Source organism: Canis lupus, chromosome 11 (genome assembly GCF_048164855.1).
Source record: "Canis lupus baileyi chromosome 11, mCanLup2.hap1, whole genome shotgun sequence".
Classification (NCBI taxonomy): domain Eukaryota; kingdom Metazoa; phylum Chordata; class Mammalia; order Carnivora; family Canidae; genus Canis; species Canis lupus.
Window position 1 is genome coordinate 41,661,185 of NC_132848.1, and position 72,089 is coordinate 41,733,273.

The following is a 72,089-nucleotide window of genomic DNA, read 5'->3' on the forward strand; positions in this document are numbered from 1 at the left end:
ATGTGTGGAGTGGTGAAAAATTAAGCCATCCAAGGAGGAAGAAAGTGACACTCTGCCTTCTGGTTTCAGGCCTCATAATGTCAGCAAGTGTCCTTTCACAGTCTTATTTAGTGACACTTGTGTGTGTGTGTGTTCTTTTTGTTTGTCATATTGTTGTTTATTTTTTAAAAATTAAGATTGTTATTTATTTATTTATTTGATAGTGAGAGGGAGAGAGAGAGAGAGAGAGAGAGCAAGCACAAGTAGGCAGAGCAGCAGGTAGAGAGAGAGAGAAGCCCTCCACTGAGCAGAGACCTGATGCAGGGCTCGATCTCCCCTGGGATGATGACCTGAGGCAAAAGCAGATACTTAACCGACTGAGCCACCCAGGCATCCCTGTCATGTTGCTGTTTAAAATGGCTTCTGAGTATAGTGCTCAAGTGCTGGGTAATGTTTTTACACACATGAAAGCTGTGATATGCCTCACAGAGAAAACACATGGCTTAGATGGGTTGCATTCAGGCATGAGCTCTAGTATTTTTGGCTGTGAATTCAAGGATAATGAACCAACTGTATCAAGGTGTCTTTCAATAAAACATGCATAAAATAAGGTTATGTATTGACCAGTTGATGAAAATGTTGCAACCCGAGGCTCGAAGGAACCTAACCCTGTATTTCCTTATAGGAGCAATGATTCGGGATTTGCTTATTACATATTTGCAGCAACTTTGTAGAGCACAACTATTGTAAATAATGAGAGCTGACTGCAAACACACACACATACATATATGTGAATATATATGAGCTGTGTATTTTAATCATTTCATGACTTATTTAATGGCTCATTTTGTCCTGATACCATTCCTATGCAGTAGATCCTTCTATGTTCCCTGCTATCTAAATGAGAATTTGGAGACTGAGAGGTTATGAGTTACCTAATGTCACAGACCTGGAAGTAGCAGGGCTGGGATTTGAACACAGGCAGTGTGGCCCTAGGGTCTGTGTTGTTCATCACTTTGCCACGTGCCTGTTTGGGGATGGATCTAGAATAGGAAAGGGGCCTAACTGGGGCATTTCATGATCCCCTTGGTCATCTGGTGGTACACAGAGAAAAGACAAATGGATCAGTGCTATCAGGATAAATGTGAGGCCCTTCTAGGGTGAGATTTTCATGTTCAGTGCATTGTCCAGAGTCAGAGCAGAGAGGAAGAGTTTGAGTCAAGGGCTGAGAATTAGTCACTACTTAAAGGAACAAAACCCAAATCAAACTAGAACAAAAAATGTTTGAGCCCCTACTAAGTACCAGGCACAGTTCATGGCTCGGGGGTTATAATGACTGATGAAATGTGGTCCCGTCCTTTAGGAAGAACATAGAGTATCTTCCAGTGTCCTGAGTTACACACAGGTAACTGTCAAACAGTGGCAGGTGTGCCCTACTCCAGGCAGGAGGAGGCTTACCTGGGCCTGCCAGGTGAGAAGAAACTTGCTGTGGGAAAAGCCACCTGAGTTCAGCCAAGAAGGATAAGCAAGATGTGCGACTTTGACTTTGAGCCTGCTGAAACTTCACATACTTCAATATTGCAGTGGAGGTCAAAATAGTCAAACATGGATTGTTATGATTGGCAAATGCAGCAATTGGGTGCCTGAGATGGTTAAAGCCTCATTAGGTGACATTATAGTAATATTATTTATTTGGTAAAGAACAGAAAGATGTATATCTAAGAAGGGTGAGGAGCAAAAAGAAAGACACAACATGGTTCATGGCTGGCAGGCAGGCAGCAAGCAATGCTTTTGGTGAGGATGGGGTGACCTGGAATATAGGGCAGTGATGGGAGGCAAAAAGTCAGAGTGTCAGATTGTATAGACATCCCGGAAGGATAGATTTTTAAATGAAATACGGTTCTAAGGCAGAATTTCTGAGTAACTGATAAGTGCAGGTTGTTGATAGTGACTTGTTCACTATAACTGTGCAGGGGGTTTTGCAGATTTCCATGGCCCACTCCTCCGTGAAACATCATTTCTCAATCCCCTACTGCTGCATTTCACTATGTCATCAGATTTAGTTTCAGTCTGGATCCTCGGGGAAAACGAGGTGGTTGTATCATCTCTGGACACTCCATTTATTCATTTATCCATTCATGCATTTGTTCATCAGACATTCATTGAGTAACTGCCATGTGCAAGACTTCCTTCTCCATGCTGAGGAATACAGAATGAGTAGACATAAAGGCACTCAGAAGCTTGGCAGAGAGATAGGAAAATAAGAATAGCACAGCTTTGGAAAGCACTGCCATAGTCATAAGAACGAGCTATTAGGGGAACGTATTTGAGGAACTTGATGGAGGGTCATATGTAAGGAAGCCCATCAAGTGGGCACATGTTTGTGAGTTTAAGAGATTTGTGCTTGACCAATGCTACTGACCTGACACTTGAGTCTGGCGATCCTTTTCTGATATGATAATATCTTACATTTGGGGGCAATAAGGCTAGAGCATGGCCAGGGATTTTCTCAACATTCTTTAGGTCACTAGCTAGAAGCTGAAGAAGACTTATACCTTCTTCACAGAAAGGATAAGCATACATAATCACAAAAATCAGGATATAAGATCACTGACCTTCTAAAATGCATTCATGAATTTTGCTTTAAATGATAAAGTTATATGACACATTCTGTCTCTTGTGGGACCAGGACAGATTTCATCAAGCCAAGACTTGATGTTTCGGTGAGGAGTGACTTAGAGGGGAGTTCAGCCATCAATTATCTCCACCTGCCTCAGGTCACTATGACAACTAGTCTTGGAATTACTGGTGTTCTTATTGAAACATCTTTCTGAGTAACGGGAAGGAGAACTTGGATGACCAAAAGACTTCCAAGAAGGTATAAACAACCACTGTTGACAAAATAACATAGACTAGCTTGTTTTTGTTTGAAGGATTCAGCATATGATTGCTAAGGTAATGACTGCTACTGTGGCTGGGTTGGAAGTGGGACCATTTTTCTCAGGAGGGATGAAAGAGTATGATTTTGAGAAACATCAAAACTCAATTTTATGTTAATCTATTGACAAGATACAGTCAAAAATCTTCAAGGAAACCATATCTACAGGCAAAATATTCCATACTTTTTTGAAAATGACTTTAGGTTGCAGATGGTAGGAAAGAATAAATTAACTAAAATATCTTTAATGTTCTTTCTATCACTGTGACTAGTAAAATATATTTCAAGCCTTGAATAAAAGAGTTAGTGTGAATGTGGTGAATGTGGCCTATCGCATATAACCAATAAGTGTTTCAAACTCCCATGTCCAGGAATGTTTATGATTGTACAAGGCATTTCTTAAGATAGTGAGCATTCACTACCCCCACCTGCCTCAGTAAGTGCTGCTGTAAATCTTCTGCCGTCTTTCTAGAAGACTATAGCTGTTATCTAGAGTTTAGAACCAACACTGATTATATTTACTAAGCAGTGGTGAAAATCAATGCAAGATTAGGAAACCCGGAAGACTAGAGAAATTTAATACGATGCCAAGTTATCAATTGCACTGAGTTCAGTAAACGAAGGACATTTTGGGTGCAAATATATTGTCACAACAAAATTCTATGTAACTTTTATTTAAGTTTAACATTTTCCCCAACCTATTTACACTGGTGACTAGCATCTTCAGACTCCAGTATGCATTTGAATCTAAGACTGTGTCTTTACTTAGGAAAAGGAAAGTCATCTTCGGGAAGAAGCTTTGTCTTTGCAAGTAGAATAATTGACTGAACAGGCATAATGTGATTCACTTTTAAAGTATGTTCCTCGATATGACACTTGAGTAGTAATAGTAACGATCTTTCTTATTTTATGCTCCACTAGGGCATATGTGGCCAATTGTATCGCCAGTGTAAGTCTGGATTACTTTCTATTACTTTCTATTGATAATTTTTAATAACTGAAGACATTTGGAACTAGAAGGCAGTCAGTGGTGCTTGCAACAAAGCAGGGGCAATTAAGATGGGTGAGGGTTTTAAACTCTGCTTTGGTCTGTGCACATCAGGAGAGGCAGAGTCAGCCATTAAAAATATTAAACCATTTGGGTCTGGGGTTAAGGTCTGTGAACTGTTTAATGTCATAATTGCCTGCTGCCTCAATCATCAAACTGAATGAACTTCTAAGTTGAAATGTCATAAACGTTCAGCATAAAGATTTATATAACCCAGGTATCCGACCTACCGCCATGCCATGCCTGTGGCAGGAAGTGTTTGTTATGTCTTACTCAACCTTTGGGGAAAAAAAATAAATAAATCCGGAAATGTGCTTGTTCTGGCAATGATCAACACATTAAGAACCAATTCTGTTATCTGTATGGTGTGTTCAGAATCCATGAGAAACATACCCATTCCTTATAAAAAAATAATTTAGATCCAAATTCCTTTCATGGATAGGTGTGTGTTTATTAGAACAAATGAAAATGGTTAGTATCATGTTTTTCCACTGTGCATTTTGCTAAATTGTAGGAGGAACATTTCTAGTTAAAGTATATTTTCTCCAGAAGTACATTGTTTTGTGATTCTCACTTATCTTTTGCTCCTCCCTTTCATAAAAGCCCTTAAATTTTGCAATGCATATATTACATGTATGCTACATGTTAAGCAATATTTTGTAGTCTGATATTATTTGGAATTTCCCCTTTCTATACAATGTAGGATTATTTTAAAATCAGTGATTCATATAGCTCATAATAATGGCATACTTACCTATTATAAAAATTTAAAATCAATCAACATCATAGGCACTGTGACAAAAGTTCTCTTGTGAAGTTCTAACATATTTAATATAATAAATATAATACCAACCTATTAATTGCATTTATCAAATTATCAAAACTGTGTGCATTAAACTCTTACAAATCAATAATAAAAAAATAAACATAAGTTAAAATGGGCAAAAGACCTTAATGAACCCTTGACAAAAGAAACTATATGAGTGGTTTAATGAGTATGTGAAAATATTTTCAACATCATTAGTTTCCAGGGAACAAATTAAATGACAAAATGGAATATCATTTCAAATCTATTAGTATGGCTAAAATTTAGGGGGAAAACCCTAGAAATATTAAGAGTTGGTAAGAATGTGGAGCATCTGAAACTCTTATGCATTGATGATGGGAATGGATATTGAGTGTCTGATGTAAACCAAGGCCTATGTTAAGCACTGACAACAAGGAGGAAGTGTAACAGGGTGTCCTTGCCCATGAGATTGCTAGTTTGGTAAGGGGGCTGGTCTGGTGCACAAATAATCACTGTATTATGTAAAGTGTAGGAATTTGCAGCAGATGCTTCTGAAAACCATGGGGCGACCCCTCAGCCAAACAGGGTGAGGGATGGAAGAGATGAAGGTTTTCAGGTGGCGTATGGGCAGAGCCTGAGTAGTCCAGATGGGGTGAACCAGGGGAAAAAAGAAAGGAGGAAGAAGACTGTTATAGACAGAGCAGTAACACAGAAGTGTAGATATATGAGAGTATGGCAGATTTGGGGTACTGGTGGCTTCCAGAGGGAACAACAGTGGGGCAGAAGGAGGAGGCAGGTGACCACATAAAAAGGTAGGAACCACATATTTAAAGTACCAGCTAGAATACTTGGTCTTCATCCTGAAAGCTATAAAAATCCAATAAGGGTTTTATGTGTCGTGATCAAAGTTGGGTTTTGGAGTTACCACTCTTTCAGCAGCACTGGAAATTGCCTGGGGACAGGTAAGACTGAAGACAAGGTGGTTAGCTATTTTAAATAAAGTAAACATCTATAGTTCACCAATGAAAATCTATATAGAGTTACCTCCTTTGGTGATCTAGGTCTTGCTATCTGAAGGTCTCCACCAAACATGTGAGTGAATTTCCTTCAGATGCTTATTTTCCTTCCTGAAGGTTACACAGTCTAGGATAAAAGTACAGAATTCCCCTTCACAATGCTGCTGAGAAAAACTCAGGCAGATGATGACAACGTTATTTTGCGAAAAGATTATCACAGTTAAAATAATATTTCTTCACAGAGAAACCACCTTCCAGAAGAGACCATTATAAGCCAAGGCTCCAAGCAGCCTGCACACTGCCAGCTCCTTCTTAGTAACTGCAATCTAGCCTACCTCAGTGGGTCCTTAACAAAGAGATTCTCAAACCCAGTGAGGCTGGAGAATAAAGACAATCTGAAGCCTTTGTCTGAAAGGATTAAAGGTGTCTCTACAAAGCTCGCATAGCATACTCTCAAAGTGCAAATCAAGAAGAGATACCCTAAGTACATGACAAAAAACTGCATAGTTTATTTTTGGCTCTATTCGTCAGGATCTATCAGGAAAACAGCTCCTGCCTTGATGCTTTACTACAGGAGTCTAATACAAAAGCAGATTACACAGGTGTTGGGAGACCTGAGAACAGGGGTAAGTGAAGCAATCCAGAGATTAACAATTGCAGGAAGTGGCTGCCACCACAAAGATTTGGAGAGGGCAAGAGTGGAGGTATGTACTGCTCTGGACCATGCGTTAGATCCTAGGGGTGAGTCCTTGGAGGACAGGCATGTTTTGTGGGAACAGACTTCTGGGAGAGGCAAAGCCATTGCTGGAGAAGCTTGTGAAAACAGAGGCAGGGTAGAAATACTATGGCTTTCCTTTCCTTTTACCTGCTCCCTAATATCCAACTCCTGTTTCCTTTGGCTGAAACTAACAGGAAACCAGTGAACAAGGGATTCTGGGAACTGTAGTTTTCAGTAGCCCTCTGTGCAACAGACCAGAAGGAGGGGGCAAGTATGGGAGGGCAGAGAGACAATGAACCTAGGCAGTATTAGGTAGATCTGAACTTGACCTTTGTTCAGTTTGCCTGCTTCCAATGAGAAACCTGCAAAATCGTCTGCTAACAATGAGAAAACAATATATTTCATAGTGAGATCAGAAGTTTCCCACAGCTGTCCTATAACATGATTTAAATTTATTAATGCAGTTCAAACTAGTCATACTTAGTTTATTTAACAGGAAATATGGTTCTGCTCTCCTACTCATAGTAGGTGCAGAGTAAAGTTTGCTAGAAGAATAATTTAAGCATAATCAGGACACTAAGAGGTCCTCTTAGTCACTTTCTGAAATCTGAAAGCAGGTTTAGAGCTCAATTCTTAAAATTCCTTTATCTATGAACAGAAATGGCCTCATTATGGAGGGAGAAATTTAATGTTTGAGAAAGGGGCACTTAGCAAGGATTTTATGGAAGCAGGAATCTGGATACATCTACAAAGAGATAACAACCATCCTGAGATATGCTATGATAATTAATGCTCAATTGTAAGACTTTGAGAAAATAGATGATTCAAATAATGATAACGAAGAAAAGGAGCAAGGGAAATGGCCATTTTTGGACCCTCCTACCACCACCTTATCCAATGCAGTATTCTGCAGTCTGCTCTCTGTTGTGTATCATGATAACAGTGACTGCTTCACCCAGAGGCTCATAGATTACTGGGTTCAGGGGACTATGCTTAGCTCTCTTTCCCATGTGATTTTATTTCCCTTTGTGTTTATCCTCTCCCCAAATCTGAACTTCCCTACATAGTATCTTCTTGATCTAGCATTCAACTACATGTATGGAATTCTTATTTTGAGTTTGACATTGTGCTGAGACTATTGAAAGAAAAAACAAACAAATCATCATCGTCATCATCATTATCATTATCATCATCAACAACAAAATCCCAGTAAATTCAAGGCATGGTTCTTAATCTCAGAGAACTGATAGATCCTGATATCCTCTTGCACTTTTTCTTATAATTTCTTCATTTAATAAGCACACACAGATCAGCTGATAACAGCATTCCTTAAAGAGTTATTGCACATGAGGCACTGTGTTAAGCATTTGGTACACTGCTTTTCTTTTTTTTTAATTAATATTTTATTTATTTATTCACGAGAGACACAGAGAGAGAAATAGAGACAGAGACACAGGCAGAGAGAGAAGCAGGCTCCATGGTGGGAAACTGACGTGGGACTCGATCCCAGGTCTCCAGGATTAAGCCCTGGGCGGAAGGCGGTGCTAAACCGCTGAGCCACCAGGGATGCCTGGTACACTGCTTTTCTAATTGTTATTATCTCATTAATGCTCTTAGGTGTGCTATGTTATCATCATTTGACAGAAGATGCAATAGAAACAGAGAGGTTTGTTTGGCCTCTAGGTGGTGGAGCCAGGATCAAAACTCCAACAACAGGGGATGGGAAATAGGATGTGGCTTTCTCGTGGCTAGTCAGAATGGGCACCCTGATCTATACTGCCCTGGTTTATTAAGTGCCAGGCACTGTGCTAAGAACCAGAACACCAACTGAGCCGGAAACGGCTCTGGAATTTCAAGAGTTATAGTTTAATTCATGAAACTACATACAGAATATATCACTTGGTGCTACAGATGCTAATGGATGGGAGATGGTAAAAGTTGCTTAGGGAAAAATAAAGAAAAGTATGGTTAGATTAGTCCTACCTGGGCAGCAGGAGAGACTTGGGCCAAGTGTTACTATAGTTAAGTAATGGAGCTTAGCTCACTGGGCAGGTGGTAGAGGATGATAAGGGAGGGAAGAACATCAAAAGAGCATTAGTAAAGATGAGGTGGCAATCAGATGGCACTTTAAAAACATAGAATCTTCAACGCACCTAAATGTTGGCTGCCAAAGAAAAGGCAGAGAAATAAACACCAAAGAGATGGTGGGACTATGATCATGTCACTAAGAAGTGTGGACTTTGACCTGACAGTAATGAGGCAGCATCAAAGAATTTTAAGCAGCTCTTGTTTTTAGAAAGGCCACCAAGATCAGTAAGAAAAAAGATGGTAGGGGCACATAGCAACAGTAGATTAGTGATACAGTGAGGGCATGAAATGAGTCTGTGGCAGTGGGAATGGCTATGGAAGATGCTAGGGAAGCTGAAACCATAACATTGTAAATGTACTGAGGAGCTGAGAAGAAAAAGAGGAAATAAGGGGAAAAGAACAAAACACCCCCTTACCTGACTTAACTAATGAAAAGTAACTGTCACTACGCTTCTGGTCTCTCTGATAGTGAGCATTCTTAAAAATAAGAAAATAGGAAAAAAATGGTTTTGAGAAATGCCTCTTTTCTTGTCCTCCTGTCTTTTCTTCCTTTGCCATTTTCCTCTCTTTATTTGTTAAACTTGTATCTCATTTTCCATTTTCTTGTGTCCCTCAAGGTCAGACTGGTGAGAAGGTGATGGTTTATGCTATGTGATTTGAAACTAGCAAGGAAGAAGCTTTATCCAAAAATAGACCCAGATAACCAAATATTCCCTCATTACATTAAATAGTGCTTTGTTTTCAATATTAACAGAATGAATTGGAAACGTTTTAAAGAATGAAAAGCTAGATTCGAAGTCTGAGAGTGAGTATATTTGAGGTGATTCATGTAAAGGTGGCAGGTTTCTGGCTTGGATGTCTGGGTGATAGTAATTAGGCTCAACTATTCAGGAAAAACAGTGATTTGGGGGTAAAAATGAGGTATTTATGCTGAATTTGTCTGCATTTCTAGTTAGATACTGGGCTCCTCAGCATAGGAACAAGCTGTGGATGAGAGTTAGAATTATAGGTGATGTCAGCACACAGATGGTCATGGCAGTCAATGTAACACCCAAAAGATTATAAGGAATGAAGATGGAAGAAGACAAATGGCAAAAGCATAAAGATTATAATGTTCAGTGTCAGGCAGAAAAAGAAGAAGAAACAGAAAATATTGGGAAGGATGTTCAGAGAAATAGGAGAACCAAAAGAGAGTAGTTTGTGTAAGCCAAGAGAGAAGGAAGAGGTCCATTGTCCAAAAGCCAATGATGTTGAAAGAAGACATTATGTTTGGCTACAAGGGGATCACTACTGACTTTTGACACAGGGAAATCAGTGGGTTGTTGGGGATGGGAAGTCAACCATTGACCTCAGTGAGTAATAAGGAAGTTCATGAAGCCTGAGTATGGAGAAAAGTGTTGCCTCTGAGAAAGCTTCCTTAAAAATCAAGCAGAGTAAGATGCAGGGGAGTTGTACTCTTAATGAATACAGAGACTGATATGATTGTTGGGGGCAGTGGTAAAGAAGAAGTGTCCTGAGCGCTGGGCTGTCGTGGAATTTATGCAATGAAGCTGGGGGCTGAGGATGGGGCGAACCACATCAAAGCTTAGATAGCAAAACTGATTGTAAATAATTCCATACACCACCCCACCAAGATCCCCAAATATTTCAGTCTGTCCTAACTGTTCCAAGACCCAAACCACAAAACTGCCTAGGGACGTGGTGGCAATCCGAGGCCACGTACAAATGAGATTAGCCTATGTGCCACTCTATTCCTGCTCCTATTTACTGACCCCACGTCTCTCCAGTAACACCAAATCCCTCTAATATCAGTGAAGTAGATTCCATCTGGGAATGTTTAGATGTTTTAGTGATAGCCTTAGGCTGAGATAGATGGTAATATCTACCGAAATGAGATTCACTGTCACAGGAAATTCCAACGGCCATGCTTTCATGGGCCCCACATTTTCAAGCCGGAACAAGTATGTGATAACTATGTGAACAAATTAGGCACCTCACCCCGATAATATATAGAGAGTCAAGATCACTTTGGTTGTTGACCAACCTGAACCTCTACCTTTAGGCATGCTGCGTGGTAGGACCCTCTGGTGAATCACGGTTCATGGTCTACTGATCTGCTATTAATACAATTTCTGCTGCCCTTTGAGCTTTTAGCTGCACATGTGTAATTCCTCCAAGAAATTCAGTACGTTATCTGAAAGGTCTCTCAATGCCACTGCATCAATGCAAACCAGACTACTCTAAGATGAACAAAGGGAATTTAACTTTCATAAGTTGGTTTTAAAAATGCATTTACTTTGACTGCACTGAAAGAATCTAAAAAAAGATGAAAAGCATCTTTAGCATGCCAAAAACATCTGGTTTCATATTTTCAGACCAAAAGGAAATTGCACGAAGACTAAAATCTTATGTTTTGATTTATATTATTATTGGAGGGCTGAGAAGCTGCCAGTCACCAAGTAAAATTTTATGATGATAAATAAATAAGGAAAACAATCTGACAAAACATGTTGTGGAACAAAGCTGCATTTCAAGTTTAATTAACTGATAACAATGTTTATGATGGAAGAACCGTGCCACCAATTATACAGTTAGTAAATGTATGCTCCCAATGAGAAGACAAGCCCGTAAAACCATAGAAAGGGCTCTTCCTCGACATAACATTTCAGCTTATCCAAGCAAAGTTTTGCATCCTGTAGTAAATCATGCATCAATTAAGACCCTCACCGAAAGCATGCATAATTTGGTCTCTTAGAGGTGGCACCTCCAAATGGCACATTTTAAATAGAACAATAGTAGGAGCAATGCTTTCCTAACAAGCTGAGCCATGGTGTCTACTGCAAGTGACAGGCATCGGTACAGTAGAAATACAGCAGTCAGGAAAGAACGGGGGTAAAAAAAAAAAAAAAGCGAAAAGAGAAAAGAGAGTGTTTTCATCTTTTTAGTGCTATGCTTTTCCCTCACCCCCCCCCCCAAAACCTCAGAGAAAATTCTGACAACGTGTTCCCACAAGAAGCCTTTCAGAGAGCCTGCCATCAGCAGCCGGCTGTAGGTAGAAGTGTTCCTTAATGGTGCATCGGAGAACGCAGTCTCTTTGCTGTTCTGACTCTTGCATTTAAAAGCATTGCCTTCTCGGTTGTTGCGATTCAAAGAATTAGGATCAGAGCCATTGTTTGTTCTCAGAGTAAACTGTTTGCTTTCAGTTTGCCATTGAGACTAGCTCATGCCATGTTTTAACATTCATTATCTTTTAAAGGGGGACTTTGCTTAGCAGATCTTATAAGTTGATTTACTCAAACTCCTGAAAGAGAGAAACCTAGGCTGATACGTATAAGATTTGATGTCCGATCTCCCTCGGCCTTTGGAATGCTGGACTGTTACCACATTTAGGGGATATTTAAGTCCCTTGACTCCTGGCCCATTAACCATTCCACTCACGCCCCTCCTAGCATCCTTTCAACAGCAATAACTGTCACTACGCTTCTGGTCTCTCTGACAGTGAGCACCACACGCAAATAAGATCAGTTAGCACATTAAGCAGTGCATTCCAAATATTAGGTAGTTTCCCAATGGAGGCTTAATGGAATTTAAAATACATATATATCTGATATTAAGGGGGATGGCATTCGATCAAATGCTTTTGTTGGTAAAACTCAATATTCTGTAGTCAGACCAAAGGCCCTCAGAATGCAGAACAGTTGTGGAAAATTTCTGGAACTTTGAGCTTAGATACAGTTGCCATCAAAAACATTCTGAAGTGCATTTGTTGATTCAGGAGGAAGCACAAAGCATTTGGAATTTGGGTTTTCCTAGAATCCATTCAACGTTGCGCATGGCAATTTCCTGTGCGATTTTTATTTTCTTTCCTCCCCTTGTGTTCTCCTGTGAGTTAATTTCATGCGCTTTCTCTCTTCCTATGAAAATTATTAGCATTCAACTCAGTTGTTTGGTCAGCTAATTTTTTTGGTGCCTCTCCTCGAGCTCTACGTGGTAACTGCCACGCCTCCCAGGCACGGAATGAACTTTTCCGCAGGCGGGAGGCCACGTCGGTTCCCCTGCGTCTGTCTGTGCACATGTAGGTGCGCGGAAAAGTTCACATCCTGTCTTCAGCACTGTTGGGAATTACTACTGGCATGTTTTGACTCATTATCTTGAATCTTAATCAGCTGATGAAAAAAAAAAAGTTGGTTTCATCAGCTGATGAAGGCTCAGGGTAATGAGTCAAAACATCCCGATAGGGCTTCTTGGCAGCCAGACTGGAGCACCCCACCTGCCGGGGCTGTCTCTGGGTGCTGCCCAACGAGTGATGCACCCCGTGTCTGTGTTTACCTGATGCAACAACCACGACGTGGCCCGAGAAGGGTTGGCGGAACGTGAGCTCTATCGTCTCCCAGGAGGATGAGTTGAGCTCGTGTGATCCTCTCTGTGTGGCCGTAAACACACACGCAGCATGAAACGCACCGCCAGGGGCCCCACCGAGTAGCTCCAGGGTTCTTTCATCTTCCCAAACTGAAATTCTACCCCAGGAGACACTAACTCCTCACCTTTCCCAGCCCCCAGCCCCTGGCAACCGCTTTCTGCTTCCTATTAGTCCAAACCCCTCACATAAGTGGAATCATGCCCTGTTTGTCCGGATTTTTTTTTGGTCTGGCTTCTTTCGCTTAGCCCAACGTCCTCGAGGTCGGTCCGTGTTATAGTCTGTGTCAGGATTTCTTTCAAAAGGCTGAGTGAGTAATAGTCCCTTCTATGGATATATCACATTTTGCTTATCTTTTTTTTTTTTTTTAAGATTTTATTTATTTATTCTAGAGAGGCAGAGATACAGGCAGAGGGAGAAGCAGGCTCCCTGCTGGGAGCCCGATGTGGGACTCGATCCCAGGACCCGGGGTCACGACCTGAGCCAAAGGCAGGCACTCAACCGCTGAGCCACCCAGGGGTCCCATACATTTTGCTTATCTATGCATCCATCGATGGGCGCTTGGGTCACTTCCATCTTTGGGCTGTTGCGAAAGACGTTGCTCCGAACGTGGGCATCCAAATATCTAAAATTCTGCTTTCAATTCGTTTGGGCATGTTACCCAGAAATGGAATTGCTAACTCATATTCTAGTTTTGATTTTTTTTTTTTTAAACTGCATCATTTGACTTTTCAAGTGATGGGAGAGACCCAACCTGGGGACCCTCTGAGGGTGCCTGTAAGTCACAGGACCTTCATGGCTCCTGTGATTCACCAGCTTCCCATTAAGAAAATGTCATCCATACCACAAAACTGTCTCCTTGCTGTTTCATGATCAGAAAATTTGGTGATGGAAAACCAACTGGTAACTTCGGTTTTCAAGGAAAATGAGAAGGAGCATCATCTTCAAAAAAAGGTAAGCCAACGTTGAAAACAGTGTGGTGTTCAAACCATTTTCTGAGTCAGTAACTGGCCCTGTATACGTGCTTGAAGAGGATATACTCAAAAGCAGAATATTAGGGTGTTTCTTTTGCACGCAGCTCAATTAAAGCAGAGACTGAACTGTCCCCCACAATACTGCATTTGCTCATTATCATTTCTGACTGTCACCATTCCTCTTGTCTCCTGTTTCTTTCCCAAATTGGCACTTAATTTAGGTCAAATCTCCTTGGTTCAGTAGCACAACCAGAAATGCACTCAAAAGAAAGATGAAATAAATGAGAACGCAGGGGGACTTCACTTACACAGGAGGGAAGTCTCGAGAATAAGCACTGGGAGAAAATAAAAGCAGTTGTCAGTTTGAAGTAAAAAAACTATCAGCACGGTCTTAGAGAATTTGAAATGGGAGAACATGAGGCTGATGATTGGGAGAATGACAGTCTATAATTTTTTAGGTTATAAATCCTACTTCTTGCATTGTCGATAGTAACGTGACATTTGGCAGTGGGGCAGTGAAATCTTTGAAGCTGAGGGACTTGAAGGAGCACCGGTCCCTCCATAGAGGGAAGGAACCAGAGACCTCGCAGTCACGTAGCTGTTCTCCATGGAGCTGGAGACACGGAGTGTGAGGATTTTTAAAAGCCTGCCCAAAGAACAAATCGATTGCTTTTCAGTCTTCGGATGTGACTAGAAATTATTTTTTTGCAGACTCTTGTAGTGTGTTGTTCTTCATGCTCCTGCCTAAACAGATCCCAAAGAAGCTCTGACTTGGCCTTTGCTTCTGGAACGGCTTGCAGGTGAGACACTCAGGCTACATCTCAATCTTTCAGAACCCTCCCATTGCAGACAGACGCCTCATGGTGTCCCATGGCCCATTTTCAACTCTCCCTAAGGGACCATTTTCTCTGCTGCATTTCAGTGACTCTTTGTTTTATATTACTGAATTAATCTCTCACTCAAATTTTGAGGCCCTGCTACTCATCCTTCTAGGGAGATCATGGTTTGAAATTCACTTATTCTTGTAGCTTCCGACGAACATATTGCTTACTGGATATTTGATGAACTGAAAGAGATATTGCAAAATGAAGTCAATGAGAAAGACATTGAGAATCATTACTGTCCTCAATCCTCTAATATGGCATGAGGGGGTGGAAATCCTTCCTCCAGATTATCTGAATGTATCACTAAATTAGATTTTACAGAGAAAACAATTCAATTTTTAATTCAAACAAAGGTTGTAAACTCTACTTGTCCCCATGTCTTCATGCCATTTATATTCTTTGTAAGTATGGTGGTATCTCTAACTTTCTAGAAAGTAAGCAACTTTGGAACCTCCTTCATCTTAAATGTGACCTTCTTGATGAGACCTTCACTGAGCACTTGCCAAAAAAATACAATCACAGTCCCTTGATCTCCTCTACCTGGTCCCCACCTCATTATTCCTCTCTCTGCACACTATGCACAGAACCTTATGAACTTCTGTATGGTTCCATTTATTTTATTTTATTTTATTTTATTTTATTTTATTTTATTTTATTTTTATTTTATTTTATTTTAAATTTTTTGTTTCATGTTTTTGCCATGAACTGCAAAGTAAATGAAGGTGAGGTGGTTTCTTTTTCCTCCTTTGTTTATTGCTTTGTCATATATACTCAATAAATCTGACTGAATAAATGAATGCATATGGTTCATTCAAATGTCTTTTACATTTTAAATCCATTTTAACACAAACTGTGCCTGATTTTCTTCTGTATAAAATCTTTGAAACTAATCTTCCCTCCATGTCTAAAACATTTTCACTCCTAAGATAGTGAAATTATCTTCTGTTTAGCTACTGTATTCCTTTCTCAAGATATTTCCATATCCAAGGTACTATCTTTTTTGATTCTGGTAAGACCAAGTTAGTTCCTCCAACCTTTCATTAACACTGAGGTAGTTAATCAAATTTAAATGGCTTCTTTGATTCTTTTAGGGTTCTTTTCCCCTTAAGACCTCCTTTGTAATGTTCTAGACTTTCTCAATATCTCAGGCAAATGGTTGTCCCACATGCTTTGTCCTCCCATGCCATTCACCTTTTCTGCTTATGAATATAATTTTTACCATTTCATATACTTTCTCCCTACTTTTCCCACCAAGCTTTGTCTCTCCTTTTCTTCCCAACTGCCAAAAGGCCACTTCAACTAAACAATGTCAGTCCAAAGTTAACTGTACTCCCTTCAACCATACCAGAAATGAATTATCTATGCCAATCAGCCATTTCAAACATATGTATTAGCTGCGTGTTGGACACCAAACACTAGTCTGGGCACTGGGAATACACTGGATAACCAAACAAGGTATCTGACAAATTGAAATTGTGATAAAATCCCAAGTCTTTATTCCTGCCTTCTCACCAGGTGTTAGGATCCACATACAAACACACCGTGCCATGCACCTGCTGTAATGCCTCAGCTAAGGAAGCTGCTCCCAGGTATGGCTTGAGGTCTCAGTTTCTGGGAATTAGGGTCAATTTGTGCTCTCTTTGTACTTGTGTGTTTGTAAAATATATTTAATTTTTAACTGAAACCCACATATCTTCCTTATTTATATATAAATACACACTCCTGGACCATATCCTTGCTCCCCTCTCCAGCTCTCTATATTTTCATTTTGCCATGCTCTTAAGCGGTGTGGGACTCTAAGGTTTGGGAGGGGAGTAAATTACTTGCCAGTCAGAGTGATTGGTCTCTCTGCGAGGAGAAATTAATCAAGCAAGTGAGAAGCTTTAAAGCAAATGCCAGGTACCACTTTTCACACAATATTTTTTTGGGAAAGATGTGAAGACATTTTCATAACTATGGTGTTACTGTGCATTAGGCCATGCCAGCGAGACTGCAAACTGCATGGTCAACTCAAAACACGTTTAAGCCTTGACTTAAAGCTTGAAATTTAAAGTGTGGTAGTGTATGAACAGCACACACAAATCCTAGAGAGAAGATTCAATTAGTACAGCATCAACTGTATCCTCTGAGTGGGCAGCAAGATGCTCTGGTAGCCTTCCCATAATGCCAAGAAGTTCTCCAGGCCTGCTCTAGGTGTGTGTGTGTGTGTGTGTGTGTGTGTGTGGTCAACATGTGAACACAAAGCAATTCTCCATCATCACTGCCCAGCCACTGCCTCTATTTTCTCTTACATGCTAAGTGCATTTTTGGAGTAGTACGGAATAGAAAATGTATTGCCTTCACTGGCCAGTCCAATGCAGTAACAGGGAGCTTGGAGGCCAGAGGAACATAAATGTGGGGGCATACTGAATAAACAAATAGCCACAATCAGTTGCCAAAAGGCCATAATAATCAGTTGAACCAACAATCTTAGATAAAGTTGAGCTTCTCTTTTTTTTTTTTTAAAGATATATATTTTTTTACATTGGCGAGTTTTTCCTCCAAACACTTTTGTTTTTTTAAATTTTATTTAAATTCAATTTGCCAACATATAATGCTCATCCCATCAAGTGCCCTCCTTAGTGTCCATCACCTAATTACCCCATCCCCTTACTCACCACCCCTTCTGCAATCTTTTGTTTGTTTCCCAGAGTTAGGAGTCTCTCATGGTTTATGTTCTTCTCTAATTTTTCCCCACTCAGTTTCTCTCTTTTCCCTTATGGTCCCTATCACTATTTCTCATATTCCACATATGAGTGAAACCATATGATGATTGTCTTTCTCTGATTCACTTATTTCACTCTACCCTCCAGTTCCATCCACATCAGTGTAAGTGGTAAGCACTTACTTATTTGAGAGAGAAAGAGAGCACATGGGCAAGTGGGGGAGGGGTGGAGGGAGAAAATCTCAAGCAGCCTTCTCACTGAGTGGGCTGAGTGAAGGAGGGGGAATGTCCAACACCAGGCTGGGTCCCATGACTTGAACCAAAATCCAAGTCAACTGCCTAACTGACAACCACTCAGGCAACCCTAAAGTTGAGCTTTTCAAGTTGCAGGCAAAATTAGAATCCTGGATTTGTTCTAAATTTGCACTGCATATAATTCTTCATTGTACTGGACATTGCAGCATATAATGGCTCATTCCATATTTTAAAAGTAGTTCTAAAATTTGTTTCCTTTTCCCAAATTCATTTTTTAAAACTCCTATATTTCAATTTAGTGAGGTGGCCTTCAATCTTTGGCAAAGGCCTTTAAAATTTCTGCTCTTTTACTGATGATGTAGTGAGGGAGAAGCACTACCATGATATATTTTTTCTTTTAAACTCTTTTCTTCTGAAGGAAAAGAGTTCAACTTTGAAAACTTTCAGAGGTTATTTTTGGCAGCATTTCTTTGCCCCAGCCCCAAATGATTTTGCTGTATCTATTATTCTTATCAGATTATGAAAATGGTACTTTGCTCCTTATTTTGAACATAAAAAAAGGAAAGGAAAATCTATCGATAGAGCCTGAAATACTTGGGATGTGACCATAATCTCCGTTGGTTCAATTAAGTTAATAAACTTAATGATTATTATTTTCTTAAGATTTTTATTTAAGACAGAGAGACACAGAGAGAAAGAGAGAGAGAGAGCATGAGAGGAGGAGGGGCCAAGTAAGAGGGAGAAACAGACTTCCCGCTGAGCAGGAGCTCAATATAGGGTTAGATCCCAGGACCCTAAGATCATGACGTGAGCTGAAAGCAGACGCTGAACTGACTGAGCTACCCAGGCCTCAAGTTAATGATTCTTCATAAGGTACTGCCCAGTGTTGTGTGTTTGAAGAAGTACAAGCCAACCTTCATGTTTTTTCTTCCTTTTCCTTAAAAATATCCGTTAATGCTCCCCCAAACCATATGTGTGCATATGTACACATATATCTGTGAGTACACATAGAACATATGAAGAATCAACAGTCTGAGAGCATTTTAGTCTTTCCTTTCCTCATTAAGTCTAAAAGATAGGTTGAAAGCATGTATACATACTTACAGCTCTTTTCCACTCTATAATTCATTACAATCCCATTAAAATTTCTACTCACATTTTATGTTAATATAGCCTGGCCACAATGTTAATTTAATAATATTAATTTTGATTTATGACAGATAAGTTTTGTATTGTGTAAGACACCGTCAGTCATATCCAGCACTGAGAAAACTTAAGAGCTTCTTTTTAATTAAAATAGTCTTTGATGATTTTGCATATATCTCAGACAATCTAATCTTAGTTTATTGAACACGTTGAATAAATATTGATCTCATTCATAAGGCTCTAAGATTTCTAAATCTTTATTGTTTAAATAATTTGACTTTGAACTTGTGCATTTTGGTCAAAATTACATCAGGAGCTCACACCTTGAAGTGCTTCTCTTTAGCTTTCATGGTAATTTCTAATAGTACCAAAAACTTCCTCTATACCTGAGCCAGATTTACTTATCATGCCTTCTTAATAATAAATTCTGTTTCCTAGGAAATAAACAACTATCAATTTCAAGCAAAGTCTACTTTTCTGATGATAAGTTAATTGGGCAAAAGATGATTTGTCAGAAATACCCATATAGTATTGGCTGTGGTATTACAATGTTTCAAATGCATTCCACTTTTCACAATTTCCAAAAATTTCTAGAGTCATCTACTAATCAGAAACCCCTTATACACTGAGTTTGCCTTGTTGAATTCACTTGAACGTGTGAATTTTGGTTGGGAGAACAATCTATCTGGTAATTGTGCACAGAATCTTTATAATGCTATAAGCTAATCACTGAAAATGGGAAGTACAAAAGTCTTCTTAAAACCTTGGGTTTGCCTTAATTTTTTTTCACGTTGAAATTACATTCTCCTTGATATAAACTTTTTACAAAATTTGATGTACATTTTTACAATTCTGGTCATGCAGAGGATCCTGGTTTCCAGATGCTTCATTCTCTAATTATATTTTCATATCGCATGAATTAAGTAACATGATGATAAAATACTCTGTTGTTTCTACACTACTTCCATTAGCACCATACCTTCACTCTTCTAGTGAACTATTAGAGATATTTCTGGAAAAATAAGCTAACATCCACTTTTATTTCAAACAGATGTTCAAACAATGGAAATAAGAAAGAGATAAATCTCAAGCAGTCATACATAAAATACTGAACAGGTAGAGATGAGTACAAAATTGTGGGCATCAAACAGTGAAAGGCTTTGCAAGTATTAACATGAAAATGAATGTTGGTGCAAGAAGTTGAATTTAAAATCAATTAGGAGGTAAGGGGATGGGGGGAGATGGGCAAAATGGGTGAAGAGGAGTGGGAGGTACAGGTTTCCAGTTAAGGGATGAATAAGTCATGGGGATGAAAGGCACAGCACAGGGAATATAGTCAATAATACCATGATGGTGCTGCATGGGACAGATGGGACCTATACCTGTGGTGAGAGAGAAGTTAAACACTATGTTGTACACCTGAAACTAATGTAACTTTGTGTATCAACCGTATTCCAGTACAATAAACAAAGAGACAAATAAAATCAAGAAGAGAGGAGAAACTTGTAGATTAGCATGAGCTCAGTTTTCCCCAAGTACTTATGGTTCTCCTTTGCTTTCAATTTGTTTTCATGAAAAAGTACATTTTTATAGCATCGGAAGACAAAAATAGAACTGTGACGTATTTCAATATTTATATGGAAAACTCCACAATGTTTTTACCATTTAACTTTGTTTCTACCCTGAGAAGTTGGCTGAGGTCTCTGGCCTGCTGAGACTTGTGCCGCGTGGACGCTGAGCTCCTGCCATACAGAATAACGCACCCTTCCCACAAAACCCCATGTTGTGCTTTAGATCTTGGCTTCCTGCCCTTATTCACCTAGAGGTCAGGCTTTACTGCCTCCAGGTAACTCTCCTTGGTGCCCCATCTGCTCTCTTCCCACCCCTGGAAGAAGATGCACACAGGAGAGGGGGAGGAAGAGGGGGACCACTCCCTCCCCACTCCAGGCCCCTAGAATTACAGATGCAGACTTTGGTGGTACCCAAGGATGTGGGAACGCTTTGAACCAGATGGCATATTCAAACTTTTGATCCTGGGCTGGACTGGGCTAGGATTTAATAGAATGACCAGAAAGTTACAGAATCAGAAAAGGAGAATTTGACAGAGCATGCGTGGTTGAAGCAGGGAATGACAATATATAATAGTTTTCTCTTTCTAACCCAGTGAGTTGAGAGTCCTTGAGGAACCAGATGCTAATCGCATAGTGTGTGTGAATTTTATTTGGGCCTGTGTCAGATTCGTGTTCCAAGAAGATTGAACAGTATGTGTTCTGTATTGTGAGGTTAGGCTGGAGTTGTTGATATTGTATGTATGTACCCTTAGCCCTTGGAGCTTTGGAAAACGAGGTCCAGAGGCAGTCAGTAGGGTCTATGAGAGGCATCTCTATCTGCAAGAGATTATCACTGGTTGTGGGAGGAAGCATGAAAGTGGAAAAAGACAGAAAACTGGTACCAGGTTCTATAGCTACGCATTAGAGAACATAGAACCAGGACATGGGCTTGAATAATCTCAGGTACAGTGTATTGGTCTTTCCCAGGTAAAGAGTGGGAACTATCTGTTTCAGTATCTCTCTGGAGCCCTCACAGGATGAGACTGCATTTGTTGATCTAGTTTGTCTGAGATGAAAGGTGACTGTGCAGTACTCCTTTCCAGAGACCCAGGGAGCTCCTTGCTGGACTTGGGGCATCTGGAGGGTGTCCACCATGTTTAATTTCCATACATCTCATTTTTGATTTCCTTTATTTTCTTCCTGGCAAAGATTTGGGTTTAAAAATATGGAATACATTCCATAAATGAGGGAGAAATTTTCTTTAAAAAATGTGATAGACAATCATGTTTTCCATTGTACTGATTTTTTTTTATTATTATTGATCAGGTTCCCAAGTTCAGAATGACTTGAGACTGAGTCCTTTCAAATACGTCAGATGGTCCAACTCCTCTGATAGTTTTATGTTCCTCAACCTTGATGAACTGCCCTGCCCCAGGCCATCTAGGCACACATACAAACACATGCCCAGGGAAGGGTCATTGCCACAAATCTCAGTTGCTGATGCCGAATTGTGTCATAATGATTTTTATAATCAGGATCACAGAGAATGATCTATTTTGGGTGAACATTTATATGCATCGTGATCATTTTCCATTTAGAAGTTATTACCTCAGTTACCTGTTTTGGGAGACCCACTAAATAATTTCCATATAAGAAAACCAGCATTGTATTTGGGAAATTATAATTGCTGATTATATAGTTTCTTTCTTCGGCCTTTCCATATGTCTTCAACACAAAATTTGGGAGCCAAGTAGCGAGCCTAGAGGCAGACATTCAAAATTATTTGTTGATTGACAGCCTCCCAAGAACGAACACCTTCATTTGACAACGCTGCTTTGTATGATGCTCATCCTCTCCATCCAGGCACCAAACACCTGCTCTATGTTTTCAGTGTCATAGTGTCCGCATGCTGCAACACATTCCTGATCATCAGACTTCCCTCTTTTTAACAGTGGGCACATGGCTTGATTTTGTTTTAAAATGATGAGCACCCAGATGGCTCAGTTGAGTAAGTATCTGACTCTTGGTTTCAGCTCAGGTCATGATCTCAGGGTGGTGAGATTGAGCCCCCTTGTCATTATCCGCACACACTTGGGCTTCTACTTGAGATTCTCTCTCCTTCTCCCTCTGCCCCTCCCCACTTCACTCTCTCTGTCTCTCTCTCTAAAATAAATAGATCTTAAAAAAAAATGAATAGTCCAGTGCAAGGGGTAACTTAATTAAATAGGAGTGAAGGGTGTAGGTTTGGGGAGCACTTGCCTGAGCTTTATGTGTCAGAGAAATTTAATCAGAAGGTTCTGATGGATCTGAAATCAGATCATCCAGGTCTCAGGGAGAGTCTCAGACAAGCCATGATGTGGCCAGCTGAACTATGTCTTTTTCCCCCCAGAGGAGAGCTTATCCCTGGGGCTTCCGTGTGGGCTTATCCCCTACACTCTGTGATGCTTTTCTGGCAATAGATCCTGCTGAATTCCCTTTGTAACCGTCTATCCCCTGTTCACCTGGTCCAATCTAGTGGCACAAAGACCAGCCAGTCTTTAATTAATCACTTGTTGTAAAATGCCGACTCCCTCCCTTATATGATTTATTTATTTTGAGAGAGAGAGAGAGAGAGAGAGAGGACAAGTGGGAGGGGCAGAGGGAGAAGAAGAGAGAATTTTGAGCAGACTCTGGCACCAGGCAGAGGCCCGCACAGGGCTCGAGCTTGATCCCACCACCCTGAGATCTCAGTTGACTGCACCACCCCAATAGCCCTTTCCCCCTTTTAAAGAAACTCAGTTACTCCGAGTTACTGCACTTGCTCAGGCCTGCAGAATGACCCTTATACCTTACAGAGACTATAATTACAGGCCGGTTCAAAGGGGGCCGGATCTGTGCATGGCCTGCAGATGGTGGGGTAGGGACAAAAGTAGGCACTTTCAGTGGCTCCTGAAAGGGGCTCTGCTCCCCCTACCATCATCTCCCCCAAAACCAGACCAGGCAATTGCAAAGTACAGAGCATGGAGAAAAAGACAGGTCTTGCAGAGAATCATTGTCTGGAAACAAAGGTCAGCAACTGACCTGGGGGTTTTGACACCAAAAGTTGGGGGAAAGAGACTTCAGATGCGCCACAACCCCTGGTATATGGCTGTCGCCCATGACCCAAAAGAAAGCCACTTGTGTCTGGGCTGACGCTGCCCAGCACCCTGCCAGCGAGGCCTGGCAGCCTGCAGGCTAGCCACATCATTTTGGAAAAAGGATTTTGAGACACCTCCATGTTTCCATCGGTCCATGTTTTTGAAGGTGGCCTGGAACACCCGGCCATGCCTCAGTAGAAGTCCAGACAGCTGGGTTTACTTCTGCTGGTTTTCTTTCAATCAGAGTCATCTCTCCAGGCTTTGAATGTTTCTTCCCTAAAATGTGGATGATCCTAACATCTGCTCAGCTAAACTCTAGGGCCAGAGAGGACTACAGAAGGAGGCAAATCATATGAAAAAAGAAAGTTGCCTTGAAACTGCTTATATCCAGGTTGGATTTCAAAAATTATGTTCAGGGGTCTACATTTGCACAAGATAAAAAGGAGTATGAAAATTGGTTTAACTACGGAACGATGAAGACAAATCTGAGAAGAAACAGGGCAGAAAGTTGAGGTTGAACTATGTATATATTTCCTCAACTCTATTTTATTTTGCTGGCTTTCTGCCTTAGGCTAAGCATGGAAGATGAGAAGTGGCATGGAGGTCTTTTCTTTTTTTCCCCCTAGTTTTTTAGTTTGTAGAGCTAACTGGAGGCTTTTTTTTTTTTTTTTAAAGATTTTATCTATTTATTCATGAGAGACACACAGAGAGAGAGGCAGAGACACAGGCAGAGGGAGAAGCAGGCTCCCTGCGGGGAGCTGGATGTGGGACTTGATCCTGGGACTCCGGGATCATGACCTGGGCCAAAGGCAGATGTTCAACCACTGAGCCACCCAGATGCCCCAAACTGGAGGATTCTAAAATGATCAGTTAGATACGTCTTAGTGATGAAATTTCTATGATTTATGACTGATTAAAAGGTTTTTTAGTCACCACAGATGTTACATTTGTTTTTGGTTTAAAGAAAAGTTTCTGTTAAGTCACAGGTAACCAGAAAGTTTACCTATTATGGCAGTTACAATTTTCATTCAGACTAAAATCAGACATGCTTCAGTTTTAGATATGACAACTTCATTTGCAAAATTTTACTGATAAATCTTTTGTTTTACAAACTATCATTGACTTCAAAGAGTTTTCCTTTTAGGGCATAAAGCAAAATGATTTCTCAGAGAAATACTACTCTCACTAGAGTTTCCAATACACATATAACTTATCTGAATAGGATTCTACCCAAATTGAAATTACTGATGATAAAACAGCTGGACCGATATTAAAATAGCTAAATTATGGTTTCATTGAAATCATTGTAAACAAAATCTAAATTCACATACCTGGTAGGAATTCAATTGACAACAATCGAAAGATGTATCACATTTTGATAAACACAAGTTGATTTCTGCATTCTCTTAAATTATGATAATTATAGCTAGTTTCCTCTGAAGAATATGTTTTCATGTATATTATCCCATTTGTTACCATAAGATCCCTGTAAGGGACAGATGTAACAGTCTTCAATTTACAGATAAGGAAAAGGGGGGTGCAGATGGCCAAATTCGCCTAAAGTGAAGTTGGGCTAGATACTGGCTTCTACTGAGACTTTTATGGATTTTGATGTTAAATTCTTTGCTTAAACAGAAGGAACGATATACAGCAAATGATAACTGTTGCCCAATTTCTACCTACCTTCCTTACTTCAGAAACAGAGAGTAGTAGGTCCTGGTGTACCAGTCCACCCAGAAGATGGAGGCCAGCCTGATACATGTTGCTACCAATCTGATGGTATAGTTATGGACAGATAAATTCGCAGCAGAAATCCCTTGCTTATAAAAAATAATATATAATTCAAACTAAATGTTGGAACTATCTGACACATAGATTTACAATCATGTTCAAAACCTTGTCTGTCTCAATTTAGACAAGAGAGAGGGTGATCTTATTCAGGGACGGCAAAGTTTCAAACTTACATGTCAGCTCCTGTGATTAGAAAGGGCTGACCAGAGAGAGTCCTGGTGGAAAGGATTGTGAAGTCGAGTGAGGACTTGAGGTAAAAGAGTGTTGTGACCCATTACACATATCCTATGGTGGATGAAGATCAGCTGGGGTGGCCGGACGGATAGGATGCAGTGATAGGGACATGTGTCAGTTATAATAGCTGCTCCAAAACTTAGTGGCTTAAAACAACAACATTCATTTGCTTACAATTCTTTATTTGGTTTGGGTTAGCTGGGCAGTTCTGACAGCGGCCTGGGGTTACTTAATCAACTTCTCTCAATTGGTGTCTGGCCTGAGGCTAATGGTTCAAGATGGCTTCACTCACATGCCTGGCAGTTAATTGAAGTTGTTGACTGGAACAATTCTTTTTTTTTTTGTTTCTTGTGATCCATTCAGTTGGATAGACTGGATTTTTTTTTTTTTTTTTTAATGCTGGTGGTAGTGTCCCACGAAAGCAAGCCTCATTGTACAAGTGTTTGTCAAGTCTTTGCCAGCATCATATTTATGGATGTTCCATTGGCCAAAGAAAATCGCATGGCCAACCTCAGCCTCAATGTGGGAGGGAACTATCCAAAGGTATGGGTACTGGGCAGTTTGGGTCACCAGATGCTGTGGCAAAAGGACATCATCACTTTTGCTCTTGCATTTTTAGGATTCTTTGTCACACACTATCTCAGAGAGTTTTATCTCAGAAAAGGGAAAACCTCATTATAATGGTTCAGTTTACTGAGCACATATTAAGTGCTGAGTATTTTATATAGAATACTAAAGCACAAATGTCAAGTCCTGACCTTTTAGGAACTGATGGTATAATGAGGAGGATGAGACATGTACACAGAATAATAACAGCAACACATATGACATAGGTGGGTTTTCATAAATACTTTGAGTTTTATAGACGATGAGTTAGATATAGGACTTCATGAGAAGGAATGCCGTCTTTGGGGAAATCAGAGAACATTTTATGAAGATCATATGTAAAGAGGGCCTGGGAAGATGGATCAGATAAAGATAAATTTGTTTTGTTACAAAAGTAATACACTTTTATTGTATAAAATTTGGAGAAAAGGGAAAAACATGCAAAACTCCTTCATTTTTACCATGTTTATATGCATAAGCATATATATATTTGAAATGTATTTAAGAACACAATTTTGTTAATAACAATGCATTACAAATATTTTCTACAAAATTAAATAGTTTTATTACTTTCCACTTAAATGGTTGCATTACATTCCAACTAATGTTATGTACAATAAATAATTTAACTGTCTATTGATTAATTTTTAAGTTATTTATTTCCCTGTTCTAAACAATGCTGCAAGAAAAATCCCTGCAGGCAAATCTTAGCTAATGATATCCTAAGGAGAAATTCCTAAAGGATAAATAATTAAATCAAAAGGTTTCTAGATCTATATTAAAAACATTTTAGGGTAATGCACATAGTGCCAAACCGCATACTCAGAAAAGCTGCACCAATTTATGGTTTTATTACTTTTTTAAAAAGATTTTATTTATTTATTTGAGAGGGAGAGAGACAGTACATGTGTGACAGAGAGAGGGGAGAGGGAAGGGAAGAGGGAGAAGCTGACACCCTGCTGAGCAGAGAACCAGATACAAGACTCCATCCCAGGACCCTGGGATCATGACCTGAGCCGAAGACAGATCCTTAATGGGATGAGCCTCCTAGATGCCCCTTTGGTTTTATTACTATAAGAGTTTGCATTATAGTAGAGTTACAATACCTCACAAACATGGGTACTATGACTGGGGTTTTAGTCTTCCCTTAAAGGTTAAAAAAACCTCATACCTACTTTTAACCAGTGCTTATTTAATTATGAAAAATAGTGACTTTTTCATATATATATATTGAAAATTTGCTCATTTTCTGTGAATTACCTCTTCCAAATCTCTATGCATTTTCCTTGCCCTTCTTAACTTTTTCTAAGATATGTGAAAGCTCTTGGTACATTAAAACTAATAGCCATTTGTCTGGTATACACCACAATGTTTTGAGTATTTTTGTTTTTTATAGTGATTTCCACATATTTGACGTGTATGTTTCTCTATCATCTTTCTTTCATGGTTTCTGTTTTTCCTGCTGTGTACCACACTTTCAAAAAATATTATCTAAACTTCCATCTTTCTTTCTAGAACTTTCATTGTTTTATTTTTTTGTATGTAAAATTTTATTCATTTGGAATTTATATACATTTATTTATTTATGGAAATATAGTTGACACACAATGTTCCATTAGTTTCAGGTGTACAACATGGTGATTCAGCAACTCTATACATTATGCTGTGCTCACCACAGGTGTAGCTACCACCTGTCATCATACAATGCTAATACAATGCTACTGACTTTATGTCCTATTGTGTACTTTTCATCCCCGTGACCTTATATCTTGATGTGTGGTGTACTCTCAAGTCTAACTTGTGTGTGTGTGTGTGTGTGTGTGTGTGTGTGTGTGAATGTGGGCATGTACATGTGCACGTATATGTACATGCCCACTTGTACAAATGGCTAGGTGATGGAACTAGCAACATTTACTGAACGCTTTTATGGATGAATAAAATTATTCTAAGCAGAGAGATAGTATTGGTCATCAAATCATAACAAATATAACAAGAAAACAAATGGGTAGGAAGCTTGCAAAATGAATTTAATGGCTACTCATGTGAGTTGGTCCATTCTTATAAGTTGATTGTTAGAAAACCAGTTGGGGAAGGAATAAGGTAGTAAAAAGTCTTGAATGACTGAGAAGCATAGATAAATCTGGCTGATGGAATCTGAAGGCTTTTCTTCTCTTGGAATTAGAGATTGTTAAGTTACAGACTACCAGCACAGGAATGAGAGGGGACTGCTGTTGCTCCTGCCACCTGGACCTTAGGCTTCCCTAGTGCTGAGATGGAACATTTGTGTCTCCTTCTTACAGTTGTAAGGCTTCCGAGAGACCCCATGGCCCTATGAGCTCTATTTCTGCTCTCACCCCCATCTCACTGCTTCCAGAGCCACATCAAGAGCTCCCAGCAATGTTTCAGAGCCTGAATGTTCCTTCTTTTCTAGGTATGGCATGGAGGCCTCCCCCTACCCCCTGGCTGCTGGCCTCACTCCTTGGGGATTCTGCTCCATTTTCTCAGACACCAAGGGAAGCTGCAAGGACCTTGGCCGTGGCCAGTCTCTTTCTGGAGTTTAGGCCTTCAGGGAGAATCTAGAATATTTCTTGAGGAGGATTAGAAATAAAAAGTGCTGGTTTGGGAGTGCCTGGGTGGCTTGTCGGTTAAGTGTCTGACTCTTGGTTTCACTTGAGGTCGTGAGATCAAGCCTCACATTCGACTCCACACTCAGTGGGGAGTCTGCTTGATGTTTCTCTCTCTCCCTTTCTCTCTGCCCCTCCCTCTGCTTGCTCTCTCTCTCAAATAAATACATAAATCTTAAAATAGAGTGCATGGGTTTTATCTGTTTCAAAGAGGATAGTCTTGAAATTGTGCCACGCTTCATACTCCTTGAGAGCTAGCACAGCTTACTTGATGAGAGGGCTCTGAAGTCACTTGACCCAGATTGGGTTCAAGTCCCACTTCTGCTGCTACATGCTTCCTATGTGACCTTGAGCTGGTTATTTAAGTCTCCTCAACCTCTGTTTCCTCATTTATTCAATAAGGACATTGATAGGATCTGTCTGGGGCAAACAGTACCCTGCCAAGAGCTTCCTGCCAATACCTTCAACTAAAAGAATCAGATTTTGAGGAATGAGGTACTCAGCAAAGATGGGCTCTTCCCCCACTGTCAGAGGATGAGACTTAATAGGACTAAGCCAATTGTAGTAAAACCATTACCCTTTGCCAAGCAATGGTTAAAAGATGAACATATGATTACATTCTGCCTGGTGGGGACTGGGAGAAGTCTGTTGGGGTTTCTGAGAAAAATTTTTCCCCTTTGATAAATAAATAAGATATATATAGAAAAATATCTCTTCCTTATTAATTTTGGAGGTGTTGTTTGAAGGCTGGATGCTTGGGGCTGCAGCAGCCATCTTGCAAGCATGAGGGGAAAGCCAAGACCTGCACAGAAAAACAGATCCAAGAGCTTGATATTATTTTATAAGTGAATTATTAACCTTGGACCTGCCTCATTGAGTATTTTGTTTTCCTAAGGTAATAAACAGCCTTATATGCCTGAAAGTCCTTAGTAGATATGAACGAGTTATTGTATCATATTACTAATTATTACAATGTATTGAATCTGTAGTAACTGCCACGCTCTACCCTCAAAGTTCAAGGATACTAGTAACTCAGTTAGGAGAGAGAAGATGAGGAGATGATGGATAGACCTTCACAAACTGTTTGTAATGTAGAGAGTTACAATTCCCAGACAAGGCCATTTCTTAGTTGAGGATCCAGTCTCATCATTAAGTAGCAAATAGCAAAGATGAAGCAATGAATTTATAAAGTGAATATTTTTTAGTTTAATTCATGGTCCAGGACACAGCCAGGACCACCACTGCATTTAGACTGGAACCCACTGGAAAGGAGAGAGTTAACAATAGCAGAGTGAAATAAAATGTAGCAGTGAGTTCAAGATGAGCACCCCTTAACAATGTTTAATCTGACAATTTACCCAGTTTTCCAGAAATAATTTTTTCAAGATTTTCAATTACTCAGTTATTATAAGATGAAAAGTAAAGATTACACATCACCCCCTTTTCCAAAAATGCTATTAATGTATTTTTTTATGAAGTGCTTTGAGTGATCCACAAACTTCCATAGAACACTGGCTGTTGGTGACAGGGAAGGTGACATCACTGGAGCTAATTAATTTCTAAATTATTTTGAAACAGGATGAGTTTGGAAATCTGTTAAATTCAAATTCCTTAAGAGGAAAAAAATAAGATGAAAAAGAAAATAATTTTTAAAAATCTTGGTAGACATATTTTAATAGCTGGGATGACTGAGAATGTGATTCAGCATTAGTTGTAAAAGCAAGTGATTGGGGTTCTTCCACAGACTCTCCCAGTCCATCTTTGACTTTTTCCTGAAGAGATGCTACAAAATAATTCACATTTGTTTGCATTCCAATCACACAGGACAGCCTGCATACTGCTATTTTGCGGGGTTAATTCTACAGGAGACTTTCCTATTGAGATCACAGCTCTTGTCTTCAGGGTTAGAGAGACAGATGATATGCTTCTTGTTAATTTTGCAACAAAACTTTTTTTGTCTTTCCACCTTTTTCTACCAAACCCTCACAGAGACCACTGATGAGTTTTAAGCAGGATTTGTTGCTTTACATTTCTGAAATACAGTTCCATTTTCTTTGAAGAGATTGTTTAGGAAAGAGCGAACCTGGAAACAAGAGGGGTCAGGTAGTCAGCAGCATGTGCAAGGATCAGGATTCGGAAAAGAGACATGCATGTAGCAGAGATGGAGTTTGGAGGTAGAATCAGCGGAGCTTGTTGATGGATTCGATGTGAGTGTAAGAAAGCCAGGAAAGGAAGCTCGAGGAGGTGTCTATAGATGGGTCATATAATGACATGGGAATCCTTACAGAGAAAACATAGGATCTCTTTTCTTGCCTCAAAGACTAGGGTGAGATGTTACTCAAATTAAACCAGAGAAAAGGAGAAAGATCAGCTTAAAACAAGTTCATATGAAAAATGATATGGAGGGACACCTGAGTGGCTCAGTGGTTGAGCTTCTGCATTCAGCTCAGGGCACGATCCTGGAATCCTGCGATCGAGTCCCACATTGGGCTCCCTGCATGGAGCCTAGTTCTCCCTCTGCCTGTGTCTCTGACTCTCTCTCTCACTTTCTCTCTGTGTGTGTCTCTCATGAATAAATAAATAAAATCTTTAAAAAAGAAAAAAAGAAAAATGGTATGGATATTTACTCATCACAATCAAGATAGGCTGGGCTATGCATAAAAAACAAATAAATACTTTAAAATATATTTAAATAAATAATCCCCTTAAACATCAGTAGCTTAACAATAAAAAAAAAATAGTTGCTCAAGTGAGCCAGGTGGCCCTTGTTCATTTTTAAAAAACATTTTATTTATTCATAAGAGACACAAAGAGAGAGGCAGAGACATAGGCAAAGGGAGAAGCAGGCTCCCTGCAAGGATCCTGATGTGGGACTTGATCCCAGGACCCCGGGATCATGCCCTGAGCCCAAGGCAGACACTCAACCATTGAGCCATCCAGGCATCCTGGCTCTTGTTGGTTTTGAACATGAGACCTCCAAGGTGGGTTAAGAATCCTTTTGCCAAAACTAGTTGCAAGTCCCCAACTTAACTGAAAGAGAAGATGGAAAATGCAAGGGAGCCCATGGAATATTGATGTAGTAGACATAGGGGATGGGAGCAAGGTGGGGAGCAAGGTGGCTGAACTCTGCATTCATCACGATGGTGGGGTCCTCCTCTGTATGGAAAAAGACTGACTTGAGCATCTGGGGGAAATGCTGAGTTGGTGAAGTTCTCTCACTAAGAGGACTACGTGGAGGGACAGTTATGGAGATTTGGACACTTGGGGATGGAGCACAACTCTCCTTTTTACGTACCTGTAGATGTATTATTCCACCTTATTCCAGAAGTGGCTGGAGGATTTCATGTAACTGTAGAAAGGAAACTTCTACTTCCAACTAGAATATTGTTTCCTGACATACAGTGGGCTTACCTTCTTCTAAATCATTCAGGCAGCAGCTGGACCATTATTTGTTAGCAATATTGTGAGTGCATTTCTGCCGTGAGTGGGGTAAATGACCTTGGAATATTTCCGATTCAAGGATTCTCTGAGTCACTTAGTTATTGTTGTCTACATTAACATGTCTAGCTTCTTTGGGTTTGAAGCTATGAAAATGGGGAGGTCAAAGAAGGAAGAGGATAGTGACACACATCTTTTCTTCTAAATTTTGTTTTTTTTGGTCTTCAAAATTCCAATTAGTTCACTTCAGTAACTGGCAGTTTGCTCATCCTGTATCTTCATACATATCTGCTAGAGATCCTGAAGTGCAGTGAAACTGAACTCTTCTCACTCACCTTACTCAGCCCCAAGCTGACATTGAAGGTTTCTGTGAGAAGTGTCCTTTGTGTATTTTTAACATCTGCAGCATTGGACAAAGGACATTGTGTGATATGGGGACACCATTTTCTTTCTTTTTTCTTCAAATTAGAAGGTCTATTTCCTTTGGGCCTCTTTTCTGAAATCCTGCAAATCTATAGCTATTGCCTTAAGTTAGAAGAGCTCAATTATTTCATTACATTTCAATCATTTCAATGCCTGAGGTCCATCTTTGTGCATTCTCTCCTCCCTCTTTCCTATCTTGGAGAAGGAAGCATCCTACCTTTCCCCAAGTCTATGTGCACCACCTGAATTTTGATTTTATTTTTTTTCCTGCCTCTTGTAGGATTATTCCCTTGATTCCTTAGCTTCTTTCCTTCTATCACTGTCTTTTTTTTTTATCACTGTCTTTTAAATGGCTTCTTTACTTCTTGGTGGCAAGAGACCAACTTTCACTCATGTTTACAATAAAAACTAAACATCTTTCCTCAACTCTCCTCTTCCCTGGAAGTTTCTTTCTCCCTGTCACACAGCTCACACCAACGCCCTGCCATTCCCACAGATTACATACTCTCAAAATTTATCCTTTTAATTCCTCCTCCCCTTTTGATCTACTTGGGAGGCATCTCTCTGGCCATCTGATTTGCATTGCCATCATTAATTGAAGTCCCAGTTAAGTAACCTGTGCACCGTTACAACAGCCTTCTTCCTGCTCTGGTTAGTGGCCAACTTCTGACTGTTCTGATTTGTTTTACACACATTTCTCCAATTAATTACCCAACCCTTCTCAAATACATCTGATTTCATCATTCTTCTGACCAGAACCCAGTCTCCCCAAGAAACTATTGTAAAAAAAAATCTGTAAGCAACATGGCTGTCTTTGAAGGTTTGATCCTCTTCTCCAGCATCATCTTTAATCAATATCCAAAATGAAGCCAATATGGCAGCCATTCCCAAAAGACACTCCATACTTAGTCTTCCTGCATTCCTTTTACTTAACCTCTCTCTCCCCACTCACATTCCCTTGTCCAAATCAAACTGACCTTAACAAGCTCTTGTCTGAAAAGTTGCAGACTCTCTGATTACCCATGTCATTTTGTTTGTATTCAGACATCTTGCCTATTGTCTGTGCTTCACACTCCTTGCGGGCAAGAATGAAGTCTACTTGTCTGAAACCCTTCTAGGTCCTAGCGCAGGACAATGCAGCAAGTTGATTAACCAGACAGGTGTTGGATGAAGAAGAGATATGCCCCTTCTTTGTTGAATACAACTGGTTTATAAAACTGGGGTGTGTCTAGATCCTTTAAACTTGTTTTTGTTGGGTATACAGTACTTGATTTTTGAATCTGAGAAATTTATACACCCTTCTTTCCTCCTGGCTGTCAATTGGTGGTAGGGGTGGTAGTGGTATCATAGTTGCTATTCTGTACAAGTGCTTACAGTCTCATGTTATTTGATGAAGGGGAACATTTTCAGTGTGACTTCCCAGGATTTTCAGATATTATCTGGAGTGTTTTTGTCATTATTAATGCATGTTACAACTTTTATTCCCCTAAATGCCAGTGCTTATTTCCTTTTGTCTTTAAGCCTAGAATCCTGCTGTGAGGTTCTTCAATAGTTATAGCAATAAATATGTGGACTTCTACCTCCAGGTTTTAAAATTTAAGTGCAAAGTCAAAGCTGTGATTCTTATAATTCCCTGATAATCTAATGACAGTTGAAATTTTAATGTTAACTAGACGAAGCCCAAAGAATGCCCAGAAATTTGTTCAAAAATGGTTAAGCCCCAGACAACAAAGCTGCAGACTTCTATTTTCAACAAATCCGGATTATTCTGATAGTAAATATCTCATTTTTCCCCCAACTGGATTAACCCGTTTGGCATCTCCTATCAATTTGCAGCTTTGCCTTCCTTGAAGGCAATTTCTAAGGATTTAAACAAACACCATAACCATGCTTCTAGTTAACTCTTCGACACCTCTGAGAAGAAATTTGTGAATAAATGTTGTTTCTCTTTAAAACATGAGAAACAATAGGATCGTATTTTTATTGCAACAGCAAAACAAGTTAGATAGCACAACTGAAATTGTATAAGTAGCATGGGCTCGTATACACAGAGAGCCCACGATAATATTTGTTGAGTTCAGTCTCTTAGCAAATGCTAATTCCCCCAAAGTGTTCAATAAGACGGACCCTAGGTGGCTCAGCAGTTTAGCGCCTGCCTTTGGCCCAGGGCGCGATCCTGGAGTCCTGGGATCGAGTCTCACGTCGAGCTTCCTACATGGAGTCTGCTTCTCCCTCTGCCTATGTCTCTCTCTCTCCCTCTGCCTTTCATGAATAAATAAATAAATAAATAAATAAATAAATAAATAAATAAATAAAATCTTTTTAAAAAAGTGTTCAATATGACTCCTTCCTTCCTTCTACCCTGTGGATTTCACTGTTCACTGGGTGGAGACAGGGAAGTAAGGCATCATTTATAGAAGACTCTTCAAAAGGGCTTATACCATAAATACGTAATGGAGAGCATGCCTAACTGCTACGGACTTCATAGAGAAGTAGAAAAATTAGCTTAATAGAGGGTACAATGACTTCTCATGCTTTCTTCTTCTTCTTCTTCTTCTTCTTCTTCTTCTTCTTCTTCTTCTTCTTCTTCTTCTTCTTCTTTCTTCTTCTTCTTCTTCTTCTTCTTCTTCTTCTTCTTCTTCTTCTTCTTCTTCTTCTTCTTCTTCTTCTTCTTCTTCTTCTTCTTCTTCTTCTTCTCCTTCTCCTCCTCCTTCTCCTCCTCCTTCTTCTTCTTCAATAGACTTAGCTTTCCTAGAGTTTATGCCTTCCATATAAATTTTAGAATATGTTAATCTATGTCAACAGAAAGATCTTCTTGGAGTTTTGATAGAAACTGCATTAAACTCATAAATCAATTTGGGAAGAATAAACATCTTTGCTATGTTTACTGTGAGTCTTCCAATCTATGAACACAGCACATCTTACTATTCATTTAGGTTTTATTTGATAACTTTCATCAGGATTTTGTAATTTTCAGCATACAGACACTATACATGCCTTGGGATATTTATACCTGCACATTTAATTTCTTCTGGTGTGATTGTAAATTGTATTGTTTTAAATTTTGGTTTTGGCGTACTCATTGTTGCTATATAGAAAATGTCATTACTTTTTGTATGTTGAACTCATAGTCTATGACTTCATCAAACTTATGAGTTCTAAGAAATTTTTACAGATTCCTTGGATTTTTAAGGGAAATCATCATGTCATCTGCAAATAAGGATAGTATTCTTTCTTACTTTACAATTGTATTTCTTTCATTTATTTTATTTTTTGCTTTATTAAGGTGGCTAGAATTTACAATTCTGTGTTGAATCAGAGTGGTGAGAATAGATTTTCTTGTCTGTTACTGGTTTTAAGGGCATAACATTCACAATTACGTATGTTGCTAGCTGTAGATTTTTTTTTATAGCTATTGTTTATAGGTTGAGGTGATTCCCTGTAACAGCATTCTTAATTCGATGAGAGTTTTTATCATGAATGGGTGTTGGATTTTGTCAAATGTTTTTTCTGCATCACTTAATATGATCATATGCTTTTCCTTTTCTAGACAGTTGATATGGAAATTATATTGATTGATTTCAAATGCTGAGCCAATCTTATATGCCTGGAGTAAATCCTACTGAGTCATCATGTAATATTTGTTTTCTACTGTATTGGATTTTTTTTAAAGTTTTATTTATCTATTCATGAGTGACACAGAGAGAGAGGCAGAGGGAGAAGCAGGCTCCACATGGGGAAGCTGATGCAGGACTTGATCCCAGGACCCTGGGATCAGGACCTGAGTTAAAGGCAGATGCTCAACCACTGAGCCACCCAGGTGCCCCTCTACGGAGTTGGATTTGACTTGCTAATATTTTGTTGATTTTTTTTTGTCTAAGTCTATGAAGACGATGGATTGTAGTTTTCTTTTTTGCTGGCCATTCTAGTTTGTGTTTCAAGATAATATTGACCTCATAAAATGAGGTGGAAAGTGCTCTCTCTAGTTCTGTTTTTAGGGAAAAATGTGTAAAATATATTAACTGTTCTTAAATGTTTGGTAGAATTCTCCAGTGAAGCCACTTAGGCTTAGAGATTGCTTGCTGGGAGATTTTAAATTATAAATTTGATTTCCTTAGTGGCTATATAACTATTCAGATTACTTCATTCACCCTTGTTGAATTTTGCTCTTTATGGTTTTTGAGAAATTGGTCTATTTCTGCTAGTTATTAAGTTTGTAAACATAAAATTGTTTATATTCTTTTATAATTCCTTTAGCAGCTGCAGGATCTATGGTGATATTTCCCATTTAATTCCTAATATTAGTGATTTTGGTTTTCTCCTTTTTAAAATCTTTATCAGTCTCTTTGGAGTTTTATAAACTTTATTTTTTTTTTCCAAAGAACCAAATATCTGTTTCATTGGTCATCTTTACTATTTTCAATTTCATTGTTTTCTGCTCTTATCTTTTTTTTAATATTTTATTTATTTAGTCATGAGAGACACACAGAAAGAGACAAAGACATAGGTAGAGGGAGAAGCAGGCTTCCTGCATGGAGCTGGATGCAAGACTCCATCCTGGGACCCTAGGATCATGACCTGAGCCAAAGGCAGATGCTCAATCACTGATCCACCCAGGCATTCCTGCTCTTATCTTTATTATGCCCTTCCTTCTGCTTGCTTTGGGTCTACTTTGGTCTTCTTTTTCTAGTTTCCTGAGGTAGGAGCTTAGGTTATTGATTGAAAATTTTCTTCTTTTCTGTGGCAACAATTTCCTTATGTGTACTGCTATGGCTGCATCTCATATATGTTAATATGTCATATTTCCATTTTTATTCTGTTCTATGTATATATTTATTTATTTTGAGATAACTGAGTTTCCCAGTCTAGCTATTTGTTGTGGTGGGATTCTCCCTTGCTGGTCAGCTCAGCCACTTCTTGTCTCTTGGCTGGAGCTTCCCAACTGCTAGGTGTCTTAATAGAGGAGAGAAGTTTCAGGCCAGGAATAGGGAAGGAGAACACTTCTCCTGGCCAGTGATTTTAAGCAGGATTCTCAGTCGTTCCTGTTTGCCTATGTTGTTCAGCTCACCTGGTGTTGTTGATGGGACTCCAGTTCAGTCCTCTGGAAAAATGATCCTACTACCTAGACTGCCTTTAGGTTGGAGGTTAGGAAATGCCAAGCTAATTTTCACTTCTGCTGTTTGTGGTGGCCCTAAGATGCCCTGCAGCCATGTTGTTCCTCTAGCCCTGAGGTCCCTGACGTTTTCTCCTTCTTCCTTTCACCTTTGATAGTTCTCCTTTGGTTGTCTCTTGTGCTATTTCCAGGGATTATAGTTGTACTTTGGAAGGGAAAACCCAGAAGAAATGAATCTGTTCCATCTTGTATGAACAAGAAGTCAAATAGCTTATGTAAAGTCTTCATTGATACTACTTTCTCAGGTCCAGTTAGCAGATCAGTTAGTAAAAAGGTCACTTGAGCTGTATTGCTATCATGGGCTTATATCATCTGTTGACTATTAGGGAATGTTCTACAATAATTCGCTCTTTCAAGGCATGCTCAATAGTTGTTTAAGAACCACACAGGGGGATCCCTGGGTGGCGCAGCGGTTTGGCGCCTGCCTTTGGCCCAGGGCGCGGTCCTGGATATCCGGGATCGAATCCCACGTCAGGCTCCCGGTGCGTGGAGCCTGCTTCTCCCTCTGCCTGTGTCTCTGCCTCTCTCTCCCTCTCTCTGTGACTATCATAAATAAATAAAAATTTAAAAAAAAAAAAAAAAAAAGAACCACACAGAATGCTGTGGGATTTGGGGGCAGGGATAAAAATCTGCTGCTACCAAAGAATTTTCAGCTAAAGAGAATGGTAAAGTCATCTCATCTTAAGAACCCTGACACCCATAATTGCAGGTCTCACTTTCGAGTTTGAAGGGACAGTCTCCATGAGGCAATGTGCCTTAACCACTGCAGCACCATTGTCCTTCACAACGAAGATCTTGATTTTCAGTGTTGCAGTTTCCAAGTGGTTCAGACATTCACCAGGGCAGGGATTAACATTTCATTTTCAAATAAAATCACCAAAGAGCCCGGTTTATTCAATGGCATGTCAAATTACAGAACTTGGTTCTTTTGTTTTGAACATCTCCTAGGTTTGATTGGAACATAGAGTAAATTATTCAGACTAATTAAGACTTAGAAAAAGATTACACACCAGGATCTATTGGGGGAGAATATCCTGAGTGATTTTGCCTAATTTTGTGCTATATCAATTCATCAAGCCAAGCCATGCCTCTAACATGCTCCAATGCAAATAGATTCTGTGCTAGGCACAGTGGTGACTCGAAAAAAAAAAAAAACAGATAAAAATCTCACTTTCAGGCCTAAGATCTTCTTGAAGAGATTTTACTTACATACCTTAAAAAGGGCCTATATACTACAGGGCAGTGCATAATTAAGGGTCAATGATTGGAAGGGAAAATGGCTAAAGAGAGAAGTGAGAGGTCATTGCAGACTGGATTGATAAGAGAAAGTTTCTAGAAGGTTGTAGATTCAGGACAGATATGCTTGGGTGAATGGAGATGGATCCGTGAAGAAAGGTATGAGGATTATTATAGGCAAATGATACATAGAGGCCAGGCTGTCAGCCAGTCTTGTGGGAGGACTGGAGTTATTCCAGATGGGAGTTTAACTGAGGCCAGGTCCTGAGGACTTGACTTTTAGGCTCAGGAGGCATCTGTTTTCTGAGGACCTGGGGACTTTGTGATGTTCTGAGCTTAAGAGCAGTGCAAATAAATGCAGGGTTTGTGGATATCAGTTTGCAAAGAAGGCTGGTGTCTGGGGCATGGCTAGGACAGGGACCTGGAAGGAGACATCTGAAATTTTAAATAATAAAGTTTTGAAGAATAAATGTACTCTATAAGTGAAAGAATATCTTAAAAAGTACACTCATATGTACATGAGTGAATTTTTAAAAATTATGTTAACTTGTATCCTGTGGTTCAGTGTTAATGTTCACACCAAAATGCCCCTTCCATAATACTTAAGTGGGATTTAATTTATCCACGTACAGTTGAAAGTAAGTAATATTAAGACCAGAATTATGAAATCAGTAGTTTGACTATGGCTTTGCTCTCTGACCCTGCCTGATATAACTTTTAGAAGTCTCGACTAAATGTATGGCATGAAAGGGAGAAGGGAATCGAAGCTAAGAGAAAGTGTCCATTCCCATTGATTGGGAGAACAATGGTAAATGTATTGATTTTAATTTTTAAACCTTATATTACTTTTATATTCATAAAAAGAGTTCATATCTTATGCCAGATATCTAAAATAATATGAGTAATGTGCATTATAAATCAAAAAGCATAGATAAAATCTGTTAAGCATATACTGGCAATGTGAGAGGAAAAGCAGATAAAGTGATGGATTTGTAGGAGAAATGAAGGCAGACATTATAACCCAACAGTGAGATCATCTCTCTAACTAGCCTAAAGGTGGCTTTTGACTGAAGTAATTATTACCTTAATACAATTCCCAAGTACGAACAATATCATCCAGTTGCACGTAAGTTATGATCAAGTCTGACCTAAGAGAGTTAGACAAGTATGTTAGCTTCTGGCAAAAACTCAGATTGAATATCACACAGTATAATTTAAGAATTATATTTCTTATTCATTATATCATTGCTCTCGTGGTAATTTTCTATCCAATATATAGCTAGTATCATTTTTTTTGTGTATTTGTATGTAGTAAGAGTGATATAAAAATAATAAGGGAGATATTGATAACTCTTTTCTGAATAAATATATGTCCATGAATGAGTGAATGAACATCTTTCATGTATTTCTCCTTCAGAGAGTCTGACACAGGAAGAGAAGGGAAGCAGAGGAGAAAAATCCATGGAAATGACTGAAAAGTCACCCTATCTTCAGTCTGAGCTTAAATCAGATTGTCCTGTCAGTTTTGCATAGTCCCTGAAATAATCTTTTATTCTAGCATCCAGTTGACCTGAAGCACAAGAGAACAAATGTTATGAAAGTAAAATGAAAGACTCACCTTTTGGAAATCATATATGTATCTCATTTAAACTCATTTGACGACTGGTGAATTCATTAGGCAAAGACCAATAGGCATGAGATTTACATGATGAAGCTCCAGGTAACCACTATGCAATCCCCATGGACAATAAAATCAGGAGTGTGTGTGTGTGTGTGTGTGTGTGTGTGTTTTATAATAGTTTGTTTCTTTAATTTTAAAGTGAAGGCAAATACAGTATTAGTGATCATTCATTCCAGGTTTGGGGACTATGGGGTTTTTTTTTCATTTTTTTTTTATTGAAGAAGTGTGTATTTTTTTAAAATAAGTAGATAATGAGTTGTGAAATCATTATAATAATGTCTTTCTAAGCCAAAGCAGCCAACTTGCTGACTTCAAAATTGCGGCATCCATAGTTGATAATAAGGTCGATACATTTCCTAAAGCCCACCACGTTGCTATCACATTTATTTGCTTCTTAAAAATGAAGGTTTTATTCCACCTCTTAAAAATAATTACAGGCTGAGAAGTCACCGCTGTGGTCTCCTACCTCCTTTGCCTCTCATGCTCTGGTTCCCCACCACTTCACTGGTGGGCCCACTGATGTGGAGAGGGCCAAGGCTTAAAGGATCAAAACCCAGCTGAGGTTATGGTGTTCTGGGGTGAGAGGGGCCCTGAGTGATTCAGCAGTGAAGGTGGTGATTCATTCTCCTGTGGTTACCTTTTGGGCAGATTTTAAGGCTCAATTAATACTCAGTGCTCCCATCATGTGTGATCTTTGGTTTACCAACCTATGATGTTTTTTCTCCTTGCTGTAAAATCCGAGGTTTAGGTAAAACAAAACAAAACAAAACAAAAACAAAAACAACCATGGAGAGGGAAATGCGAAAGAAAATCCCAAGTGAAACTTCTTCCATCATTCCCAAACCAACCACAGATACTCAGGTAATGTTAAGAAAAGATCATTGATGATGGATTGGACAAACCCCTAGCTGACACAGCAGCCCTTAGCTTTCCAGGTACTTATTCACCAAGCATGGTCTGAGCTCTGTTCCTCTGGCTGGAAATAAAGAAATGACTTCAAAAAATATAGCTCCTGCTTTCAAGCAGTTAGCTGCCCAATTGCAGAGTGGAGATGATGTTAAAATAGTAGATACTGTTACAGAATAAAGCCAGGTGGTATCAGATCTCAGCCACTATGAAGTGCAAAATCCCAGGGAAGAACAGAGAAGGTTACTGTCCTAGAACTCCTAGAACATTCTGTAAATGAGGTTAAATTTCTGCTGGTCGTTGATCAGAAAATATGGTTTCAATAAAGGGAATGCAAAGAGAAGGGGCAGAAAAATTAGCCTAGGGATAGGTGAGCCCAGTACGATCATGTTACAGATCTTGGAGTGAAAGTAATAAGAGCTTGCAGCATTGCTACTGCCTGTGCCATTAGCCCTTCATCCACCTGTGAGCTCACCCACAACCTGGGAGCAACTGTTGCCATCACTAAGGATAGCGTTCCACCTAAGCACTGTGTTCCTCTGCTTCTCTGCCCAAAGTCTTGTTGTTGTGTCACAGGAGCTTGCTGAGCCCATGGACAAGGCAGTCAGGAAGTGTCTGAAGGTTTAATGCCTCCAGTACAACCCTCAGCCAATCAAGAATGGGAAACCAAAGAACGAATACCCCAACTTTTTAAATATATTTTATTTATTTATTCATGAGAGATACACAGAGAGAGGCAGAGACACAGGCAGAGGGAGAAGCAGGCTCCATAAAGGAAGCCCAATGCGGGACTCAATCCCAGCACCCTGGGATCACACCCTGAGCCAAAGACAGACGCTCAACTACTGAGCCACCCAGGCACCCATACCCCAGCTGTTTTGCCCCTCATTCCACACAGCAGTTTCTATGAAGGCCCCCAGAAGGGAAAGGGATGGTGGAAGAAAGAGAATAAAATCAAAGATATCCACATTCTAATTCCCAGGATTTGTGAAATATTATCTTCCATAGCGTCAGGGACTTTTTGGATGAGATTAAGTGAAGGATCTCGAGATGGAAAGGTTATCTTATATTCTCTGGGTCGGCCAATGTAATCAAAGGAGATAACAAGGTGGGACAATCAGAGACACATTTGAAGATATTGCCACTGCTGGTTTTGAAATTGGAAATTGGAACATGAGCCAGGGGATACACACTGCCTTTGGAAGCTAGGGAAGGCAAGGATACGGATTGTGCTCCAGAGACTCCAGAAAAGAATACAGGCTGGTTGACACCTTGATTTTCTGGGGCCTTGTCACTTTACTCCTGAGTTACTAAAATAACCTAACCTGCTCACCATTTATCTCTGTTCCAATCCAGCCTGCACCAAGCTAACACATTATTAGTGAAACCCATCACATGAACCTTGAATGGCTTTTGTGACATTGATGTCGCTTCATAGAGTTGACTATGGGACATAATCCTGGGAGGGCTATTTAACTTATTTATTTGTATTTTCTAGGGCTCTTAAACATTTATGTGTAAAAGATTCCCTTATGCTCTAATAAGATATTAAAAAGTGCATACTTTCAATCTCTACCCCTATGGTAGACTACTATGTTGCCAGCCCTAATTAGGGACCTCCCCTATATCCAAGCTTTTATGTTGTGACTTCATAACCAGTCCTACCAGGAGGTAGAGTTTATTTCTCACACTGGGAATAGCTAGTTGTTATAATCTCCAAAGATTCTGATTCCATAGGTAGATGTAACTCATTGTTAACAGGTCATTCTGTTGCAGGGCAGTCCAGAGACATTACTTGAGTAGCATTTTAGTATTACACGTCAGTTCGAGAAAAAAATAGCCTCAGGTGAAACATACAGTCTGTTAGAGTAGCATAGGCCTGACCGGAGAGCAATGAGTGCTAAGATATTACTAGAATGACCCAAACTGAATCTGGCATCACAGTGGTAACTGTGCACATGGCATCATATACCTGGAAAGACCATCGAACCATTACACCACCAGCACTGTGTCCACGAGAAGCTATTCTGTTTTAAGATCATGACTTTATCTACTTATCTATTGGTTTATAGACACTAATATCTATATTCTATTATTTTTGACATGGTAGCCTGCAAGCAAAACCTCACATGGAAGCCCAGCATATAAAGCAGACACACGTGGTAGAAGCAGATGGATGTGCACCCCAAATACTCCATCTTCCCTTCCCCACCCTGCCCCACTCAAGGCTGCTGAGGTTCTCTGTGGACCAGAGTTAGAAAATCATTGTCCTGGGATCCCTGGGTGGCGCAGCGGTTTGGCGCCTGCCTTTGGCCCAGGGCACGATCCTGGAGACCCGGGATCGAATCCCACGTCGGGCTCCCAGTGCATGGAGCCTGCTTCTCCCTCTGCTTGTGTCTCTGCCTCTCTCTCTCTCTCTGTGACTATCATAAAAAAAAAAGAAAAAAAAAAAAGAAAATCATTGTCCTGTAGGGTGAAATTAACATTCCTCAGGCTGGTAGGCAAGCTTCCACAATTTGATTTTATCATTCCCACCATTCATTGCTGCACACAAACCACCCCAAACTTAACAGCATGAAACAACCACTCCTCCCTTGTGCTCATGGAACCTGTGCCTCAGAAATTAAGATTGCACAACAGCCAGGCCACATGTCTGCCACTTTGGAAGTCTGGAGCCTCAGCTGGGGAGATTCAAATGTCTGTGGCTGGAATCTTCTGGAGGCTTGCTCACCCACATGTCTGGTACCTGGACTGGGATGAATGAGAGGCTCAGTTCATCTGGGAGTGTTGGCTTGAGCATTTCCATGTGGGTTCTCCATTTGGCTTGGGCTTTTTCTCAACAAGGTAGTTGGGTTCCGAGATGGAGTGTTGTAATAGGGATTTTATAGACAGAGAGTGTTTCAAGAAATCTGGACAGAGGCTGCATGAACTTTTATGAAGTAGCCTCAGAAGTCTTCTGTACTTTATCAGTCATGGCAGTCCCAAAGTTCTGTTCACATTCCACAGTAAGGGACATACGCCCCATTATTTGATGGTGGCACTGTCTATATTACATTGTGGGATGGGGGGTATTGATATTGTCATCTTCAGAGAATAAAATCTACCACAGTCCATCCTTTGGCCACAACCATTCATATTCATACAAAATGCACAAACACCCCCAAAGTCTTATCTCATTACAGCATCAACTCAAGGTCTCATTGACTAGATGGAGAGGAAGCTTGACGCATCAAAGTCTCTGAGTGCAGTTCCTTGAGACAAGCTATCTGCCCCCATAGTGGAGGCATCGTAAGATCACCACAGTAGACATTGCAGAAGAGCACAGGGAATGGGAAATGCTCTTGTGCCCATCTCTGGAAAATATAACTTGCTATAGTTACATTTTCAACCTTCTATCTGTTAGTTTCTAATGTGAATCTTGCATCTTCTCCTAAAAGTATCATATGCTTCCACAGGTTTCCTTGACTTTGTTCACAAAGTGTTTCCCTCCTAGAATGATCTCCAGCTCTGCCTTACCCAATCAAATCTATTTCCCTCAAGGTCCTCCAAATAGACTGGGGTGAGGGTGATTAACACAATCAGATTCGCTATCTAAAAATATTTTGTTGCTGTGTTGTATGGAGAAAGAAATGAGGCCTGATGTGAGTACCTTTGAATAGCTTAGATTGGGGTATTGGTATTTGAAACATTAATAGTCCTGAACAAATTCAGATACCCCAACACTAATTAGACACATAGGCCAACCCCATCTTAAAACATTTCATATTTTTGTGGCTTTGATTCATCATTAAATCCACTGATTTAGGGACACCTGGGTGGTTCAGTGGTTGAGCGTCTGCCTTTGGCCCAGGATGTGATCCCAGGGTGCCAGGCTTCCTGATTGGAGCCTCTTCTCCCTCTGCCTCTCTCTCTCTCTCTCTGTCTGTCTGTCTCACATGAATAAATAAATAAATCTTTTTAAAAAATATATCCACTGACTTATCTGGTCATACCAGCACATTTTTTTTCCCCTGAATCCATATGGCAAAACTCTTAAAATTGGAAATTGCATTTGTACATTTTTCATGACCAATACATTGGACATAGTGGTGACAATTTGGGTAGTATTGATGAAAGAAAGAGTTAAAGAATATACTCTCAGGATGACAGAAATGAGAGGAACCTAAGAATTATGTTATATCCTTTGAGATTTGGATAGTAAAACATCAGCCCAAAGGGATGACCTTTGGTTGTTAGCTGAAACATCAGAATCTTCAAGGCAGACTTTGGAGTCATGGCAGAGGCATTAGATGACCCACTGCAGCTGACTCTGATTGTAGTCAAGACTTAAGATATTCAGATATAAGTCATCAGACATGGACCCTTCCCTTCTCAGCAAATATGATGCTGGACTGTCTCACATGGGATACAATGGCCCTTAATGTGACAGAGGAATTGAACCCTGGAACAGCCAAATCAAGACAAATTGCACCCACTCAGTGCTTGTCCTAAACCAGTGTATACAAGCCTTGAATAAACCTAAGGCTTCTCCCTTCTCACATCTGTGTCTTAGCAACACCAGAGTTAGGTGTGGGGGATGGTTTGGATCAACATAGTTGCAGAGAATATTTTTTTTCCTCCACTCAGATTCTCTTAAGCAATTGAAATATCTGGAATGTAGCCCATGCCTCAAACAGGGCAGACACCAACCTGTCGACATTGTTATCTCTTGGCTGGGTGTTGAGTAAATTGTGTGTGAAGGTTTTTCTTAATTTTAGGATCATAGAGGTTCCAAAGCCACTAGAAGAGATTTAGAGGTGGTGTTTCCAAAAAGACTGCTGATGCTGGTCTTATGACATTTTCTGGGAAAGTGTATATATCCTAGCTTGATCTTACAAATGATTGCAAGGTGCAGCGACCCAGCCATTTCTAACCATGCCTAGTGTCCTCTGTGACTATGTCAGTACATGGCCTCAGACATCTTAGAGGTTTAAGTGGTAAGGGTTGTTGATGGGCTTGAGTATTATGCTCAGGAACATCCTTTGGGTTTGTAGCATAGACAGAGGGGGTAAAAAAATATCTTATTTAAGACTGGTCATGGGAAAGGGTTGGCCTCTTGCACATGTCTGTGCAAACTGGTTCAAGTCCAGTGTCTCTTGCAATCAATCCTGGTCCACAGCAGGGTCAGACCCCAGTCTTCCCCACCCCTGCTCAACCTCTGCACCCAGTGCCAGAGGAAGAGTTAATGCTGCTACTGACCGCAGCCATTGAGCTGGTAATACAGGGCAGAAGATGATGCTTTGTCATCTCATATTACTTTTATATCCTGGCCTATGATCAAATCAGGAGAGGACTTAGCACTTTTTAAACCACACTTCACAAAAGGTGCACAGTTCAAGGGTCAGGCACCTTCCTCAGTGATGACATTAATCCTGTTAGATCTCAGGGGCTCTTGAGATCTGAATCTGAATGGGCAATGAGGAAGCCCACCAATCATGTCCACATGAGTCTCCCCCCTGTTCGCTGCTCCAGGAGGCCTGGACTGCATGCTGTTGGGCAGTGTGCAAGACACCATAGGCTGAAGATACATTTGGTTTCTGAACTACCACTGCAGGCAGGTTTACAAAGGCAAATAGTTATTAACACAGAAATCAAGCTGAGGCTCTGAAATGTGGTGGAGCTTCCCAACTCATACCTTTAGAAGCCCAGTGGTGCCGTCTAAGCTGTAGGATGCTGTGGAAACTCTGCTAAGGATATCAGGAACTACAGAAAATGTAGCCCCTTTGATGCAACCTAATTTTTGGCCTGCATTTTTGCTTAATCAATAGAAAGGACTCTTTAAAGTAGCCTGGGATTTCTTTCCCCAGCATTTTTAATGTATTAGAAGCTACCCATGAAACAATTAAACTGATTTCAATATTTTCCACTTCAAGGATCTGGTCATAAATACTTCCTGGGCATTAAGTAACCAGTGTGCCATGTAAGCTAGCTATGTATTATCCAGTGTCACAGCACGACACTTGAACACACTACCACCCTACATGCTTCCACTTTCTGACTTTCCAGAACAAGGAACATCATGCTTAGTATTAAACAGTCATTTCTGATGTCTTGGCATGTGATAACACTGGATTCTTTCTGGCTTTGGAAGATATTTTGTGATGTGCATGCTGGAAGGGCGATGACTTATTTTGTAACCTCTGGGGGACCACGTGTGCTTTGAAAGACATATCCATCCATGGAAACTGTTTTATTTACAGTGATGGAGAGCTGTACTAGGAGCAAAGAGTGAAACCACAAAGCATTAAAATAGTCTTTGGCTTCACAGGGGCTTACAATTTGATTGAAGAGGCAAAACTTGTATGCTAAAGAGAATTAAGCAAAGATATAAATATGTCCAACCCAATGTTGGATGGAGAACAAGTGAATCATAGCAATCAGAAATGTTCTATGTTGAGAAGAAAAAAGAAATGATTCAGTATCCCTTAGATGTGAAGAGGTGCACCAGCCAGCATGACATTGAAGCCTGTAATCAAACTATTACAGATTTCCATGTATACTATTAAACAGATATTGACTTTCATGAGGTTATATCAAGATTTATTGGCCCGAGAGGTAAATATTGACTGATAAGATGTTGAGGTCAATAATTACCTCCAGGGACAATAAATCTTTATATTCACAGACACACAAATTCAATAGTCAGTGTGGTTTGTTAGATTAAACACAAATTCCAAGTCATTAGAAATATCTGGAAATTCCTTTTTATAACCATGAATTCTGACAGTTTATAATTCATTTTAAAACAGCATATTTTAAATCAGATCTGATTTAACTCTAGAAGAGAAGGTTAGTTTTATTTTTAATCATGGCCTCATGGAAAGAAAAATCACTTTATATATGTCTTCACGTTGACTAATTCTATTCCAGCCGCTAACCGGTAACTGCCACATGGTAGGTACTCAATATACATTTAAAAAAATGAAATCAGTCTCATGCAATTTGGCATTTAAATTCCTAATCAACACAAAAGCTGATTAAAAATATATGTTAGATAACAATTATCAGTGTTTTAAAGTCACTTACTCTTTCATCAAAAAATATTTATTCAGAATTTATTTTAGGGCAAAAGGCACATCAGGCAAAAAAAGATTTATTCCACTGATGAAATTAGAAAATTTGGATTACTTATATTTGTTCTTTACCTGAAATTTATTCAGAATTTTATTTTATTTAGAAATTAAAATTTCAGTATTTTAGGTTTGATGTGATTGAGAATTAAACTGATAAAGCATGAAAATACACCACATGCTGTCATTTCAAAGAGCTAATTTTTATGTAGGCAGTCAATTATTTTGAGAGAATGTATGCAAACAGTGATTACATCCAGGTCATTATATTTTATATTGCCTTATACCAGGGAGATGGCAGAGGGGGACAGGCAGATAGTTTGGGGCTGGTGTTGGGGATTGCAAGCAACAAAGGAGTAGTAACACAGATGAGTACTTTTGCTTCCTCAGAAAAGTAAAGTATATGCACCCTTTTTTACACACATATGGTCTGTCCTTTCCACATACCCTTCAATGGCCATACAGCTGACCAGTCCCTCCCAATAAGACCTGTCCCAGACCTCCCGTTGTCAGCTTGCTAACATCCTCCTGTAGCAAAGATGAAAACCGGTCCTGACAATGGCCCTCTGTAGCTGTGCTAGGCTGGGCATTGGGCACCATGTGGGAGATTCAAAAAAGTCTCCAAGAAGTACAAAGAATGATCAAAGGATACCCAAAGGCCAACCTCCTGCATTAACAGGAGGTTAACAAGGTATTGAATTTCTGCTGTCTTCTTGTAAAGAAATAAGAATTACAGATAATAATTTAATTTACTTTAATTGCTGTCTCTTCCTTATTAAGACTAACCACTATCATAAATTTGGTATTGGTCCTTCCGGTATATTTTTATACTTTAAAGCATACATATCCATGCAATATTATTTTACTTGGCCATTTAAAAATTACTTATAGTTCTCATATATATTATATACATTATTTTGTATTTCTCTTTTTTCACATATTGTTTTTTTTAATATCTGGTCAAAAAACTACTAATTTGTGCATGGGCTGACTCCCTTAAAAGTCTTGGAAACAGATGGGGGAATTAATCTACATTCTACCGCTCTCCCTAGTTCAACAATAATCAGTCCTTAGATCAGGATTTCATAAACTAACATCCATACGTACTTTGGAAAAAGAGGTGGACCTCGGGGAGATGTGTTCGTGAACTTATTGTGTGTGTGTGCATGCGTGTGCATGTGTGTGCTCACGTACTTTTAAATGTGTATTTACATATAAGTATCATTTCTGGGAAAATGCTTCATAGCTTCCATCTAATTCAAAATGGATTCCATAAGTTCCACTTTTTTTGGAGCCACTTGTTAAGAGCCCTTATTAATTGCGGTGCCATGACAGTGGGTAAAAGATTTTTGGTACTAAAATGATGAAAATAGGAGGTGATGTGTCTTATTCCATTCAGGCTGCTACTATAACAAAATACCAGAGCTTAAGTAGTTTATAAACTACTGACATTTATTTCTCACAGACCTGGAGGCTGGAAAGTCCAAGATTAAGGTGTTAGCATGGTCACCGCCCAGTGAGGGCTCTCTTCCTGGCTCACAACCAATGCCTTCTCACTGGGTCCTCACATGGGGAAGGGGCTAGAGATCTCTCTGGAGCCTCTTTTATAAAGCCCTAATCCCATTCACGGGGGCTCCACCCTCAAGACTTGAGCACTTCCCAAAAACCCAGCTCCTCATGCTATCATTTTGAGGGTTAAAACTTCAAACATATGAATTTGGAGGAAACAAGTGTTCAGACCACAGCATTGTGCTAAAATCATCCATGTTGGAAAAGATACAGATGAGTTTTTGAAATCGTGAACACAGCTTCGTATTTATGTAACCAGACATTTTATGAGCTACGTGTAAACATTTAACTGACAAAATGTAATAATTAAAATCAATGATTACATCTTTGAATTTTAGATTTAAGAAGCATCCATTACTAGAGGTCTTATACAAGGGATTCAATGAATAAAGAGGTGGTTGGTCTAGTGGCCTTTTAATTATTCCCACAAATAATCTAATCCAATTTCTTTATTTTACAGAAAGGGGAAGCCGAGGCCCAGAGAACGGAAGGGATTTATGAATTACCACCTCTTTTCGATTCAAGATCATTAAAGTGTCATGAAGAATTTCAAAGGCAGTTTGGCAGAGGGAATGAAAGAGATATGGTCTATTAAAATTACCTTTGAAAATTAACTTTCTTGTTATTCTCTAGACTAGCTGTTATTGTGATGGCTTAGGAAAACCTGAAAGCTCTGAATCTGATGCACGATGCAAAAGTAATCTGTGCAAATGCTAGGTACTTTGTTCAATTTTCTGGTCATAGGTAGAAATGCAAGCATCTAGCAAGTGTGCTTTCAGGATGTGTCTTCTGGGAATCTTGGAGGAGATCACAGATGGAGAAGTCCTCACCCCGCCATAATATGCTTTTAGTCCTGGAACAATGGGATGCTAGTAAGATACTGACCTTGTATTTTTGTTTTTCGATTGCTGAGAAGGAGCTTTGAGAGAGAGCTTCTTCCCTCACCCAAATCAATTACCCAGCTACTTTTGGAAAAATAATTTTAGAGATAGGAAGAGTAGAAGTTCATCTGGCCCTATAACTTTATAGGCTAAAAAAGGAGATAAAAGGGTAGTTGAAAGAAGATAAAAAGAAGTTGAAAAATTTTGAGAGAGTCATGGGGTTGATTGCGGTAGAAGACCGGTGATCTTTGCTTCTCCCTCCTACAGATTTGGCAGGGCTTTGTGTGTCTGTTGAGAATGCACGTGTGTGTCAACATTACATTTGTGTGAGTGGAGAAGGAGCTGTACAGGCAGATAAAATGAGATTGTAGGGGTAGAATTTTTCGCTAACGCTTCCAAATTCCCACTTGTAGGAATCCAGCAGACTCAAAGTCTTGATTACTGTGATTAGTGATGGAAGAACTCCAGTTTCCAAAACAGAATGACCAGAATTAACAGTAAAGATCGCCAACTTTATTATGGCACTCACTACAGGCATCAGCCTCACTCCTGGATTTTTCTGTCTTGCTTTCCTATCTGTATTTTCACAGACTGATTTTTTTTTAACTTCAGCTTTTGGGCAGTTTTAAATGTGCAGAAACATTACAGCTTTAGTACAGAGAATCCCCATGCACCCCACAGCCAGTTCCCCTGTTATTAAAGTCTTGGCACATGTGTTATATGCATGGTAGGTTTGCTAACATTTAATGAGCCTGGATTAATGTGTTACTATTAATATTTGTTGATACTTTATTTCCATTTCCTTAGTTTCTCCTTTATGTTCTCTTCTGTCCCAGGAACCCATCCAGTATACCCCATTTCCTCCTGAGCTCTGCTTGGCTATGACGATTTCTCACTTTCCTTGTTTTTTGTACCCCTTATAGTTTTGATGGCTCCTGATCAGTTACTCAGTAGACTGTTCTTCATCTGTGGTTTGTCTGATATTTTCCTCATGGTGAGACCAAAGTTATGGGTTTGGGGGAGGAACACCAGAGATATAAAGTGGCATTTTCATCACATCATATCAAGGGTGGTACAAGCTATCCACGGGACCTACTGCCGTTAATGTTGACTTAAGCACCAAGCTGGGGGTTCAGATTTCTCCACTGTAAAGTTACTCTCCCTCCTCCCCTCCCTTTCCATACACTATTCTTTGGGATAGTGCACCATGTGCAGTCCACACCCGAGGAGTGGGGAGTTTTGCTCTACTTTTCTGAGGGTGGAGATTCTACTAAATTTTATGGAATTCTTCTACAGGGGACATTTGTCTCTCTCTTTTATTTATTTTTTTATTATTCATGCAATCATTTTTTGAGTATCAGTATGGACTCTATATTTATTTTGTACTTGGGATTATGATCCAGCAATACTTCGTTCTGTGGCTAGGATGGTTCTAGTGTCGGTCATTGGGAGCAACGATTGGCTCCTGTGTTTTGTTAGACCTCCACCGTTGTGGGTCAATGTTATTGTGGTTCTGAGTACTTTCTTGTTTTCTGGGACTGTAAGTTGCTCCGGGTTCATCTTATATATTTCCTGTCCCAGTACTGAAGGGGTGACTCCCCTTTCATAATCATTTAACACTTATCACATAGAGTGATGGTGTTGGGGGGGATGTGTGTAATTAAAACCACTGGCTGGGTGACTTCCACTTATCTCTCCAACTTTACTTTCCACCTTTTTCCATTCTCTGTGTCCAGACAGGCTAGCCTGTATGGACTAATGATGATGCTCTTGCCTCTGGCTTACAGCTAGGCCCTGACAATGGGGCACTCCAGCAGGAAATAGCAAGGAGCACCGGTCATGAGTCTAGCTATTTATGCCTTTGTTTTGTCCACATCGGGGGCTTCCTGGGCCATGCTTGCTGAGATTCTCAGCTCACACAAGTCACCCCTCTCTACATGGACTTCTCTGTCTCCAGACCCCCTTGCCTCCCCATAACCCTCCTCTGTAGACCCCCACCTTGATGCCTTCAGGTTTAGGGATAAGGTAAGAAGCCCTTTTGCTAGTCCAGGGCACTGCCCTAAATGTTGCTTTTGTAGACAGTGTTTTTATTAGATTTATGAATATCCTAATTAGGTTGTATCATCTCTTTCCTGCTGGCACATTTCCCAATATCTTTTTGGAATCAGGTCAGAGTATGTTGGAGGAAAATAGAAAGAAATGCAGGAAGAAAAGAGTGAGCAAGAGAGGATTACAGTCAAGACAAGAGCGACCAGGAGAAAGACAAGAGAAAAGAAACAGTGATCAGGACATCCAAGCATGTTTTATGCTAACTTGAAGGAAGACCTTTGGGTCAATGGCTGAGGATAGGTTTCTAACTTACAGCCAATTTATACATTCTTATCCCTCTCACGCTAAAGAATCATTTTAGGTCCATGTGGGGCTAGGAAATTTTGTTTTGGAATTTCACTTTAAAGCTAATAATTTTAATATGTGGAGTTATTATTAATAACTCTTATGGTATCCTGACAATGTGTTAGACACCGAATTCTCAAGTAGATTAAGAGCAAACATTTCTTATTAGTACAAAACAACTGTGCAAATTCCATATTTATGCATTTATGAGGTTTCATATTTTCATTTGCATTGCTTTGGATATCTTCTTAATGAAGAAAAAACCTCATAATAGACAGTTTTTTAGATTTTGTAATAAATATGATGACAGTGAATTTTCAGGTAAAAAAATCTTGAATCTCCAAGATGTTTAGTATGCTTGCATTGCACTATAAAATTTCTGAGAAATTTAACTACTTATAACAGTCTATAGATATATCTTTATTGTGTTCTAACGATGTAGGTAGGAAGATATATATTACTTAATTCAATTCTCAAAGCAACCCATCTTGTTAGAATTGTGAGTTTTATAATGAGAAAATTAGCTGGAGAGACTAAGGTTCTTGCCAGAAAACACACAAAGACAGAAAATCACACCGTTGGGAGTGGAACATGAGTCTTCCTAACTGTAAACCCAGTGTTCTTAAAATTACACTATTAGTTAATATTAACATTTACTCTTTGGGAACATTTAGTTTACAAGTATGTGGTACACTAAATTATGAAATTCATTTCTGTGAAGGTTTCATTTTACACTGCACTAAATTTTTAGTTAGTATTGAAACAACTTTTAGTCTACGTGCTGTGTTTCAAATAAAAGAAAACTTTTTCTTTCCTTGAAAACATCTAAAATAAAATAGTCTATTACTGATGCTCACATTTCACAGCATAAGACAGAGCAACTTGCTCAAACATGCTTTCATGGTTTTGATTACCATTTGGTGGCAATTAAATTTGTTAATTTTGGTTTTATTTCAGTGAAACAAAATTATATTTGTGGGCACAAGAAGTAAAAGCAACATCTTTTTCTCCTTCCGAAATTTTGAACTGTGGTCGTATATTTAACCTGATCAAAACTTTTGCCTAGTGAAAGAGAAGGGAGACACATTGTTTTAATCTGAGGGAAGCAGCTAATTTGCATATATTCAGTATGAGAGTTCACACAGAGCTATTAAAATCAGTGTTAAGAGAGACTCTGTCTTGGACAACTCCTTCGCTCTCATTTAAGTAATGATACATGCACAGAGCTCTAATGTACTTCTTTCTTTCATTCATTCCACAATTAATTTTTGAATCATATATTTTAGCAGAGACTTTGATGTGTCAGGTGTTCCATCAGGCTCTGTCATGTGGTGTGTAAACACAATCTTCATGTATCAGTACTGAGTATTACTGCATCTGAACACACTTTTCAACTATGAAGTTGAAACATTTAAACTTTTCAGGACAGGAAGATGTGAGTGGCTCCTAGGATCCAAGAGAAATCAGGCTGAGAAGGCCTTTTGAGAGGTGAGCTCTTCCCCTGTGAAGCCATCCTCGTGTCTTCCAGAAGCCCAGAAATAGGAGGGATGATGTCTTTCTCAAAGTCACAGAGTCAAAACAAGGACCCTTGCCCCTTGACCCCCAGATCTGTTCTCCAACAGGATCCTGGTTTGTAGGGGTATTGAGGGAGTCATTCATTCATTCATTTGTTGGTTCACTCTATTAACAAATATTACTTAAACATCTTCTCCAGATGGGCCCCTGGATTAGGGGCTGGGAGTTCATTGCAAACAGAACAGACTAGACATGCCTTTCACATGGTGGCACTTCTGTCCCTTTACTCACCAGGTCTATGGTAAGATACTCACTACTGAGGAAATAGTAGCTCTAATATAATTCATTAAATGAGTAGATTCATCTGTGAGTATGGGAGAAACTGTAGTACACAGATCCCTGGAGAACTAAATAGGGAGACATGAGAGAGAATAATGAAGAGTGTCCAATACTATTTGGGGAAGGTGAGGAAGGGGCAGGCTGGGTTAGGACTCTCTATGAATATAATGCTGGGGTGTAAGCTGAAGGACGGGAGGGAGTCAAGGGGACAATGGGTGGGGGTGAGTGAGTGTGTTCCATGTGCAAGGAACAGAGTATGTTTTGTTTTTTTTTTCAATAAGATTTATTTGTTTGTTTATTTAATTGAGAGAGAGATATCACACATGATTTAGGAGAGGGTCAAAGAATCTTGGAGAGAGAATCCCCAGCAGATGCCCCACTGAGGGCAGAGTCCGACACAGGGCTCAATCCCATGACCCCGAGATAGAGATCCAAGCAGAAATCAGGCATCAGACACCCAACTGGCTGAGCCACCCAGGTGTCCCGGAACAGAGTCTGTGAAGGAATAGAGAGAAGGGATTTTCTAATAGAAACCCATACATTTATGAAGAAACAAGTAATGATAATATCGGTACAGCTACTATTTATTTCACACCTCCTTTGTGCCACCCTGTGCTGGGTCAAATTAGACCCTAATTTTTTTAATCCTCACACAAATACTCTGGGATTATACCCTATGAGACGAGTGGTCTCTGAGGATCACAAAGGTTAAAAATCACACTTCAAAAAAAAAAAAAATCACACTTCAAATGTTACATGAAGAGTTGAAGAGATAAATTCCAACTGGGGCCTACGGGTCCATGTCCCTGCCCTCAGCCACAATCCCACATTCTTCTGGAATGCAGAGCAAGTTGTTGGTATCTTATGTTCTTTCGATCCCTTCTTCATACTTGGAGTTCAGATCGTACAGTTGGGAAAAATTACTCAAACCCCCAAACAATTTGAATTTGTGCCTTGTCATACTGCATTTGCTTAATGAATGCAAGCCTCTATATTTCCTTTCATTTGTGGGTTTATGAACGTCAGCATCCTACTTTATATGTGGTTGGATTTTTTTTTTAAGTGCCTAACCTGCCGTAATTAAAGATACCTACTTTGGATGAGAGCCCTTCTCTCCTACTTATAACAATCCAGCACTAAACAATCCTCCCCCCCCAAAAAAAATGCATAACCCACGAGTATAGACAAGGAGTACTGTCTATGTTCACTGCTCGTGCTACTTAACATATAGATGGACCTTGCCCAGTTTCTGGGCTTCTCTGCCCATACCCTAGATTTTCCCCTGTATCGTTTTTTGTGGCTGCTTCATTTCTGTTTAATATTTGCCTATTTGTGTTGAAATCCCCAGTGTAGAAACCCACAAACCAAACAAATACTAGCGGAAAACACGGAGCAGCTCAAACGTCCTTGGAGACAGTCAATTTTTTTGTTGTTGTTTGTTTGTTTGCCACCATTTGTCATCCTCTGCTCAGAGATCAACAGTTTTTAGCACACAGATCAATATTCTCTTAACCCAGACCTAATCTGAGGAGAGTCTCCCCGCGTTTCACCTTGGCCTACTCCTCTGTACTGGAGTGGCCTTCTTTTCTTTCTTTCTTTCTTTCTTTTTTTATTTTCCCCTTTCTTTTTCTTTCTTTTTTTTTTTCATCCCCAGCAATAATTTTGTCTGAGTAAGACAGCAATTTTTCATCCTTTGGTCAAAACTGGTGACAAAAGAGGGAATAATGGTTGCTGACATACGAAATGATAGATTTGACACATGGCGTGCTGAGCTGGGAGCTTTCACGTGCCAAAGTAGAAAGACAGATAAGCAGGCTGATGGCTCTCCTGACATTGCCCGCGCTCCCCACCCCCACCCGGGTCGCCAAAACAACCTCTGTGGGTTTTTTTTGTTTTTTGGTTTTTTTCTTTTTTTCTTTTTCCTTTTTTTTCCCTTATAGGCCTTTTTTTTGTTTGTTTTTTTGTTTTTTGTTTTTTGTTTTTTGTTTTTTGTTTTTTTTGAGAAGTTTTGTCTCTGACTCTGGACAGGAAGCAAGTCAATGCCCTGTTCTCCCTCCCAAACTAAACATTTTCGGCGGCCCGCAAAAATGATCAATCTACGCCCTCTTCTCCGGCACAGGGAGGGCAATCCAGCATGCTGCTTGAGGAAATATTAACAAATATAGCCAGGGAGAGGGAAACAGATGGGACGAAGAAATTGAACCAGCAGATTTCTGGACGGTATTCAATGAGTGGAGTTTTATAATGCTGCAACAGAGCCGCTCTTTAATTTTTGTGAGCATCCGTCGTCTAAAAAACACCTCTCCGCAGCCTCCTGGCCCCCCTATTAAAGACCTCCACAGAGGGGCACAAATGGGGCCCTTTCTTAATCATCCTGGCAAAAGCGAAAGGAGGCTCACAAAGGCGGTGCCAGGGGGCGGGCACAGGCGAGCTGGCAGCTCGGAGCCGGGCGCTGGGACGGACGCCGTGACCTATATGCCACAGGGCAGCGCTCCAGCCCGGGATCCCGTTACATCTTTACGCACAAAAGCTTCTTTCAGAATCTAAACTAACCAAACAGGAACATTCTTTTTTTTTTTTTTTTATTCCTGCATGGGCTCCTCCGGAGCATGTGTTCACATTTAAAACCCTGCCCCATGTGTCATTTGCCTGCATTCAGAATTATTTGTATTCTTCGATTTGCAAAGCGGCAGCCCCCGTGGCCGCCCTTGGTCACCAGTAGCCTGTAAACAGGAGCACGTACAATTTACCTCCGAAAATAAACTCGGCTCCAAATGCCCCGTCTCTCTTTTCCTGACCCACTAGTGTTATTTGCTTGGGGGAGCTCTGGCTTTTTCACCCTTGCGACTTTGCCACTGACATGTAACTTTCACGCCTTTGCCCTAAACAATAACAGGGATAAATAATCCGAGGGGATGCTATTTACCAAGGCACAAGATAGTTACTTCTCACTCTCTTTAAAACACCGTTTTGGAAAGAATTTTTAAGACCTACCTCAGAAAGTGATCTTGTTCTTTAGAACTGCCAAGCTTCCCGAGTACATACATGCTAAATACATAAGGAAAAGATTAGGGACACATGATCAAATGCATGTTTCAATCTCCTGAGCCACTTTTCTTTTTCTCCCCCCCCCTTTTTTTTCCTTTCGTGTGTGTCTGTGTGTGTGTGTGTGTGTGCACTCGCGTGCGCGCGTGTGTGTTGATGAAAAACATTTTTCTTGTGATACATTATTCGGCACATTCTATGGTATTTTTCACAGTTTCTACATGTTTGACATTTTAGCCAAACCTGTTAGGAGGGGAAATCAAATTGAAGAACTGCAATATTTAGCTTTCAATAACCACTGCCAATAGAAGAGTTGAGGGAAAGCAAAGTTTGGGGGGCATGATAGTTTAGTATACATTCTAAGAACTCAAAGATTTACTACCAACAGTCAATGGGAGATAATAAAGTGATTTTTTAAAAAGATGTATAAATATTTTGAGATGTGTATGCTGTAAGGAGAGAAGGAGGACGGGAAGATAAAAAGGGAGAGGGTGGGGCTCCTTGGGGGGCTCAGCGGTTGAGCCTCTGCGGTGGGCTCAGGTTGTGATCTCTGGGTCCTGGGATCAAGTCCCGCATCAGGTTCCCCACAAGAGCCTACTACTCCCCCTGCCTGTCTCTGCCTTTCTCTCTGTGTCTCTCATAAATAAATAGAATCTTAAAAAAAGAAAGGGGGAGCCTGGCTGAAATCAAAGTTTTCTATAATGAGAAATATTCTGTAGAAAACAGGTCAGGAATAAGTTGTTACCAACTAGATGTCCCACAGAATCCTGAATTACCTGAAACTTGTGTGCGTGTGTGTGTGTGTGTGTGTGTTTGAAATTAATCTTAAGGTCACGAGCAAGGGCATTCTTCTTTAGTCTAGCCGCCCCTAAGTGAGAAGAGTGAGTAGTCTTCTGGCATTTTCTTTTTAATAGCAATTCCAAGTACAGGATTGCTGAAATGTAGAATCATTTTTGAACACGCACCCTGAGGCCACAGGACAATGAAGAACATTTCGAGGGAGTCAATAAAAGAAAATAAAACCAGCCACCGCATGCTTTGGAGAGTGGTACTGCGGCTCTTGGTGGCCAGGTCACCAAGAGGGGTCTGTTTTCCCCTCAATGAGCAAACTCCCCTGAAAGCTGAAGGGAGTCCCAGCTGAGCACTGAGCAGAGAAAGCTGCCTGTGCCTGGCTTGGAGATTTTTTTTCTTTTTGCAGGAAAAAGGTCCCTTTTGTATCAGGAAATTTGCAGATGTGTCTTGCCGAGGTGGTGTTTACATTATCACTCCATCCCCAAAGAATCCTGTGATGTGTGTGATTGGGTAAGGGTACTCCGCTGGCTTCCCCCAGTCTCCCTCACTGTAGAATGCGAAGAGTTAAATGATGTTTCTTGTTGTAGAATTAATCAGATTCATATTAGCAGTAGTAAATGTCATGTTGGCACCTTTTCCTTCTCACACATTACAGTTTCAAGTCTTTGCTATGAGGAAATAATGAAGTCAAGATATGCAGTGCCATATACCGGGCATCGTTTTTGTCAGTCTGCATAAGAAATGAATTGTATCTGCTACTAAGGGGGTCAGAAGAGCAGCGAGTTAAGAAGACTGCTTAGAGAAATGACATGTCAAAGGAAACAAAAACTAATTTTTTCGTACTTTTCAGGAAGATTGCCATTTTGGAAAGACAATGTTCGCCCAGAGCCCCTATGCAATAAGGCTTGGTTCATTTAATCACTACTGACCGAGCAGCTTTGACGTTCTCACAGCTTCCTTACCAAGATCAATGAAACAAAAATGATCTCCTCCAGGTCAAACTTGAATGCCACCAGGAGAAGGAGAGTCTGCCCATTGTCCTATGCTAGGGATGGTAGGATACACACGAGTTGAGCTCTGGTGTTACGTTGCGTGGTGGTGCATCTCTCAGTCCCGCCTGAGACCGAGATTTACCTGGAACAAGTTGTTCAATCCCCTTTAACCCCCACCCCCTTTTTTTTTCTACCATAAAGTTTGGATGATAATGGTACTTATCTCAAGATTCTTGCTAAGTTTAAGGTAGTTAAATTACGTTAAATGCTTGAAATATGCTCCCTAGTAGGCGAACATAGACTCAATAAATGTTAGCTGTACTATTGATTCATGAAATCTTTAGTTTGCTCAATGAATGTTTATTCAGCACTTGCTAGGTTGAATATTTGAGAGATTCAAAAAAAGAATTGACTTGGGCCAGATGGATTGAGGCGGGTAATATTTTAAAAGGTGGTATTACATAAAATGACCCTGGGTAGTAGAGAGTAGAAGAAATCACAGCTCAAAACTCAGTAAAAGAGGCAAAACAATCCTCACTTATCCTGTAGGGATGGGTGGTAGAATGAAAAGTGACTCATGCCAGAACTGGTGGACACATGCTGTAGAGCGCAGTTGGACTCCTATGTTACACCCCTCACAAAAGTTAAGTCAAAGTGGATTAAAGACTTAACTGTAAAACCTGAAACTGAAAAACTTCTAGAAGAAAACAAGGAAAAATTTTTTTGACATGAACCTTGGCAAAGATTTTTTGGTGAGACACCAAAAGCATGAGTAACAAAGAATTATAGAAGTGGGATGACATCAAACTAAACATTTCCTGCACCAGCTAAAGGAACAATTAGCAATCAAAAAAGACAACCTATAGAATGGGAGAAAATATTTACAAGACTTAAATCTTATGAGAGGTTAATGTCCATAATACATAAAGAACTTATACAGCCAAATAATAGTAATAATAATAACAAAAATCTGATTAAAAGATGGGCAAGGTCTTGAATAGACATTTTTCCATTGAAGATATATGAGTGGCCAACAGATGTGTGAAAGGCTACTCAGCATCACTAATCCTTAGATGCAAATCAAAATTACAAGGAAATACCACATTGTACCACTAGAACAGCTAGTGTCCAAAGGCAAGAGAAATGGAAATGTGTGTCCCGTTGGTGGGAATGTAAATTGGCACAGCCACTAGAGAAAACAATATAGAATTTCATCAAAAATTTTAAAATAGAACACCAGATGATTTAGTAATCCCACTTCTGGGTATATATATCCAAAGAAAACAAAAACACTACCTCAAAAAGGTATCTGCACCCCCATGTTCATTTCTGCATTATTCACAATAGCCAACACAACCTAACTGTCCGCTAATGGATAAATGGGTAAAGAAAGTGTTAAATGGAATACTATTTAGCGGGGAAGCCCCCGTGACTCAGCGGTTTAGCGCCGCCTTCAGCTCAGAGCCTGATCCTGGAGACCTGGGATCGAGTCCCAAGTCGGGCTCCCTTCGTGGAGCCTGCTTCTCCCTCTGCCTGTGTTTCTGCCTCTCTCTCTCTCTCTCTCTCTCTGTCTTTCATGAATAAATAAATAAAATCCTTTAAAAAAAAGGAATACTATTTAGCTATAAAAAGGTAGAGAAATCTGCCCTTTACAACAATGAGTGGATCTCAAGGACATTATCCTGAGGGAAATAAGTCAGACAGAGAAAGACAAATACCCCCATGTTTTCACTTGCATGTGGAATTTTAAAAAGCCAAATGCATAAAAGTAGAGAGTAGAATAGTGGTTCCAGGGGCTGGAAGTGGGGTGGTTGAAATGGGGAAACAAAAGCAACAGACTCCTAGTCATAGGATGAGTAAGTTCTGGAGCTATAATTAGCAGCATGGCTATTGATTGGAATTATCAATACTATATTCTATACTTGAATGTTGCTAAGGGAGTAGATATTAAATCTTCTCACCACACACAAAAAAGTGATGATTCTGTGAGGGGATGGGGGTGCTGGCCAACCTTATTGTTGTAATTATTTTGCAGTATATATACCAAACCATCACATTGTACTTTTTAAATTTACATGTGTTTTATGCCAATCATACCTCAATAAAACTAGGGGAAAAAGGGGAAGTAACCCAGGAGACTTTTTCAGTACTTCAACACTCTTGACCTTATGTAGGGGATTTCTTTCCTCCTTTTATCTCTGGTCCTCTAATGCTTTTTATAATATATTACTTAGTTTTCTATTTCTCTCCCTCTCTGTCTCTCATTTCTTTCTTTTCTTCACTGGTATAAACATCCAAAGGTTTTGTTTAAATCTCATTGATAAGCCTTTAGGCAAAAGCAGTTGTTCCTTCTCAGATGAAAAGATCATTTTGCAACTTTTAAAATATTATTTTATATGAGCTCTGTACCCAATGTGGGGCTGGAACTCACAACCCTCAGATCACGAATCATGAGCTCCACCAACTGAGCCAGCCAGGTGCCCCCATTTTGTAACTTTTTCTGACATCACATCATTTGTAAGCATACAGAGAGGAAAATGGAAGTTGATATGATAAATGTTTTTGTCAAAAACATATAAAACTATGTGAACCTAGAAAACACACTATTGATATATCTTAACCACAAATTTTCTAACCGTAATTTTGAAATCAGCTTTATTGATTTATAATTTACATATAATAGAATTTACCCATTGTGTCTGATTTTGTGAGTTTTGACAACTGTATGTAGTTGTGAAATCTTTACCACAATCAAGATGTAGAACATTCTAATCACCCCTGAAAGTCCCTTTGTGTCCCTTTATATTTAGTTTTCTTCTGTATTTCTAGTCCTCCTACAACCACTGATTTGCTTTCTGCTAATGCAGTTTTGCATTTCTGTTTAGAATTGCATACAAATAGGAATCATAAAGTTTGCAGTTTTTTTGTACGTGGCTCTCTGACACAACCTAATGTTTTGGAGGTTCATGTGTTCTGTTGCAGGTTTCAGTATTTCTTTCCTTTTAATGGCCATGTAGTATTCCATTGTAAGAAAATATCCCAATTTGTTTATTCATTAGCAGGTGGAAATTTGTTTTATTTATTTTTTCAGTGCTTGGTGATTATGAAGAAAACTTTTATGGACTTTCCATAAAAGATTTTATTTATTTATTTGAGAGAGAGAGAGAGAGAGCACACGCATGGGGGAGGGGGTGGGGGAAAGGGTCATAAGGAGAGGGAGAAGCAGGCTCCCTGCTAAGCAGGGAGCCCAATGTGGGGTTTTATCCAAGGACCCTGGGATCATGATCTGAGCCAAAAGCAGATGCTTAATCGAATGAGCTACCCAGTTGCCCCTGTTCTGGACTTTTCGTATGACTCTTTATGTGAATGTATATTTTTATTTTTATTGGTAAATACCTCGGAGTGGCATTGCTGGGTCAGATGGTGTCGGCATAACTTTTTAAGGAATTGTCAGATTGTTTTCCTAAGTGGTATTTTATATTCCCATCAGCAATATATGAGTAAATAATTTTAATTTTGCTTTAAGTAATCTCTACCCTTAATGTAGGGTTTGAACTCACAACCTGGAAATTGAAAGTCTCATGCTCTATTGACTGAGTCAGCCTGGCATCCTTATAAGTAAATAATTTTAAAACTGCAAAAAAAAATTGAACTTTATAGAAGATTCAATTCAAGTTTTGAGTTCACTTACTGTGAGCCAGTAATGTACCAGGTACTATGGGAGAATACCAGACCTCCCTGGGGTCATAATCAACATTCATAAATGACATTAATACAAGGCAGGTTGTGGCAATTGCTTTAATCAAAATATAAGCAAATTCCTATGGGATTTTATGAGAAGGAAGGATTAGCTTCAAAAAACTACTACTTGAAAGGAAATAAGGTGATCATCTCTACAGGCCGTTCTGTTCAATTCACTTAACTTTGTCCTGGCGATTAAAGCCTTTGGTGCTGTTTCTTCATGAGTAGTTGTAAGGTTCAAGCGAACAAATGCTTGTGAGAGTTCTGCGAAAAACATCAGGTGCTACTAAAATATAGAGTTATACGTGTGCTTTTCATCATCCGGTAATCACCACCCTAAATATCACGTGTAGAAGACCTAAAGTGATCCTTGTAGATCAGAATGTCTCACATTTAATGTGTGCAAATCACATGGGGACCTTGTTAAAATCAGATTCTGAATCAGTAGATCTGGAATGTGGTCTGAGGTTCTGCCTCTCTAATGCCCAGGGAAAGATGCTGCTCTTGGTCTAGAGATCCATGTCCAGAGCAAGGCTACAGGCTGTCCTTCTGGTAGGGTCACATGTTTCGATGAAGTTTTGCCAACAGTCTTGGCTATCTTCATCAGTTTTGTCCACCAAGACTGTGGGTTCTTTTCAATAAACCACGCTGCATCCTCTAAGTCTTCCGTGTTGTTTGATCCAGCAACCAAATACCCTGACTCACTGATTCCTGGAATGGAATGAGATTTTGAAATTCTCCTCAGACTTTGCCCCAGAATTCTCATTAGATTCTCTGACACCAAGTATGGTTTCACACAAGAGTCTCCTTTTGATTGAGTCTTACCTACCACACTGTATCTTTTTATCATTTACTGGGTCTGACTTGTAATTGTACTAACAGTGCTCAGAATGTCTCAGGACCACACATACACCTGCAGGGACTATTGTTCACTTTGTATTTTACATGAGTTCTATGGGATTTTTGTTCAGAGGGCACCATTTTTAGTGTAAATGGTGGTCTTTTGAGTTGTGCAAGGTTTCAACACTGACAAGGGTTTAAAATTTACAAAGCACTTCTGCAGAGAATAATTTATCTAGACCCTAAAACAACCTTCTGAGGCAGGAAACTTAACATTTCTCCCCATTTCTCAGCTGAAAAAAAACTGAATTTAAATAAACTTTGGGGAGTTACTGCCATACAGATTGGAATAATGGAATTTAAAAAATACAACCAAGTCACTGTTTTTCTCCCTCCATTTTCCAGCTTTTTATGTCTATACTTCCCACTTTCCCCATCTAAAGCAAAAAAAAAAAAAAAAAAAAGGATTCCAGCAAAAACTATAATGTATTTAAAATAAAAACTTTTGCTTTGTTTCCAACTGGATTTATCGCATCAGAGTTACTCACCTGACATTTGATGTTTCCATTAAGGTGATTTTTCAGTTCTACATGACAATTTGACCTCATACCTTTGTCTCCCTACTATCTTAAAACAACACCAAACTAGGCAAAGGAGGCTAGCACCTGGAGTGGCATCTGGACAAGGGTTTCATCCACATTTCCCTAAGATCCAGAATAGCTGAGGGAAGACTGAAGATAAAACTGACTAATTTGCTTTTTATATTCTGATAAAGCTAACGTTGGCCAGGGGAGTGGGTGGAAGAGATCTCTAGGGAAGGGAGAGCTGAACTCTGGGACAGCAGGGTGGGGTGGGGGGTCACACACAAATCCTCTAGAATCTTAGGAAACCCTGCAGGAACTACTATGAACAGCATATGGGGGAACACGGGGCTCACTTGCATTGACATAAGGGCAGGAGTGGAAACCAGAGAGAAAGCCAATGAATGATATTTGGCTGCCAACTCAAATTGAACCAAGAAACAATTTGGCCCAGAATTAAAGCTCACACCTATAGACACCCCCTTCCTGACTCCTGACAGGCTACTTGTCCTTTAGAATAGTCAATACACGTTTTCTTTTGTCTTTGGACCTCTGCCTGAGAAATTTGAGGTAGAACCATTTCAAGTGGTTCAAGAGACAACACTTGTTAAATATACTTTTTTTTCCCCCAAAAACCATGGAACTGAGCAGAAGTATCACTGGGTGTAAAATGAATTCACATGGTTCAAATAAAACACAAAAGGTATATGAAGACAATATGCTTTCAACATACATGACAGACAAAAGACAACATTCTCAAATATACAAATAATTATCATTTTTAATAAAAGACTAAGCCTTTCACAGGAAGGAATAAATTATATGCCAGAGGATTATAAGTAAAGAGGAAAGAGCCAGGGGCGCCTGGGTGGCTTATTCAGTTAAGCATCTAAATCTTGATTTCAGCTCAGGTCATGATCTTAGGTTCATGAGAGTGAGCCCCATGTTAGGCTCCATGCTGGGACTTGCTTGAGATTCTCTCTCCTCCTGTCTCCAGCTCCCCCCCACTCATGTTCTCTCTCCTCTCTCTCTCTGAAAAAAAAAAATAAAAAAGAGGAAGCATCCATAGTATTACTGATTGCCCTATAATCAAGAGTACAAAGAAACAGGTATTATACACTCAAGATTAGAATAGCCATAAATATTGATCCACCAAATAATACCACAAAAGTCTATTTCAATTTTTTTCAAAAATTGAAAATGACAGGAAAATTTTGATACCCCTTTTTCTGTCTTCAGCAGATAAAGTAAATTAAAAAATAAATATGGGTTTAGTAGACTTGCATCAGACTTTGCATCCTACAGATAAAGAATATGCATTGCCTTCAGAAGTGTTTAAGACAGTCATTTTAGATGCATTAAACATTTGTGGAGCCTGTACAATGAGCTAAGAGAGTTTATGTATTTACTGCTCAGAATAATCCTTTGATGCAGCTGTTTTTCTAGATTTACTGATAAGGACACTAAAACCGTAAGAGTTTTATCAGATTACATAGTTTGAAAGTGATAGATCAGACACAATTAAAAGAAATTTGGAACCAAATTTAGATTTACAAAAAATGAAAAATAGTACAGACAGTTCCCTACACCCCTCTCCAAGCTTCCCTAAAGGGGGAAGCAGCTTAACTCCAATCAACATTGGTGCAATGTCATTAACTAAAGACCCTTTGCAAATATCACTCATTTTTCCACTAAAGTCTTTCTACTCCAGGATCCTATCCTGGATTTCATGTTGAATTCCTGCTTGGCCTCCTTCATTCTGGAATAGTTCCTTGCTGTGTACCTTGTCTTTCATGACCTTAACACTTTTGGAGAGTATTTGGTCAGTTGTTTTATAGAATGTCCCCCAATTTGGGTTCATCTGATGTTTTCTCAGATTGGACTGAAGTTAAAGAGTTTTGGCAGAAATATCATAAAATGGTATCATTTCCTTCCCAGTGCATCATATGGGATTCACTGGCCCGATATGTCTAATTATTTGTGATACTGACTTTAATTAGTTGGTTATGATGGTGACTGCTGAATTTCTCCAACTGCAAAGTTCCTGTTTTTCTCTCTGTTGCTAACAAATATCTTGGGAGAAAAGCGAAAATTATGCAAATTCTGGGTCTCCTTAACTTTGGGACAATTTTTAAAAATCGATCATTTTTTAGGCAACAAAGTACATAAAAATAAACTATAGCCTTATTCCATGAAAACAGAATTTCTACCTGTTAAATTATCTGAGAAAAAAACACAACAACACAGTGGCTATCCTACATTGAAGTTTATAGATATAATACTCTAATTATTTTAGGGCAAATAAGTAATCAACCTTCAATTTCATTTTATTTAAAAAATAATGGAATTGTGAATGATATGCATCCAAAATTAATTATGGAAATTGCCAAACTTAGAGTAAAATTCATATCATTAAATTTCCATTAATTAATTGAATAAAGACTTTTATTTTTTGCTCACCATATTCTGAACACTGCATTAGTGGTAAGCAAAGCAGACATGATCCCTGTGGTAGTGATTATAATGAAAATAAATAAATTAACCTTTCATCTCAAGCATCTTTAGAGGAAATCATTAAATAAATCTAGGGAAAACAAGAGAAAAACAAATTAATGAAATAGAAAATAGAAAAACAGTAGAATTAATAAGTAGATTATAAAGCCAAGTTCTGTCCTCTTGGAAATGCAGGCAAACGTGTCAAGGCTAATCAGGAAATTTACCAACAGCATCAGAACTCACAAGCTCTGTAAGAAAAGGACAAACTTTTCTTTTGCCCTGAGGGAAAACGTTAATGAAGGACACAGAGAGGCAGTTCATGAAAGAATATATAAAAATAGCCAATAAGCACGTTTAACTTCACTAGTAATTAACAGTTAAAACAGCAAGATCATGTTTTTCCCTCAATCGAGCTTACAGTAATTGAGACACCCAGAGCTGGTAGGGTTGCAGGGCGAACATGTTCACATATGGTGATGGGGTCCTTGTGGGCTGAGCGGGTAAAGACTTTTTTGAAGGAAATTTTTCTTAGTGTTACATCAAACACTCAAAAATGCTTGTATATTTGGCTCATCTCTAGGAAACGTAAAATTTTATCCTAAGGATACCATTGATAGATTTAGGCATAATACTATTCACCAAGTGTAGTTGATGATGGTGGGAACAGTAAAAATAATCCAAATAGCAGCTAGGAAACTGATTAAGTAAGCTGTGATAGGGTTATGAAATGGAATGCTTATGTATACATTAAAAATAATATTGTAGAAGAATATTAGTGCTAAAAGGGGTATTCACAAATTATTTCAAATTATTATAGGTGTTTTTCCAAATACTATGCTTAGTGTGTTTTTTTTATGGCAGCCATATACAGTATTAGTTGATATATCTGGAAACATAGGCATAAGATTTTAATAGTGCTTATTGATGTGAAGTGAAATTATGGGTGATTTTTACTCTGAGCACTTTCCCCTGCACCAAGTTCAAATGGAATTTTAAACAAACAGAGAAATTAATTAATATTTCAAATCGTTTTAAGGTCACTTAATCAAGTTATACCAAATTGGCTTTGCTTCCACGTTTTGGAGATCATTTCAACTTGCCTTCTCACTTTTCCAACTATGTCAGTTAACCACTTTGCTGAGGGTCTCCCCCTTCCAAGAGGACTACCGCAGTGCTTTTAAAAATCTATTCTTGAATTCTTAATATAGGTTTCAAAACATGTGGTTGTTTATTTTTTCCCACCTATTGTGTACTTGCCGATGTTTGTTCCTTATTTTTGCTTTCTTCCAGGCTTTGGCTTTTCCCTCAATGATTATCCGAAAAAGGTGGCACTTTGATGATTGGTGATTTCCACATTCTGGAAAACAAAAATGCAAAGCTTAGCAACCCACTCCCCTGCTTCCAGCTAGTTTAGGAACTTGGTTTTGAGTTTTACAGAACTCTATATGCTCAGTGGCTCTTGATTTATATTTTACGTTATGGTTTGAATTTTTTTGTTTATACTTTTCCTTATTTACATTTGAGTCATTTAATTCTTATTAGCATTTCTTTCCATTGGCAACTCAAGCTGCTCTGGCTGTGGTGCATTACATGGTCACATCTGCTCTCTTTCCACAGTTACAGACCAGTGCTTGACTAGCTGGTAAGGTTAGAGAAATGGCACCATTCCCATTTTAAAGATTCTGTTTTTTTACTTTTTTGTTTTGTTCAAACCATGAATAATGGATTCTTAGCACCTTCCTGTCACCATACCTCTGTGCAGCCAGACATTAAAAACCTCCTCCTTGCTGCTTACTAATTACCACCAGGGTGCAGACAGGCAGTGGCCCTGATATGGGGAGGAGGGACATCTCCTGGGGAATTCAGAATACTGAAAATTTTATAGTCTCTGGTAGAGATAAAATAAAGGTATTGAATAATGATTTCATTAACCAATAACATCTGAGAAAAGGGAGAGATATCTTTATATGAAAACAGTCCAGGATAAAATGGAGGAGCAAACATTTGGATACTCCTCCTCAAACTTCAGACTCTCCTAAGGACAACCCTAGAAAGACATACAGACTCAGGACAGCTTTCCCTGCATAGATAGGTAATTCAAGGAGTCATGGGTTTGCAGAAACTGCTTGTGACTAAATAAGTAATTATGAATGAAAACCTCAGCATGAAAAAGTACTTTTTTATTACTCTCCTTGAAAATAAGTGTTACTCTAAGTCGTGGAATACTCGACAATTGCATGACTAATGTGTGTGAGTGTGTGTTTAAGTCTTGACTCATCCAGAATTCCCATGCCAAGAATATCTGGATTAGTTTCTTTATGAAGCAAGCTGAACTTAAATTCATTTCCTTTATAAGTAAGTCAAGATTTCTGAGTAAAATTCCTGAACCATTAGCCCCAGTTATATTCTAAAAACTATGTATTAAACTTTGAAATTAGATATTTTCAAATTCCTAAGAACTGTATTTCTTATTTCTGTATTTGGATATGTATTGAGTTCCTGCCTTGCACCTTGCCCAAATCCAATAGTTACCTGCTTTATGCTAAGTATCCCATCACGACTTCTAGGCAGTATAAATTTGCAGTTATAATGCTATAGAATGCTCAGGTCTCCCTTAGGGATGTGTAGCATTGTGCTTAGAAGCACAGATTTCAGAATCTGAGAGGACAGGGTTTCAGTCTCAGCCTTGCCTCTTGCTTCCATGAGATCCTCAACAAGAATCTGCACTACCCCATGCCTCAGTTTCCCTTTGCTAAAATAGTGAGAACACCATTCTCACTATCCAGCCATTTGAAGGATTAAAGGCTGGACACCACACCTATCACAAACACAAGTATTCCATTAACACTAACCACTATTAATATCATAAATGGTAGATATTTATTAATATTATTGAAACAGACTCCTCCATAATTATGTGACACCCCTTTGAGGTTTAGGTATTTCAAGATCCAGAAGAGAAAAACACTGTGGTCTTTTGTTTTGGTGATTCATTCTATGTACATTGTGTTTGGATTAAGTGTTTGACAAGGTTTCTATTGAGAAGACACTTTGTTCTCCTTTTTTCTAAACCAAGTCAATATACCCTGTTTCCCATGGCCACCTAAACTGGCTTATTGTTAACAGAACCCTGAACCCTGAAATGTATAGTCTAGTTCTTTTGTCATTTGACTTCGGGGAATTGACCTAGTCTCTAGTGGCCTTATTTCCAAAATGGGAGACAGGGAGAGAAATGAGTTTTAATAGCCTTTAGTTTTTAGAGCAATTTTAGGTTTATAGCACAGTTAAGTGGATGACATAGATGTTCCTCAGCTACCCTAAAACTTGTACAACCACTCCCATTATCAATATTCCCAGCCAGAGCAGTTCATTGATTACAAGAGATGAACCTATACTTACACACCATTGTCATCTAAACTCCATACTTTATCTTAGGGTTTGCTTTTGGTGGCGTACATTCTATGAGTTTGAACAAGTGCGTAATGACATGTATCCACCCCTACAGTATTATACAGAGTAGTTTCAGTGCCCTAAAATCCTCTGTGCTTCACCTGTTTATCCCTCTGTCTCCCCTAATCTCTGGAGCCTCTCACCTTTTTGTTTTCTTCATAGTTTCAGTGTTTTTCAGAATGTCATATAGTTGGAATTGTATAGTATGTAGCCTTTTCAGATTGGCTTCTTTCACATAATAATATGCATATACATTTTTTCTATATCTTTTCAAGTATAAAAAGCTGATTTTTTTAGTCATAGAATAATATTCCATTACCTGGATGGATCCCCATTTATCCATTCACTTCCTGAAAAACATCTTGGTTGTTTTCAAGTTCTAGTAATAATAAGTGAATAAAGCTGACATAACCATCTCTGTGTAGACTTCGTGTACACATAAGTTTTCAACTGCTTTGGATAAATACCAAAGAGGGTGATTGCTAGACCATATGTAAAATTTCGTTTAGTTTTCTAAGAAACCACCAAACTCTCTTCCCAAGTGGCTGCACCATTTTGCATCCCCACCAGCAATGAATGAGAGTTCCTATTCTTCTACACCCTTATCAGCATT

At 39.4% G+C, this 72,089-nt stretch overlaps 1 long non-coding RNA gene across 2 annotated transcripts; it reads left to right on the forward strand.

The window, feature by feature from the left end:
• Positions 1–12,348: 12,348 nt before the first annotated feature.
• LOC140642269 (uncharacterized) lies at positions 12,349–50,977 on the forward strand. 2 transcript variants are annotated; one of them, XR_012038757.1, is made up of 8 exons: positions 12,349–12,458; positions 13,869–13,945; positions 14,677–14,765; positions 16,365–16,438; positions 20,006–20,177; positions 39,867–39,953; positions 40,563–40,865; positions 50,871–50,977. It is a non-coding gene; the product is annotated as an uncharacterized lncRNA (long non-coding RNA). The 2 variants fall into 2 exon arrangements; XR_012038758.1 differs by lacking the exon at positions 12,349–12,458 and adding an exon at positions 12,675–13,301.
• The last annotated feature ends 21,112 nt before the right edge of the window (positions 50,978–72,089 follow it).